General features: G+C 40.6%; 1 protein-coding gene across 1 annotated transcript; it reads right to left on the minus strand.

Moving 5' to 3' along the window:
• Positions 1–6961: 6961 nt before the first annotated feature.
• On the minus strand, positions 6962–50752 carry LOC119816318 (ankyrin repeat domain-containing protein 26-like). Its single transcript, XM_042055314.1, is given in 8 exon segments — positions 6962–7270; positions 23613–23742; positions 41542–41654; positions 42114–42321; positions 47923–47963; positions 47965–48077; positions 48080–48138; positions 50622–50752. Coding segments are annotated over 8 exon segments (1104 nt in total).
• Between the last annotated feature and the right edge of the window lie 21337 nt (positions 50753–72089).

Raw genomic sequence — 72089 nt, forward strand, 5'->3', positions numbered from 1 at the left:
CAGAAGGAAGATTCCAACCCAAGGAACTTGGCTACACCAACAAAACACAAACAATTGATGATCTCACAGCAGCAAATCCTAAGAAGGGAAAAACACAGAAAATAACATCACCAACAATGAAAACTAAATTAACAGGAGATAGCAATCATTGGTCATTAATATCCCTTAATATAAATGGACTCAACCTTCCTATAAAATGACACATGCTAACAGAATGGATACAAAAACAGAATCCATTCTTCTGCTGCATACAAGAAACACACCTCAATCTCAAAGACAGACATTGCCTCAGAGAAAAGGGTTGGGAAAAATTTTATTAACCAAATAGGCCTAATAAACAAGCTGGTGTAGCTATCCTAAAATATAACAAAATAGACTTCAAACTGAAATCAATCAAAAGAAACAAAGAAGGAAATTTCATATTAGTAACAGAAAAATCCATCAAAAGCAAATCTCAATACTGAACATCTCCGCCTTGAATACAAGGGCACCATCATATATATGAGAAACACTTCTAAAGCTTAAATCATACATTAAACCCCATATACTAATAGTGGGAAACTTCAACATTCCACTCTCACCACTGGGACAGGTCATCAGACAAAAAAACTAACAAAGAAATAAGGGAACTTGATGTGGGAGGGCCTTCTGTTTTAATAAAGAAACTGCCTTGGCCAGCCCTTAGGTGGGTGAAGTAGACAGAATAGGGAGAAGGAAGTGAGGTAGATGGCTCAGACAGTTGCCCTGCCTCTCCTCTCTGGGGCAGACTGCCATGCCTCTCCTCAGGGGGAGAGATGCAATGAAGTCAGCCACCAGGTCAGACTTGCTGAATCTTTCCTGGTAAGACACCACTCGTGGTACACAGATTATTAGATATGGGTTAGTCAAGATGTGAGTAAGAGGTTGGAACTAATGGGCCAGGCCCATTAAAATAAAATAAACTATTTATTTTATTAAAATAAACTAAACTATTTATTTTATTAAAATAAACTAAACTATTTATTTTATTAAAATAAACTAAACTATTTATTTTATTAAAATAAACTATTTATTTTAATAGAATAAAGTTTCCATGTAATTATTTTGGGGCATAAGCTAGCCGGTGGCCCGGAGCCAGGTGGCCAGGATCCGGGTGGGATGAAAAGCAGGCCTGCCCGCAGCTCCTCACTACAGGAACTAACAGATGTTATGACTCAAATGGACTTAACAGACATCTATAGAACATTCTATTCAAACATAAAAGAATATATCTTCTCAGCACTTCATAGAACCTTCTCAAAAATTGACCACATACTAGGTAACAAAGCAAACCTCAACAGGTACAAAAATTGAAATAAATCCATATATCTTATCAGATCACCATGGATTAAAATTAGAATTCAACAGCAACACTAATTCCAGAAAGCCCACAAACACATGGAAATTAAACAATGCTCACCTGAAGCATCAATTGATCAAGGGAGAAATAAAAAAAGAAATTAAAGATTTCCTAAAATTCAATAAAAATGACCATACAACATACCCAAATTTATGGGACACAATGAAAGCAGTGTTAAGAGGAAAGTTCATAGCACTATATGCCTACATAAAGAAGCTGGGAAAATCCCACACTAATAAGTTAACAGAACATTTTAAAACTTTAGAACAAAAAGAAGCAAACTCACCCAGGAGAACTAGATGGCAGGAAATAATCAAATTGAAAGCCAAAATCAACAAAATAGAACAAAGAAAACAATACAAAGAATCAATGAAACAAAGAATTGTTTCAGAAAATCAGCAAAATAGACAAACCCTTATCCAAACTAACCAAAAGGCAGAGAGAGAATATCTAAATTAACAAAATCAGAAATGAAAAGGGGGATATAACAACAGACATGGAGGAAATCCAGAGAATCATCAGGTTATATTTCAAAATCCTGTACTATACAAAATTGGAAAACTTAAAAGGAAATGGATAACTTTCTGGATAAATATCACTTACCAAAATTAAATCAAGACCAGGAAGCAAATTAAATAGACCTATATATAACTGCTAAAGAAATAGAGATAATCATCAAAAGTCTCCCAACCAAAAAACACCCAGGACCAGATGGTTTCTGTAGTGAGGAGCAGCGGGCTGCCTCACGGCTAGCTTTACACACGAAATAACAACACACAAACTGCATTCATTTAAACACTGCCTGGCCCATTAGTTCCAGCCTCTTACTCACATCTTGATTAAGCCATATCTAATAATCTGTGTAGCACCACGAAGTGGTGCCTTACCGGGAAGATTCTAGCGTACGTCCATCTTGGGCCAGAGCTTCATCGCGTCTAGCTCAGAGAGGAGAGGCATGGCATCTTATTAACTTCCTTTCCCAGCATTCTGTTCTGTCTACTCCGCCCACCTAAGGGCTGACCAATCAAATGGGCCAGGCAGTTTCTTTATTAACCAATGGAATCAACTCAAACAGAAGACCCTCCCACATCAGGTTTCAGCTCAGAATTCTACAAGATTTTCAAGAAGAACTATACCAATACTCCTCAAATTGTTCCACACAATAAAAACAGAAAGAACATTGCCAAACTCTTCTTATACAAACTCTTCTTCTACAATTATCCTGACACCCAAACTACATAAAGACATTACTAAGAAAGAGAATTACAGACCAATCTCATTCATGAACATTGATGCAAAATACTAAATAAAAGTCTGGCAAATAGAATCCAAGACACATCAGAAAAATTCACCATGATCAGTTGGCTTCATCTCAGAGATGCAGGGATGGTTCAACATATGAAAATCTGTCAATGTAATCTACCATATAAACAAACTAAAAAATAAAAACCACATGATCATCTCATTAGATACTGAAAAAGCCTTTGAAAAAATAGAACATTCCTTTAAGATAAAGGTCTTGGAGAGATCAGTGATACAAGGAACATACCTAAATATAATAAAGGTAATATACAACAAGCCAACAGCCAACAGCAAACTAAATGGAGAGAAACTCCCAGTGATTCCACTGAAATCAGGAACAAGACAAGGCTGTCCACTCTCTCCATATCTATTCAATAGAGTTCTTGAAGTCCTAGCTAGAGCAATAAAACAGCAAAAGGAGATCAAGGGGATACAAACCAGAAAAGACGAAGTCAAATTCTCACTATCTGCTGATGATATGATAGTTTAGTTAGCAACCCCAAAAATTTTACCAAGGAACTCACAAACACTTTCAGTAATGTAGCAGGATACAATATTAACGCAAAAAAAAAAAAAAATCAATAGCCCTCCTCTACACAGGTAATAAACAGGCCGAAAAAGAAATAAGAGAAACATCACCCCTCACAATAGCCACAAATAGCATAAAATATCTTAGAGTAACTCTAATCAAACAAGTGGAAGACTTGTATGACAGGAACTTTAAATCTATGAAGAAAGAAATTGAAGAAGACGCCAGAAAGTGAAACGATCTCCCATGTTCTTTGGTAGGTAGAATCAACATAGTAAAAAAAATGGTAATCTTAGCAAAAGCAATCTACAGATTCAATGCAATGCCCATTAAACTCCCAGCAAAGTTCTTCACAGACCTTGAAAGAATGGTACCCAACTTCATATGGAAAAGCAAAAAACCCAGGATAGCCAAATCAATCCTGTACAATAAAAGAACTTCTGGAGGCATCACAATCCCGAATTTCAAACTCTACTACAGAGCTACAGGACTGAAAACAGCTTGGTATTAGCATAAAAACAGACAAGAGGACCAATGGAGCAAAATCAAAGACCTCTGATATTAATCCACACACCTGTGAACACCTGATTTTTAACAAAGAAGAAAAAATATAAAATGCAAAAAGAAAAGCATATTTAACAAATGGTGCTGGCATAACTGGATATCAACATGTAGGAAAAGGAAAATAGGTCCATGTCTATCACCATGCACAAAACACAAGTCCAAATGGATCAAAGACTTCAACATAAAGCCAAGACACTGAATCTCATAGAAGAGAAAGTGGGAAGTACACTTGAACACAATGGCACAGGAGACCACTTCCTAAATATAACCCAATAGCACAAATACTAAGAGAAACAATTAATAAATTAGACCTTCTTAAACTGAAAAGCTTCTGTAAAGCAAATGACACAGTCAAGACAAAACGGCAGCCCACATACGACAGAGGAGTGATCTCCAAAATATACAAAGAACTCAAGAAATTGGTCATCAAAAGACAAATAATCCAATAAAAAATGGAGTACAGACCTAAACAGAAAACTCTCAACAGAGGAATCTAAAATGGCTGTTAAACACTTATGCCACAAGGACATGTGCTCAACTATGTTCATAGCGGCACTGTTTGTCATAGCTAGAACCTCGAAACAACCTAAATGCACCTCGACTGAAGAATGGATAAGGAAAATGTTGTACATTTACACAATGGAGTACTACACAGCAGAAAAAATAACATCTTGAAATTTGCAGGAAAATGAATGGATCTAGAAAACATCATGTTGAGTGAGGTAACCCAGACTCAGAAAGACAATTATCACATGTACTCACTCAAAAGTGATTTTAAACATAAAGCAAAGAAAAGCAGCCTACAAATCACAATCCCATAGAACCTAGACAACAATGAGAATCCTAAGAAAGACATACATGGATCTAATCTACATGGGAAGTATAAAAAGACATGATCTTCCAAGTAATTTAGGAGCATGGAGACCATGAGGGTGAGTTTAAGGGGAGGGAAGAGTAAGGGAGAGGAGCAGAGAAAAATGTATAGCTCAATAAAATCAAAATAAATAAACAACAATATTAGAGAGAGAAGGAACTGGGATTGGTATGTAAAAGGAGAAAAGATTGTTTTAAAAATAAATTTTAAAAAGAGACAAAAAAGTATAAAAATTCAACATTAGAAAAATCATTGAGGAAATTTTGGTGTCTACTGAATTTGAGGACACATGTACAGCAATGACTGCTAAAAAGAATTCATAGTTGCTGTGCTGTACTAACATTCTGCCTGTAAACATGTAATCAAAGGGAACATGGAATGATTGGAATACATAATGTAATTATAAAGACAATCTTATTTCCAAAAAAATTATAAAGCTGAAACCCAGAGGAAAAATACTAAGAGCACTCAAGAATGGCTCCAACTTCACCCCAGTTGTGGTGAATTTGAAGTTGGTGTCATCAGGGGTTTTCTCTTGGCAGGAAAATTTCACTGACTCCCAAACTCTTACAAACATTTTGGTGGGAGAGAGCTGAACTCTGTTGGAGCAGTATAGTTCCAACCCATGCTTGAGGGTTGCTTTGCCTTCAATTTTGCTTTAACTAGAGCAGTTAAGTTGCAAAGGGCAGAAACTGAGCGTCTCATTTTTCCCTAAAGGAACATTTTTGAATTGCAGTAAGATTTGAAGCATCTCATTGAGTAATGTCTCAACACACACACACACAACCTTTCAGAACATACTTATTGTAAACAAGTGTAGGTTTAAAATCACTCTAAATAGGCCTATATACTTCTGAGGAGGTTCCAGAATGAAACAGACATGGAACATGTCAAGAGGAACCATGCAGCCTGTGAAAGGTTCTGCAAAGACCTTTCAGAGGCGACTGAGAACACTGTTCCTACAGTGCTGACTGGAAGCAATGGCTAAGTGCTCAATCCTAAAAACAACATTTATGTCATCTCTCTCCACAGCCTGGGGACCACTGCAAAACAGAAAGCCAGAAGAAAGGCTCTGAAATGCTGTCTTCTGTACAGGACAACCACTGTAGTCATGGGCTCTCAATAAGTGCAGGCACCCACAAGGGATCTGCACAAGAATGGGACCAGCAACAGCCAGGCATAGGTACCCAATACTGGAGAGGTGCAGGGGCCCCACTACTCACTGCTGAACTATTTGCTATTGATAGGTGTAGGGAAATGGGCAGTCAATTGTCTGCCCAGGTTCCAATGGATTCCAGTCCAATGGTCACACTAAATGGGTCACAAAACAAACCAAAAGTTATGAATTCAGGGAAAGAGGCAAGTAGGGAAGAAAAGAGGTTGATAGGAGTGAGAGGAAAATAAGGGATGGTGGAGGGATAGAGTACCCAGAATGGCTTATATGCATGTATCTTCGAAGTTGTCAAAGAACTAGCTTAGTAATAAAAAAGAAAATATTTGTACTTAGAAGGTAACTATGTAAGAGGAAGGTTGTGCATTTGCTTATAGTAGGCGTTTCATTAGGTATAAAATTATTAATGCATTATTTTTACTCCTTAAATACACAAACTTGATAGAACTAAAATGGAAAACCAGGCAAGAATATTTGTGTTTATTAAACTCATCTGTGGGTGTTTTTCAAACCCCCAAGGATCAGTATCAGTTTTCATCATCTGTTCATCCACTCACAGGCTGGAAGTGTTTGGGTCTCAGGAATAATTCAAAACAGCAACATGAAGTTGGGGTCTAAAGAAGTGGCTGGTTCTGGGGCTATTAGTGCATCCTTACCAAGGCTAACCAAACTGGGATTTCTGCTTGCCTTCAATTTTGTGTTGGTCCTTTCCTGTATTCCAACAATGCATTCTGGGGAAGAGGCTACAAATGGTAGCCACTCTGCAGGCTCCCTCTTGTGGTAACAATGAAAATCAGAGGAACGTTAAATTACCAATGCCAGAATGTATCCAGAGAAGTAGTATCAGCAGTAATTGAAGGCTTGCGTTTAGGTTATGATCTTCCAAAAACAGTTAAACCTTTGACGTCTATATTTATAAAAACTCTGAAAATTAACCTATACAACTTAACAATACAAACTGTCCCTTAGAGATTTGCATAAACAATTAAAAATTAAGTTGATTAAATCAACTCTATGAGAACAGAAAAATAGGAAATGCCATATGCAATGTAAAACGGAGAAACAAAAACTGTCCTGGACTAACATTTTAAAGGAGGCTCATTTATTAACGATTTTTCCAGAACTGCACTGTCTGGACAGCTTTCACAGTCCACAGATCTTGTGAACGGGGCTCACTGAGCACTGTGCTTTTGTGGAGAGCCATGGGCTTGGCTTGCTCTGGCTGCTTCCCACTCGCATACACAATTCCAGTGACATGCCATCTATGCACTCTAGCTCGCCTCGGTAGAGCTGCTTCAGGGCTACCAGATCCTTCTTAACCAAGTAGTCTTGGGCGTGTACTTCAGAGAGGGCAGATTTGAGCTCTTTCATTTCTAATTCCATCTGAGTTAGGACTGTAGCGCCTGGATTCTCTTGAATGCACACTAAGTTTTCTTTCACTGCTGCTTCTCCCTAAAACAAATGAAAGTGATGTGTTATTTAAAATCTGAATCCAATGAACTGCTCTGAGTTTAATACTCTAGCTTTGCATCAGTAACTCAGAGAACAATTTCAGTGCCTGAAAAAGTAGGCTGACATTTTGAATATGTGAAGTCAGCAACAACTATTATAGGGTTTATATTTATAGGGGTTGGAGACATGGCTGGGGGTTAAGAGCACTTTTGCTGTTCTGGAGGACCAAGTTTGGTTCCCAGTGCTTGGTAGGCAGCTCACAACCTCCTGTAACTTTGATTCTCAAGGATGCAATGCCCTCTTCTGGTCTCAGAGGGTACCATCACTCACATGCACATATCTATATTCAGTCATACACATAATACTTTAAAATAAAACAAATTAAAAATAACATAAGCAATTTATATTTGTCTTCTTGCTGTAGTTTGGAAGTAGGTCCTGGCAAATGTTAGGTGAGCTCTCTTCCATTTTACATCCTCAGCTCCAATTTGCATTTGTGTTAGTATTTGTGTAATATGATAATACAAACATTAATAAGAAGGAGCTAGAGAGTTTTAAATTTTTAATAGTGAACAATGTAACTTAAGGACAAGGTATGACAATAAAAGAACTGCCAGAGGTATCACCGTCCCTAATTTCAAACTCTCTACAGATCTATAGTAATAAAAACCACATGGTAGTAGCATAAAAACAGACACACTGATCAATAGAATTGAATCAAAGACCCAGAGGTAAATCTACACACCTATAGACACCTGATTTTCAACAAAGAAGTCAAAATTATACAATGAAAAAAAGAAAGCATCTTCAACAAATGATGCTGGAATAACTAGAGTTGGCAAGTAGAAGAATGCAAATAGATCCATATCTACCACCCTTCATGAAACTCAAGTCCAAGAGGACCAAAGACCTCAACACGAATCCAGATATACTAAACCTAAGAGAAGAAAAAGTGGGAAAAAAAACTCGAACACATTGGCTCAGGACAACTTCCTGAACAGAATACCAATAGCACAGGCACTAAGATTGACAAGTAATATATAGGACCTCATGAAATTATAAAGTTTCTGTCAGGCAAAGGACAGCATCAATAGGACAAAACAGTGCCTACAGAATGGAAAAAGATCTTCCCCAACCCCACATGCAACAGAGGGCTGATTTCTAAAATATAAAAGAACTCAAGAAACTAGATATCAACAAACCAAATAATCCAGTTAAAAATGGGGTACAGATCTAAACAGAGAATTCTCCACAAAAGAATCTCAAATGGCTGAGAAACACTTAAGAAGAAGTTCAACATCCTTAGTCATCAGGGAAATGCAAATCAAAGGACTCTGAGATACTATCTTACACCTGCCAGAATGGCTAACATCAAAACCATAAGTGTCAACTCATGTTAAAGAGGATATGAAGCAAGGAGAACACACCCCACTGCTGGTGGGACTGCAAACTTGTACAGCTACTTTGGAAGTCATTGTGACAGTTTCTCAGAAAACTGAGTCTAGGGCCCACGGGTCTACTCCTCCTCTTGGGGTTCATCTTGAGGACAGTTTTTGGCCAGACATCTTGTTGCAATTTCTGGCTAAACATCTTGTTTGTTCCTGTGCTCCCTCTGCCCCATTCCTGGTGGTTAGTTATAGGGCCATTGTTTACTCCATCTTGGACATGGTAATTTTCCACCTGCCTGGGGAAAATTCCATGCAAATAGGTATATAAGGCTTTTCCTAAGCTTGAATAAATGGAATTCAGCATTATCTCCTCATGGATGACCCATGTCTCTTTTAATCTCCAGGTCCTTGTCTTGCTCTCAAAAGGTACGAAAGCATAAACTGTACCCTAGAAAGTAACACAGGCATTACAGTTAGAGGCCCATCAGCAAGATCAGGAAGTAGGGGACCCCTGAGAGACCACCCTTGGAAGGCTGGCCAGCAGGTAAGAAATTGACAGTAAATGCACAAAACTCAAGTCCAAATGGATCAAAAACCTCACCATAAAGACAGCCACACTGAATCCTATAGAAGAGAAAATGGGAAGTACACTTAAACACATTGGCACAGGGAACCACTTCCTAAATAGAATCCCAGCAGCACAAACACTGAGAGAAACAAGGTCCATTAATAAATGGGACCTTCTGAAACTGAAAAACTTCTGTAAAACAAAGGACATAGTCAACAAAACAAAATGACAGCCTACAGAATGGGAAAAGATCTTCACTAACCCCACATCAGACAGAGGTCTGATCTCCAAAATATACAAAGAACTCAAGAAATTGGTCACCAAAAGAATACATAATCCATTTTAAAAAATGGAGTACAGACCTAAACCGAGAACTCTCAACATGAATCTAAAATGGCTTCAAGACACTTAAGGAAATGTTCAACATCCCTAGTCATCAGAGAAGTACAAATCAAAACAATTCTGAGATTCCATCTTACACTGTAAGAATGGCCAAGATCAAAAACACTGATGACGACTTATGCTGGAGAGGTTGTGGGGAAAAGGGAACACTTCTGCATTGCTGGTGAGAATGCAAGCTGGTACAACCCCTCTGGATGTCAGTGTGGCAATTTCTTAGAAAATTAGGAAACAACCTTCCTCAAGACCTAGTAATACCACTTTTGGGTATGTATCCAAAGGATGCTCAATCGTGTTACAAGGACATGTGCTATGTTCATAGCAGCTTTGTTTGTCATAGTCAGAACCTGGAAACAACCTAAATGCCCCTCAGCCAAAGAATGGATAAGGAAAATGTGGTACATTTACATAATAGGGTAGTACTACACAGCAAAAAAAAAATAACGACAGCTTGAATTTTGCAGAAAAATGGATGGAGCTAGAAAACATTTTTTTGAGTGAGGTAACCCACACACAGAAAGACAACTATCACATGTACTCACTCATAGGTGGTTTTTTAATTCTTTTTTTTTAAAGTTTTTTAAATTTATTTTTCCATTCAAAAATTTCCACTTCCTTCCCTTCTATCATTCCCCCCCACTCCTCCACTCACCCTCTTCCCTCCCCCTCCAATCTTAAGAGAGGGCAGGGTACCCTGCCCTGTGGGAAGTCCAAGGCCCTCCCCCCTCCATCCAGGCCTAGAAAGTGTGCATACAAACAGACTAGGGTCCCAAAATCTAGTACATGCTGTAGAAACGAGTCCCAGTGCCTTTATCAATGGCTTCTCAATCAGTCCCCATTGTCAGCCACATTCAGAGAGTCCAGTTTGATTACATGCTCATTCAGTCCCAGTCAAGCTGGATTTGGTGAGTTCCCATTAGATCAGGCACACTGTCTCAGTGGGTGGACCAACCCCTGAGTGAGATAACCCAGACCCAAAAAGATGAATATGGTATGTACTCACTCATTAGTGGACTCTAGCCATAAGCAAATTATATTGAACCTATAGTTCACAAGTCTAGAGAAGCCAAATAATAAGGTGAACCCAAAGAAAAACATATATAGATCCTCCTGGAAATTGGAAGCAGACAAGATCACCGGGCAAAAGTAGGGAGCATGGAAGGGGGGGAAGAGGAGAGGGGGAGAGAGAAGGGAGAAGGGAAGGATTGGGGAGAGTCTGGGGGAGTCGGAGGGTTGAGATGGAGGAAGGGCAGATATAGGAGCAGGGAGGAAGGTATCTTAATTAAGGGAGCCATTTTAGGGTTGGCAAGAGACTTGGCTCTAGAGGTGATGTAGGAGGGTCATCTGTCTATGTGTTACTTTCATTGCCTTGGCTTTTTGATAGGGCAGGATTTAGATAGGTGGAGTAGACTGAACAGAATGCTGGGAGAAAGAAGCAGAGTCAGGCAGACGCCATGATTCTCCGGCCCAAGAAGGATGTAGTTTAGAATCTTGCCGGTAAACCACAGTCTCGTGGTGCTACACAGATTATTAAAAATGGGTTAATCAAGATGTGAGAGTTAGCCAATAAGAGGCTAGACCTAATAGTCCAGGCAGTATTTAAATGAATACGGTTTCCGTGTAATTATTTCGGTTAAAGCTAGCCGGCTGGCCAGGAGCCGGGCAGGACAAAAAGCAGCCTGCTCATCATTACTACATAGAGAGGATCCCAGGTGTCCACGGGGATGTCCCCAGGTAGGTCTTTGGGCAGAAGAGGAGAGGGTGCCTGAACTGGCCTTTTCTTGTAGTCACACTGTTGATTATCTCGAACATCACCATAGAACCTTCGTCCAGCGATGGATGGAGATAGAGACAGAGACCCACATCAGAGCAATGGACTGAGCTCCCAAGGTCCAGTTGAAGAACAGAAGGAGGGAAAAAATGAGCAAGGAACTCATAGGTGGGTTTTAAACATAAAGCAAACAGCCTACAAACCACAATCCAAGAGAACTCAGACAACAATGAGGACACTAAGAGAGACTCACATGGATCTAATCTACATGGGAAGTAGAAACTAGAGCTGTGCAGTGGTGGTGCACACTTTTAATCCCAGCACTAGGGAGGCAGAGGCAGGCGGATATCTGGGAGTTCGAGGCCAGCCTGGTCTACAAGAGCTAGTTCCAGGACAGGCACCAAAAAGTACAGAGAAACCCTGTCTCAAAGAAAAAAAAATTGATGGTGAGGGTGAATTGAAAATGTGTGCTAGTAATTCAGTATTGAGGGGCCAATTGACAGGCCAATTGATAGTTCTTTTAAAGAAGCAAGGCACCAATTGATTGTCGGGCCAATTGATGGTTCTTTTAGAGAAACAAGGCACCAGTATTAAAACTAAGACAGCACAAGAGTTCATTAAGACAGTTTTCTTTTGTGTAAGGTAGTTTATTGTCTAATTTTTTGAGAGAGTTTAATCCCTAGTTTTCTACAAGCAGGGGGCTTTAATATTTCTGATTGGAAGCAGGTAAAAGTAAAAAGCAATTAGAAAATTTGGCAAAAACCTTTGAGGAGATTCAGGTTGAAGAATCTGTGAAGTCTCTTAAAAGTTTTGAGGAGCGGGAAGTTAGAAGTACTAAAAGGGATATAGAAGAGAAAGAAGAAACTTTAGAAAGGGAGATTGTACTGCTAAAATCAAATTAGAAAAAGAAGAAAGGCAGCTTTGCAGAGCCTTTCTTTCGAGAGGAGATTGTTGTGGATAGATGAAATGTAGGAGGACTGCGTGGACACTGTGGGCTTCCCCCTGTGTAACTTTGACATGCTAACTGGTGCAGGACAGTGTGAAGGATTAGCAGCACAGATTACTTATAACACTGCTGTTTATGCTCAGATAGCTGCTACTGTCATTAAAGCATGGAAAGCTTTACCTAATAAAAGAGCAGGGGAACAGCTGTTTAAGGTCCTTCAAGGACACACAGAACCTTATCCTGTTACAGCTGGGAGGTCACATTTTTGGGGATGTGGACACAGCTATGCTCGTCATAAAGCAATTGGCCTATGAGAATGCTGACAAATACTGTCAGGAGCCTATACATCCTATAGAAATAGGAGTTTAAATGACTATATCCAGTCATGCAGGGACATTGATGGCACTCCTATGATGGGACAGCTTCTGCCCTTAGGGGGAGTCAAGGTGGAGCTAGATCAAGGACTTGTTTTCAATGTGGCAACCAGGACATTTCAAAGGGAATTGTCCTGTGGATAATCCAGGGGAAATCCAGCTGTTTGCCCAAATGTCAAAAGGGGGCCCATTGGGCTAATTAGTGTCACTCTAAAACTGACATTCAAGGAAATCCCATTCCCGTGTAGGGAAATGGGAGGATGGGCCTGCCCTGGGTCCCCAAAACACAAGTGTACAGGGCAATGAGCGGATTGGCTGCTCCCATCAGATTCATTTCTCAAAGAAATGGCTCACTGTCCACGACCTTGTCCGAGGACCCCAGGAAGTGCAGGACTGGACCTATGTACCTCTCTCTGCCCAGGCAGTATTGACCCCACAAATGGGTGTGCAGGCCTTGGGGACTGGAGTATTTGGACCTATTCCAGAGGGTTCAGTAGGTATAGTCTTGGGTAGAAGTAGTTCAGCACTTAAAGGAATTAAAATTATACCAGGAATTATAGATTGTGATTATACTGGAGAAATTAGAATTATGACTGAAGCTGGTATGGGTATGGTATGTCATCCCTCAAGGAGCGAGAATAGCTCAACTAGTTCTTTTACCCATGTTTTGCTCTACTAATCCATTCTTTAAACAAGAACAAGGGGACAAGGGGTTTGGCTCCATGGGATTCCCTGGTGCTTTTTGGGTTTCTAGTTTAAAGAACCACCACACGCTTACATTAGCAATTAGTGGGGAAAGGTTCAAAGGCCTTCCAGTTCTGTGATTGCTAAAAACAACACTGGCCTGCAGCCTGGTCTCTACAGCAAGCCTCTATGGCATTACAGGGAGTAGGAATGGCCAGTTCTCCAGAGTCCAGTACTTAATATGTAGAGTGGAAGGAAGAAGAATGCCATAAGGGCATTTTAAAACCATTTGTCCTGGAACACCTTCCTCTCAATTTGTGGGGAAGAGATGTTTTGCAAGCTGTGGGAGCAGTTCTGACCACTGAACCTGTGCAGTGCATGCTATCTAACCAAGGCTTTGTCCCTGGTCGGGGTTTGGGCAAAAATCTACAGGAAGATGTGCAGATTTTAGCGGACAAGAATATAATACAACAGTTACCTGGACAGCATGCAGGGTTGGGAAATTTTTCTTAGGGGCCATTGCAGAGCAGCCAGAAAGCATTCCCATAAAATAGAAGACTGAAAAACCTGTATGGATAGATCAATGGCCCGTAAGTAAAGAAAAATTACAGGCTGCTCACACCCTGGTCCAGGAACAGCTAGAGGCAGGACACATAATGCCATCCACTTCTCCCTGTCTTTGTTATTAAGAAAAATTCTAGTAAATGGAGGCTGCTGCAAGATCTTAGAGCAGTGAATGATTGTATAACAATAATGGGGACAACTCAACCTGGGTTGCCTCAGCCTGTGGGTATTCCTGCAGGATGCCATCTTTTAGTTATTGACCTGAAGGATTGTTTTTCACCATTCCCTTGCATCCAAAAGACCCTGATAAATTTGCTTTCAGTGTACCATCTATAAATTTCAAAAAACCATATAGATGCTACCAGTGGGTAACATTACCCCAAGGAATGGCTAATAGTCTTGTCATCTGCCAATTGTTTGTGGCCTGGGTTATTGTTCTAATAAGGTATAAGTATATTTCAAGAGCATGCCACTGATATTGTTTTGAAAAAATGCTCTCTGTGCACAGAACTTTTAGCTGTTCCTCATTTGGGAGTTAATCCTCATGGGCTTGCCCCTAATTACATATGCAAATGGATATTACCTATGTCCCTTCTTTTGGGCATATGCAATATGTTCACGTAACCGTGGATACTGATTCTCATCTTATTTTTGCCTTAGCCCATATAGGAGAAAAATTATGAGATGTTAAAAGTCACTTGTCTCCAGGCTTTCGCCTACATGAGAATTCCAAAAACTGTGAAAACTGACAACAGGCCAGCCTACACCAGCATTGGCTCTGCTAAATTTTGTTCTGAGTTCTCTATTTCTCATAAAACAAGAATACCTTATAATCCACAAGGACAAGCTATAATGGAACACGTGCATGGTATGCTCAAAGCCTATTTGTGTAAAACATAAGAAGGGGAATCTGGTCCCACCCCCAAGACCACTTACCTTTTATTTTATACATCTTAATTTTTTGACTGTTGATGCTCAGTCTCATACCACTGCTGACCTGCATTGGCTGCCAGTTTCTTCCAGAATGCCTCATGTCAAATGGAAGAATCTAGCAGATGGCACCTGGTAAGGTCCAGATCCTGTACTGGTGTGGGGGAAGTGGGGCTGTTTGTGTTTTCCCACAGGATGCTGACAGTCCAGTGTGGGTACCTGAGCACCTGGTGTGTGCTGTGGGTTTTCCTGTCCAGGAGCCTGAGGACAGGACAGAGCCAAGAGATCAAATAAACACTGTTTCTGGTGCCAGTGGGATTGTATAGCCCTGTGTGGCCCTATTTCCTATCTACCAATTTTAGCACAGGTAACCCCACTGTGTCTTTGGCTACCACATAAAATATTATCACAGGAATTTGGAAAATTCCTCAGTGGTAGATACTTCTGTTAGCAGAATTCCCCCAGCTCCAGTCAGTCACTGCTGGCCTGGGATCTTGAGTTATGACTGGAGTCCTTCCATACTTTGGGCCAAGTGCATTACTGCCTCCCCCTAGACTCTAAATTCCCAGTTAGCAAAAAATTGTACTTTATCATCCTACTAATATTTCTGGAGTTTTAAAATGTTCTGAGCAGGTTTGTCAACTGAAGAGTTGCTGGGGTCCTGAGGAGCTGGCTGTGGTGGTCTGAGTGCCAAGGATTGTCCTCCTACCTGTCAACACATCCCATGATGATCAACTCATCCTGCATCGAACAAGAAGAAATTTTGGCTCTAAAACAGCCATAATGGCCGCCATTACTGTGGCTGCCACAGAAGCTATGGCTGCTGGATTTTCCTTTAGTCAGTCAGTTGCTTCTGCTAACACAATGGATACCTTATCAGGGCAGGTTGCAAATCCCTTGGCCACTCAAAATAATATTAATAGCTATATTCACAAAGAAATATTGCAGTTACTTTTGCAATTGATTTTGGTTCAAGACCACTGCTAAGGCTACAACTTAACAGGAAACAGTGAAAATGCTTAATGCTGCTATTCACAGACCCTGGAGTACACAATTTACAAATTGGCTCTTGAGATTATTCTAGTTAACAATACCAGGGTTCCTCCCACCAGCACTGAGACCTTACTTAAAGGGCTCCAATTTGTAGGAAGACTCATTAAGGATTGAGCAGGCACAGCCTCCTTTGGAGTGATTATATGTGCTGGAGCATCATCTTCATGTTTTCATGGTGCCGGAGCCAGAGGCAATCTCAGGTCAAAGTCGCCACTCAGCAAGTCCTCTTAGCTATTGCGTGGAGGATTTTTCAGCACAGATCTGGCTGAACTTGGTGATGGGTGACTACTGAGCCAATGACAGGAAAGGTTTTGGGGGGCTGCCCCAACCTAAGACAGGAATGTGTTTTGATCTGGACACTTTCCCATGACAGATAAGGGGGTCACCTGATGTCCAATGCCACCCAAGACAGGCCTAGTCGTGTAATTTATATAAAAGGGGGGACCTGTAGGGCCCATGGGTCTACCCCTCCTCTTGGGGTTCATCTTGAGGGCAGTTTCTGGCCAGACATCTTGTTGCAATTTCCAGCTAAACATCCTGTTTGTTCTTGTGCTCCCTCTGCCCACCCCTGGGGTTAGCTATAAGGCCATTGTTTACTCCATCTTGGATATGGTAATTTCCCACCTGCTTGGGGGGAATTCCACTGTGTAGCAGCTAGGTATTTAGGTTTTCCCTAAGTTTGAATAAATGGCATTCACCATTATCTCCCCTCAAATGACCCATGTCTCTTGTGTATTCCTTTAACCTCCAGGCCCTTGCCCAGCTCACAAATGGTATAGTAGCATGAACTGTACTGTAGAGAGTAATGCAGGCACATTGCAACTGGGAATCAATCTGTTGTTGGAGGCTGCTTGTTTTTTTCCCAGCCACCCAGACTTCCGAAATAATCACACAATTGCAATACTGTTTGGCCAATAGCTTAAGTGTATTTCTGGCTAACTCATATATTTAATTAACCCTTTTCTATTAATCTGTGTATCGCCACATGGCTGTGGCTTACCAGCAAGGTTCCAGTAGGCTCCTGTGGAAGCATCTGTCTCCAGCAGGCAGTTATATGGTTTCTCCCTGACTTCACCTACTCTCTCTCTCTCTCTCTCTCTCTATATATATATATATATATATATATATATATATATATATATATCTTTCAGCCTGGCTTCACTCTGTTAAACTATTGGCCAAAAGCAGCTTCTTAATCAACCAATGGCAATAAAACATATTCACAACATATATCACCTCCCATATCACCTAACTATATCAATCTTGAACATATATCCAAAGGATGTTGAATCATACCTCAAGGACACCTGCTCAACTATGTTTGTAGTAGCATTATTCATAATAGCAAAAACCTGGAAACAAGCTAGATGCCCCTCAACCAAAGAATAGATAAATAAAACCTGGTACATTTACACAATAGAGTACTACTCAGCTGTTGAAACAAGGGCACAAGGAAATTTGAAGGTTGTAGTGAGGGGATGCAGGCCGGCTTCCCACCGCCCGGCTCCCGGCCACCGACTAGCTTATGCCCCGAAATAACAACACACAAACTGTATTCTTTTAAACACTGCCTGGCCCATTATTTTCAGCCTCTTACTCACATCTTGACTAACCCATATCTAATAATCTGTGTAATACCACGAATGGTGTCTTACCGGGAAAGATTCAGCACATCTGACCTGGTGGCTGGCTTCATCGCATCTGGCCCCTGAGGAGAGGCACGTCAGTCTGCCTCACTTAGGAGAGGCTGTCTAAGCCATCTACCTCACTTCCTTCTTCCTGTTCTGTCTACTCCACCCACGTAAGGGCTGGCCAAGGCAGTTTCTTTATTAACAAATGAAATCAACAGATAGATAGAAGACACACCTACATCATTTCCCCTTTTTCTGTTTAAACAAAAAAGAAGGCTTTCACTTTAACATAGTAAAATTACTTATAACAACAGTTATCAAGTAAGAATTACAGTTACAGTATTTATATCTACTTTATCTTTTATCATAACTAAGGAAAACTATAACTATCTATCTATTCTTCTTCAGCTCCATCAAAGACTCCAGAAGGACACAATATTACCTAAGTAAATAAGAAATATGCAATTTCCAAACTCTAGAAATGATAGAGACATCTCACTGCCTGGACAGTCACCCAAGTTCTTTTGTATTGTTGGGGCATCTATCTTCGGCCTATAGGCCCACAGTATCCAGCAGACTTTCCCATGAAGCAGGAAATTTCAAAGACAGTTCTGTCACTATCTGCTGTGTCCTGCAGAATGTCTCGCAGACTCTTTCATGAATCAGAAACCCAGAGAGATCATCTCACCTATAGGCAAGTTCAGCAGTCCTCTCTCTGAGGGTTCTCTGTGTCCAGTTTATGCAATAGTCCAGGCAAGAGCAGTTTCTTGCCCAAATGGCTATCAAACTCCATGATTAGCCTCTTCAATGCCCATCTTCCTCTTGAAGTGGCTGGTGCTGCCAGGAGCAGATGTGTCTCATTGTCATGAAAAGCCCTAAGTTCTTAAAACATTTAAGTGGAATATTCTGTAGTCTTTGAAAGATATTAGGAATGCCTATCTAACTGAAATATATCTCTATATATCTAGAAAATCTAACTAACATGACTACAAGCTTGACTATTATCGATGATTATTCATTAACAACCTATATTTCTTAATTATACATTTTTAAAATAAACTACACAATCACAATACCTTAATCAAGATCAGAAATACATATAACAAGATTGACCTTAAATTAATATCAGTAACCAATATTCACAACAATCCAACTTATTTATATCTATATCATCTCCCCCTTTAAATGTAAAAGAACATTTATAAACAATATTTGGGAACATGGGCGCAGTTTTTTGTCTCCAAACTGCTTCCTGCTGAATGGGGGCGCTGTTATTTAGGTCTTTCATGGTATAACCTGTCTGCTAGGTTTATCTCAGTCGGCAGTTGAGTGAAGTAATTTTTGGAGGTGTTCACAGCAACCTTTCAGGAGAGCATGGTCTATCATACCATATTGGGATAGAAGCAATCCACAGGGTTTTATTTTCTGTAAAAACAAAAGAAGAATCTCTTTTCCAAAGTATCATATCCTTAGATCCAAATTCTGAAGTCAAGGTATTTTCAAAATATCTATCTTGGATTAGTTCAGCAACATTTATAAACAAATAACTTTTAGCATCTGTTGCTCCTTCCTCAGCATTCAAACAATTCAAAGAGAGCATAATAGCATACAGTATCAAGATTTTCTGTGTATTTTCCATCTTTGTGCAGCTTTATTTTAACCTCTATTTCATTTATTTTTACTTTTACTTTTTGAGACAAGTTCTCTGTATATCTTTGTCCTGGAATAACTCTTTAGACCAGGCTGTCCTTGAACTCACAGAGATCCACTGTCTCAGCCTGGGATTAAAGGTGTGTGCTACAACACTTTGAACTCACAGAGATCTGTCTGTCTCTGCTTCCCAGGCATTGGGATTAAAGGCGTGTGCTACCACACCTTGAAGTCACAGAGATCAATCCACCTCTGCCTCCCAAGTGTTGGGATTAAGGGTGTGTACCACCACAACAAACTACTTCCTGTTTTTCTTTCTTTCTTTCTCTCTCTCTTTTTACCTTAAGAACTTTAACTTTTAGCCTGCATATATTTTTAACACACTGTAAATCATTTAGAAGTTTTCTATGTTTTTGAATCTCTCTTTACTGTATCTCTCTCTCTTTTTTTCTGACCACATGAGCCTTTAAATTACCAAACAATAACGGTAGGACTAAAGCAATGACTTTGACAGCTGGATCCAGCCCATTCCTTAGCTTTTCAGCATCAAGACAGAGGTACCGGCTGTAGCCATGTTTATCACCACAACTCTGTGGTGGTTCAAGGTCCCTGCCAGCAAGCAAGCTGCAGCATTCTGCTCACAGACCACACTCTGTCAGACTGCCTGCCTGAGTCAGAGTTTGCCTTGGCAGGACAGCCCAGAAAGCCAGAATTTTAAAACAGCACAACTTTTTTCCTGCTACAGCTGAAAACCGAAAAATACACGTTCAGCTTTTCATCAACACCATTTAAGTTTTGTGGCAGGACCTCTTAAAAGAGCTGCACAGTTTTGCAGCTAAAGCTGAGTCAGGAAGCCTCTCTTAGATGAGAGTGCTTGCTAGTCTCTAGCAAGCAGAGCAGACCCGAGAAATAGCTGCTATCAAGAAAACATGCTTTACTCTATTCTTTCCTAGGCTTTCTCAAGATTTCTGTGGATTCAGTTATCCACGTTGGGCGCCATTCTGTAGTGAGGAGCTGCGGGCACATTCCCGCCGCCTTGCTCCCAGCCTCCTGGCTTCCCCATAGCTATCTTAAAACCCAAAATAACAACACACAAACTGTATTCTTTTAAACACTGCCTGGCCCATCAGTTCCAGCCTCTTATTAGCTAATTCTCACATTTCTTGCTTTAACCCATATCTAATAATCTACATAACACCACGAGTGGTGTCTTACCAGGAAAGATTCAGCATGTCTGCCTGGTGGCTGGCTTCATCACATCTCTCTCCCTGAGGAGAGGCATGGTGGTCTGCCCCAGAGAAGAGAGGCGTGGCAATTGTCTGAGCCATCTACCCCACTTCCTTCTTCCTGTTCTGTCTACTCCACCCACCTAAGGGCTGGCCAAGGCAGTTTCTTTATTAACAAATGAAATCAACAGATAGATAGAAGACACACCTACATCAGAAGGTAAAACTTTTACAGGCTTTTGGGACCATACTCTTCATACCAGGTTGCCTTGCCCAGCCTTAAATACATGGGGAGGAACTTAGTCTTACTACAACTTGGTATGCTATGTTTTGTTGATACTCATGAAGACCTGCCCTTTCCTAAACAAAAACACAGGATGAGTAAATTTGGGGGGGAAGAGACAGAAGTGGATGAGAGGAGGGAAAAGGAGTGAGGGCAAGCTGTAGACAGGATGTAAAATAAATAAATAAACTTATTCATCTATTTAAAAAAACAAGGTATGAGTGTGGCAGTCTCTAGGCCTAGAGAAAACAGAAGTGATAAGGGCTTCAAGTTAGATGGGAAAATGATGATAAAGTCTAGCAAACCAGGGACTCAGCCAAGGGCAGCCAGAGGTGGAGCTGATGTGAAATGAGGAGAGATGAAACATAAAGGAGCCAGCATACACTGGCTCCAAATGCTTGATCCCCATTTGTAACCTCCACACAAGTCAGATCATCACATAATCCTAAAATAATTGTCTTGTAAAATGATGTCAAATCCAGACTGCTGTGAGAACATATGGTGTGAAGACCCAACCATGATCATGACTATGACTATATGCTGAGATTTCAGAAACATGGAAACTGGGACTGAATTTCCTAGAGAAACAATAGGGTTACAAAAGTCTTAGGGGCATTGCTGGGGTACAGTGTCCCAAGCATTCCAAAGTGAGAAATTTTATCTCAGAGATATTTGCAAAAGTGGCTTTTACAGTGTCATGAATCCCAATAAAACTCAGGGATACTCAATTTCCTGAATGAAGTGAAATAAAAAAATACTGCTCATTCACTTGAATTAACAGCAACTAAAACAATTTCAGTTGTACATATATACATATGTGTATAATTGAACATAACACACATAAATATTAGAGAAGGAGAGAGAGAGAGGTGGGGGAGAGAGAGCAGTAAAAGTGAATGAGGCCTCTGGATGTTACAAGTTCTCTGTACTCAGATATAAACTTTAGGTAATTTCTCTTGCTGGGGGAAAAATAAGAAGGAAAAGAAAGTACCCTAGAGGATTCAGAAAGGGCCCTGGAGAATCATCCCCAAACTGAGGGCTAATTTTTTCACTGAAGTCTCATGTCGGCAGTGCCTCTTATGTGTCTCCCATTTCTGTCTGTGAGATAGGAAGGGTGTGATAGGTTAGCAGAATATAGTGTGTGGGTGAGGACAGCTTGTCTCCTGAGCTCTGAAGTCTCCACATAAAGAGAAATTGTTTCAAAAATATTACCCTACTAACAATATCCCAGAAACCAGAGCCCCATCTGGACCTGATGATAGTGATAAGACATAACAACTGAACAGTGGCAAGTACTGAGATTAAGTGGAAGGTGTAAGCCACTGCAGACATAAAGCAGAGTACACTGGCTTTAGGTATCCATCCTTTCATGGTCATTCCACAGAGAAGTATGGACAGAGAATGATAACTTTCAACATCAGGTGGGGAGAGGTTCCAGTTGCCACTCCACATGACCTTTCAGTCCAGGACAGGAGTTCCAGCTGCCTCCCCAGGGAAAGAGGCATCCTCGAAAAATGCAATATCTCCAGCCACCAGCTGTCAGGGCCAGTCTCAACAAAAATACCTTTCTCCAGAGTGGAGGTGTGGGAATTTAGAAATACAGTAAAGAATACGAAGAAGCAAATGAAAAATAATAAAATGCAGAAATATGTAGGATAGTATCAGGAGGGAATTTTTCAGTGAGTACTGAAAATTCACCCATGTTTAATTTCCAACTGCTTAATATACCCCTGACCCTAAAACATAGAAGTAAAACAAAAGACTGCATTAACATACAAATTGAAAGTCATGGCTACATTCATTGCTCATGCCCTAGACTCACGCCCTAAACCAAACACTCTGTAGGCAAACCACTCCCTGGGTGGAATCACAAGTTATTTCCATAAAGGGAACTGGAACTTAGTTGGATCCTTAGACTTTTGTTTTAGGTAGGAACCAACTACTTCCCTATTTCAGGAGCACAAGGTCTGACAATGAGTCACACCTGATGACAAAAGCCTTCAGAGAGCAGAACTCTCTGATTTACAACTAGGTGGGACCTTTGAGTTAGAAGCACAATAACATTGAATGAACAAGAAACAAGTCCCAAACTCTCTGACCTTTGGCCTCTTTGGGCCTCCACACCCAGCTATCAGAGCTTGCTCCAGCATCCTAGGCACAAAGCTGTTCTAACCTCTGCTGAGAGGCAGAGACAGCCAGCTCTCCAGAGTTTCCCAAACCACAGATTCAAAAGGAAACACATGTCTGAAGCCACTAAATTTAGTAATATAAAAGGAAAAGATTGGTTTGAAAAAGACTCAGAAAGAGAGCCACTTCTACCACAGACGTTAGGGTTCCTGAAGAGCTGGAAAACACTGAGACCAGGCTGATTAAACATCAGCCAACAATGCTAATCAGAAGCACAGAAGCACAGGAAAGTCCTCTACAGCTATGTGGAAGGTTCTGCACAGCACCCTCCTGTGTAAATTCTTACAGTGAAGCCAGTGTGTCTCCAGAATTTTACCTCAAATTAGGGATTATAGAAGGTAAGTATTGTTTAATTATGTATTCACTAACCACTATTAATTCTGGTAATTTAAGGATTACATTTCATGGCATGTTAACTATGAACCAATAAAGATGTTATAAGAAAGCCTGACTTCCTCCTTGTGAATCTTAGCAGTGTCATGGTATGCTGCTAAACTTTATCCAGAAGCCAGTTTTAAAGACAAGAAAATCAATCCTGTTCCTTTCTAATAAGGAAAAAAAAGACATGTGTTTCCCTGATAACAAGTATGTAATACTATAGCTCACTCTTCATTGGCTGTCAGAAGTTTTCAGACATTTATTTTTTCAAGATTAAGTGATTTTGTTCCCACAAATGGTTACAAATTACCTCAAGTCTTACCATAGCAACTGGAATGTTCACTTCAACATGACTGACTTTTGAAACCTCATGAAAACTCTGTCTTCTGCCATCACACCCACGTCCTTTCTTTGGGGGCATATTCAAGATCTTCTTTATACTGTAAGAAGGCAAAGGAGGTGAGTTTTTTAGCGAATAAACACCTGATACTTGTTTAAGTAAATATTATACCCTATTATATGGAGGGAACATGTGTAAACCACAATCCTGTCTCAAAGCGACTTTACTTGAAATCATTTGGATTACATTATACTCTTAGATAATTGATGTCTTAGTTGGTGTTCCTAAAGAGCTGGAAAACACTGAGACCAGGCTGATTAAACATCAGCCAACAATGCTGATCAGAAGCACTGTTGTGACGAAAAACTGACCAGAAACAACTTGGGAGGGAAAGGATTTATTCTGCATGTGTATTTTGAATCATTGCCCATCAAGGGAAGCCAGAAGGTCAAGAAAGGAAGCCCAATGGAGCAGGAACCTGGAGGCAGAAGTTTATGAAGAGGCAATGGAGAAATGCTACTTACTGGCTTGCTCCTGCTGGCCTGTTCAGTCTGCCTTCTTATAGAATCTGGGACCACCAGTGTAGGGGTGACACCACTAACAATGGACTGGGCCATAAATCTAAGAAATCTCAGGAAAATGCCCTACAGGGTATTCTGCTAAAGCTGAATCTTGTGGAGGCATTATTCAGTTGAGATTCCCTCCTCTTATCTTGAGTCCACTTGACATTGATATGCACACCAGAAAAATGGTTAATGGTATAACTACATACAGAATTTTATATGTATGTTAGCATGAAATATTAGCTTAATATTAACCATTAGCTAAACCCCAGAAGTCAGTATCTAAAGTGAAGAAAAGTGCACTTCTATATAATATCTATAAAAATATGCTTTGATAACTGTAGAATATGTTCTATATGAAGAAAAGAAAGCACATACAAGAAAATATCAGGGTGGCTAGGTGACACAGAAGTGCTGGAGGCTATGTTTATAAGCCTCACTGTGGTAAGAAGGGTTGCTTGTTGGTTCCCGGCTGCCTGGCTAGCCTAGACCCGAAATAATCACACCGAAACTGTATTATTTAAAACACTGCTTGGCCCATTAGCTCTAGCTTTTTATTGGCTAACTCTTACATCTTAATTTAACCCATCTCCATTAATCTGTATATCACCACATGGCAGTGGCTTACCAGCTAAAATTCCAGCAATTCTATCTCCAGCAGCAGCTCCATGCCATCTCCCTAACTCTGTCCTTTCTTTTTCCCAGTGTTCAGCCTTGCTTTCCCTGCCTGCCAAGTTCTGCCTTGCTATAGGTCCAAAGCAGTTTTTTTATTCACTAATGGTAATCACAGCACACTTTTCTGTTTGAATAAAAAGGAAGGTTTAACTTTAACAGTAAAATTACATATAACAAAACAGGCATCAAACAAGAATTACAGTTACAATATTTCTATTTACTTTATCTTTTATCATCTCAAGAAAGAGGTTGGAAATCTGAAGAAGGATACAACCAATTTAACTAACAAAACTTGGTCAACTGAGATAATTTTGGAAATAGTACAGACTGATAGTAATTTATTTAAAGGAAGATTTAGCACTCTGGAGAAGGAAACAGCTAATTTGGCACATAAAACCCAATCAATGACAGTGGGTGTTGAAATATTTGACAGAATTTACACAGTTGAGTGTATTAATCAGATTCTGTCAAAGGGGCATAACAGATTGATTGATAGAATGTCTCTCCAGGAAGGTAATATGCATGCTATAAAGATTATGTTCAAGAATGAGACATTATCTCTACTGGACAGACATCATACCTTGGAATCCTCAATGAGGGCATTAGAGCAGAACACTGCACAGGAGATCCAGATGTTACAAAATGCAGTGGTAAACAGATTTGAAAAGACTGAGGAAATTATCAAAATTGATGACCAGGAACAAAAAATAAAAATGCAAAATTTAACCTCATTGGTACATAAAAATCTCCACGATAGCTTCCCGAGAGTTCTGCTTGCCTTTCCAGTAATAACATCAGAAAAAGTTTCTGGCTCCAAGTACCCTAAGGTTGTCAAGGACTATACATGGGAGCCCATATATATGACTGATCTAAAAGAAATTAAACAAGCAATTGTAGCTTACAGACTACATTCATCCTTTGTTAGGGAAATGGTCAAATCGTGGGCTTTCAAGTAGCAAAGCCATGCTTCAAGATTGGGCTCAGTTAATCTCAGCAGTCTCAGGAAGTGGACCACAATTGCTTTGGAGTTGCTTTTTAAGAGGAAGCGAGAATTTTAGTGCAACAAGAAAAAGCAAAAGGACTTGAGATTTCCCTAGATGAAATTCTAGGTGAATGACTTTACCCTGATCCTCAAGGTCAAGCTCTTTATGATGACCACACCTTGTCCCTATGTACCACAGCAGTTTAAAGGCTTGGGACAGGATTCAGGAACCAAGAAAGAGAGTCAAATCATATCTTGGGGTTAAACAGGGTCAGAGAGAAACTTTTAGTGACTTTTTGTAAAAACTAACTAGGGCTGTACAAATAGTGGTAACTGACCCAGAAGCTAGATGTATAATAATTGAATCTTTGGCTTATGAGCATGCCATCATTGTGTACAAATGGATCCTTGGGCCCTTAAAGATCAGATCAGCACCCATGGATGAATAGGTTTAGCATACAATGAATGTCAAGACACTTGACTATGGTACTGAGCATAGCTGGAGAAGAAATTTCCAATGGTAAGAGAAGAAAAAAGAATACCAAATGTTTTAATTGTGGTAGAATGGGACATCTGAGAAGGGACTGTAGACAACAGATTCCTAGGAATGGCAGAAATAGGAGGACTCTGCCTTCAGGTATATGTAGGAGATGTGGCAAAGGTCGACATTGGACCAATGAATATAGGTCAATGAAAGACAGACAAGGCAACCCAATACCATCAGGAAATGCCATGGGGGCCATCTGGCAGGTCGCCATGATGAATGTGGTCCAGACATTTCCAGTTACTGTAGAGAACATTTCTCCCCAGAAAAATTAAAAAATCCAATGCCTGATGTAAAAAGGAATATTGGTCTGAATGATGGATTAAATGTGGAGGATGAGTCAAAAACTCCAGTAGGACAGAGGAAGCATATATTTTGGCAGACTTCTGTAAATGATCAAAGACCAAAGCTAAGGGTTTGTGTAAATGGCATTTTTATTGAAGACTTATTACATGGGTGTGGATGTAAGTATCATTACTTACATCCAAGAGGCATCCAACTTGGCCTCTTCAAGAGGTAGATGTTCAGTTCCTGGGAACTGGAGCCATATCTTAGGTAAAACAAAGCATGAGATGGGTTGAATGCATAGGGAGAGAAGGGCAAATAGGAAAACTAAGGCCATATGTAGCCAATATTGCAGTGAATTTATGGGGTCATGACCTATTGCAGTAATGGAATACCCAGATTAACATTCCTGAAGCCCCAAAAACTTATGTTTCTGAGGAAAATATTAGAAGATATACAGACAACGGACACCAGCCATTCAGGCTGTAGAAGAACACAAAGCAATTGATAAACCTTCAGAGGTACCAACAGCCCTACCTTTAAAATGGTTAACTATGAAACCAATATGGGTTAAGCAGTGGCCCCTAGCTGAGGAAAAGTTGCAGGATTTAGAAGAGCTGGTACAAGAGCAAATAGATGTTTGACATATAGAAGAATCTGCCAGCCCTTAAAATTCTCCTGTATTTTTTGTTAAAAAGAAATCTGGAAAATGAAGAATGGTGAGAGATCTAAGGGCTATCAACAAGGTTATTCAGCCGATGGGTCCTCTACAATCTGGAATTCCTCAGCCTTCTCTGTTACCAAAGGTATGGCCTCTCATAGTTATTGATTTAAAGGTTTAAAGAAAGGTTTAAAGTTTTAACTAAAGATTTAAAGGTTATTGATTTAAAGTTATTGACTTATTGTTTCTTTACTATATCTTTACAAGAAAAGGATAGAGAAAAGTTTGCCCTCACAGAGCCTACTTATAATAATTCTCAGTCTACTAGAAAATATCAATGGACCGTCCTCCCACAGGGAATGCTCAATAGCCCCATCCTATGCCAATACTTGGTCAGCCAGGCATTGGAAATAATATGTAAGCAATTTCCTAAGTCTATAATGCATAATTACATGGATGACATTTTGTTATATGATTTAAATGCAGATACTTTAGAAAGAATGTTTGAAGAAGTAAAGAAAGTCTTGCCTAAATGGGGATTACAAATTGCTCCTGAAAGTATTCTGTTAATGACCTAGGTTACACAATAGGTTTACAGAAAATTAGAACACAAATGGCACAAATTAGGAGAGACTGGTTGCAGACTCTTAATGACTTTCAAAGATTATTGGGAGACATTTCCAGTCTATGACCGGGTGTTGGGATAACACCTGATCTAATAATTCATTTAAACAAAACCTTAGGTGATAATAAAGACTTGAATAGTCCCAGAGAATTAACAGCTGAAGTGAAAAAGGAATTGATAATTGTTAAGGAGAAATTACAGGAGGCATATGTGGATAGAGTGAATCCAAATCTTAATTGTATTCTAGTCATATTGCCTTCCAGAATTTCTCCTACAGGAATTTTAATGCAGAGGGACGATATTATCTTAAAATGGATCTTTTTACCACATAAACCAAGTAAAAAATTAAAAACTTATGTGGAAAAAGTCTCTGAATTAATTATCAAAGGTAAATTGAGAATTCATCAATTAGCAGGTATAGACCCAGCAGAGATTATAGTGCCTTTTACTGCTGATGAAATAAAAATGTTATTGAAAGACAATGAACCCTGGCAAAGGGCTTGTGCCAATTTTGGGGGAGAAATTAATAGCAATTATCACAAAAGCAATAAACTTAACCTTATAAAGAGAACTTATTGGATTTTTCCCTGAATTATACGTGATGCTCCAATAACTCCAGTACATTTTATACTGATGCAAGGAAAACAGGGAAGGCAGGTTACAAATCAGAAGAATTGAGTAAGGTGTAACAAAACCCTTATAGTTCTGTCCAGAAGGCAGAATTATATGCTATCCTTATGGTACTAAGTGATTTTAAAGAACCTCTCAATATAGTTACTGATTCACAATATGTAGAAAGAATTGTCTTACATATTGAAACAGCTGAATTTATACAAGATGATATGGAATTGACCTCATTGTTCATCCAGGTGCAAGACATAATCAGGAATAGGCTTTGACCTATATACATAACACACATCCAATCCCATATGGGTCTGCCAGGTCCTCTAACACAAGGTAATACAGAAATTGATCAATTATTGATTGGAAGTGTGTTGCAGGCATCTGAATTCATAAAAAAAAAACATCATGTCAATAGCAAATGTTTAAAGAACGAGTTTTCTATTACATGGCAACAAGCTAAGGAGATTATAAAGAAATGTCCTACTTGCTCTTTCTATAATCAAACACCGTTGCCTGCAGGCAGTAACCCTAAGGGTACTCAAAGGAATGTAATCTGACAGATGGATGTGTTTCACTTTATGGAATTTGGCAAATTAAAATATGTACACCACACCATAGACACATATTCAGGTTTTCAATGGGCAACTCCTTGAGCTCAGAAAAGGCTGATTCAGTAATCACACACTAAATTAGAAGTTATGGCCATCATGAACATTCTTGCACAAATAAAGACAGACAATGGCCCAGCAATGTAAGAAAATGAAATGGTTTTTTGCTTATTATAATATAAAGCACATTACAGGTATACCAAATAATCCTACAGGTCAGGCAGTTTTAGAAAGGTCAAATTGTACTACAAAGGATATGCTGAACAAACAGAAAGAGATGAAAAATACCCCCAGAAATAGATTGCATAATGCTTTATTAACCTTGAATTTTCTTAATGCTAATGAGAAAGGAACAGAAAAAGCAGAAAGGTATTGGATAATAAAAAGAACTCCTGAATTGAATCAGAATTTTAAGGATGTGTTGACCTCACAATGGAAACCAGGAGATGTGCTATGTTGGGGAAGGGGTTTTGTTCTTGTTTCCACAGGAGAATAAAAATTATGGATACCATCAAAATTAATAAATATTTGTTTTGAAAAGGAGAGACCTATTGAAACAGAGAAATGATAGCTCATCCACAATGGTGACAACCATACAGGTGGCAAAGAAAGCCATATAGGGTTGGGACAGTGTTCTGTTCTTAACTTTGCAGGAAAATTACACATCATCAAAAATTCAAGGGATCCTGGATGTTTGAATGCTGACAGAAGAAAAAATAACTATCCACTAAGGAGCATCTAGAAAACATAATATGGTTTATGAATCAAGGTACTGTTTATGCTTATATTATATACACACACACTCATATATATATACACTCATATATATATATATATATATACACATATATACATATATACTCATATACATGAGTGTGTGAATATATTAATATATAATTAGCATTAATATATTAATATATTCAGCATGAATATATTAATATATTGTTAGCATTTATATATTTATATATTCAGCTGGTTTTAGAGTTGGATGATGGCTCTGTACTTCTCTAAATCCAAGCTTATTTTTAAAAAGTACATTCAGAATTTCTGTATTATATCAGTAGCCATCTGGTATGGAACAGAAGAAAGACTTAAGGAAAAATTTTACTTTCCCCATGCCTATTTTGTCTATATCATATTCTTCATTGTATGTATGTTTATATGAATAATGTTTAAGTTTTCCATGATAAACAATAGATTTTCTTACAGATCCTTTTCCTGTAGTAATCTTTGGAGTTTCCAGGAAGAAGATGGGGCCCCAAAGCAACCACTCCACCTAGCTGAGATGATATTGTGATGTAGACAGCACTACTTTAAGACCATTTTGGGTACCAGCTGCTAAAATGGTGCACCTTCTCATATTCTGGAGAGAACTCCAAATGAGAACTTTGGGGGAAAAAAAACCTATTGACTGCTTGGAAATTGTTTGCAACAATACTAGACAGTAATTTTGGAACTTAACCACCACTTAATTTTTGCAGGATCCCATTAAGAGAACATCGTCCTCATGACAGTGGGAAGCAATTCCAGAAGACAACGCCTCCATCCCAAAAAATTGTGTCCATAGGGTTGGGAACACTGTTTAGGGGTTGTAGATTATTACTTGTACTAGACAGAGAGTTGGGGTGAAAACTACATTTGTTTAAAAAAGGGAGAGATAGTAATAGTGGGTAATAGAGTGAATACTTGTGAGCTATTATTTATGGATAATTTACATTGGTATATTGTATATTGATACAAGTTCAAATTATATTTGCTACTTTTGTTTACATTATTTGTACATATATACAAAAGTTATTTTGCCAGATTGTATATATGCATGCTTCTACCTCGGTTTAGGACATTTTGTATATTGATACAACTTTTAGGGTATATTTTCATATTGCATTATTTATTACTCCTACCTCTGATCAAGATACTTATACATTGTTTACATTTTGAGGTCATTGTCCTCATTTGTTGCACATTTGTTTACAGATTATTTAAGATTCTTACATGAAGTTTTAGTCTTTAGGTTATACAGGTATTAATTATTATAGGTCAATTGTTGTTCATGTTTGTTGTACATACAGTCAGATCAATTAGGTTCTTTAGATACATAGAGATTGTATTCTGTCTAGATAGGTATTCTTCAACCACTTAAAGTATCTGTGGAACATGGCATTTAAATAATTAAGGGTTCTGTTGACATGAGACATGATTGCTTCTGACAGCACCAATCTATTCCCGAGAGAATGTTGAGCACCAAAGATACTCCACTTGGAGTTTGTTTTCTTCTTGGCAAAACTGGCCTTTGGGCAAGGAACTGACAATGCCTCAACCACTGACAAGTTACATAGTATCCAGAAATGGATAAGCAGGACTGTCAAATCTTGCCAAGACAGGGTAAAACAGTTTTGAAAATTTTCCTGCCTCTTAAAATGGTCTGTCAGTTACACTAGGCCTTAGCCAAAGTTAGTTGCTTCAACATTGCAAAATGAGACTTTGGGTGATTGCTCAGGTAACTAATTGTCTCCATCATATATTGCTCTCTTTGGAAGCTACTTGATTGTACTTCCTGCCTGCTCAAATAAATTATCTCCCTTCTCAGGCCTTCAACTGGGTTGAAGATTAGATAGTCATAGTTACTGTACTCTAATGATCTAGCCAAGCCATTTCTTATACAAGATTTAGACTCCATAGGATAGAATGTTTATTAAAACATTTAGCATATGTTCCTTGCTTAATATTGTTTATGCTGGTTGTAATTCTAGTTATACTTGATATCTGTTCCTAGTGTATATAGTTTTGTATTGGGTTTGGAACACTCTTATTTAAACAAAAAGGGGAGGTGCTGTGGGAGCACATTCTGCTCCTTCAGCCAAGAGCCCTTAAGATACCAGCCTATTGGGGTGTGGTCTCTTATAGTTTAAAAAGTAGTGGGAACTGTGCACCCACTCTCTTGCTTCCAGCTCCCATTCTGGCTGCTAGACTCTGTTACTGTTTGAGCTCAGAGGACTGTCATTTAGGACAGTGATCTCTAAGTTTTCCCCTTAAATAAATAACCCTTTTATTATCCTAATTCTGAACTGGTGTGGGATTGTTTTACAGCATTACTGCTTGGCCTATTAGCTCTAGCTTCTTATTGGCTAACTCTTATATCTTAATTTAACCCATCCCATTAATATGTGTATCGCCATGTGGCAGTGGCTTACTGGCTAAAGTGCCAGCATGTCTATCTCTGGCAGCGGCTTCATGGCATCTCCCTGACTCCACCCTTCCTTTTTCCCAGCATTCAGCCTAGCTTTCCCTGCCTACAAAGTTCTGCCTTGCTATAGGTCCAAAGCAGTTTCTTTATTAATGGTAATCCCAGCACACAGAGGGGGCTCCCACATCACCACACTCTAAGCACACATTGGGCAGCTGGGTGACATAGAGCAGGGCTGGAGGCTGTGTTTATAAGCCACAGTCTAAGTACACATCAGGGCAGCTGGGTGACAGAGCAGGGCTGGAAGCTGTTTTTATAAGCCACACTCTAAGTACACATCAGGGCGGCTGGGTGACAGAGCAGTGTAGTGATGAGCTGCAGGCAGGCCTGCTTTTCATCCGGCCCGGCTAGTTTATGCCCAGAAATAACAACACACAAACTGAATACTTTTAAACACTGCCTGGCCCATCATTTTCAGCCCCTTATTCACATCTTGACTAACCCATATCGAATAATCTATGTAACACCATGAGTGGTGTCTTACCAGGAAAGATTCAGCACGTCTGACCTGGCAGCTGGCTTCATCGCATCTGTCTCCCTGAGAGGCACGGCATTCTGCCACAGAGAGGAGAGGCGGGGCAACTGACTGAGCCATCTACCTCACTTCCTTCTTCCTGTTCTGTCTACTCCACCCACGTAAGGGCTGGCCAAGGCAGTTTCTTTATTAGCGAATGAAATCAACACAAACAGAACACTGTCCCACATCATTTCCCCTTTTCTGTTTAAACAAAAAAGAAGGCTTTTACTTAAACATAGCAAAATTACATATAACAAAACAGTTATCAAGTAAGAATTAGTTACAATATTTATATCTACTTTATCTTTTATCATAACTAAGGAAAACTATAACTTTCTATCTATTCTTCAACTCCATCAAAGACTCCAGAAGGATATAATATTACCTAAGTCAATGAGAAGTAAGCAACTTTTAAAACTCTAGAAATGACAGAGACATCTCACTGCCTGGACAGTCACCCAAAGTTCTTTTGTACTGTTGGGGCATCCATCTTCAGCCTTCAGGCCCATAGTATCCAGAGACATTTCCATGAAGCAGGAAATTTCAAAGGCAGTTCAGTCAGTATCTGCTGTGTCCTGTAGAATGTCTCACAGACTCTTTCATGAATCAGGAACCCCGAAAGATCATCTCACCTTTAGGCAAGTTCAGCAGTCCTCTCTCTGAGGGTTCTCTGTGTCCAGTTATGCAACAGTCCAGGCAAGATCAGTTTCTTGCCCAAATGGCTATCAAACTCCATAAGTAGCCTCTTCGATGCCCATCTTCCTCTTGAAGTAGATTGGTACTGCTAGGAGCAGATGTGTCTCATTGTCATGAAAAACCCTAAGTTATTAAAACATTAAATGCCATATTCTGCAGTCTTTGAAAGATATGAAGAATGTCTATCTAACTGAAATATATCTCTATATATCTAGAAAATCTAACTAACATGACTATAAGCTTTACTATTATCGATGATTATCCATTAACAACCTATATTTCCTAATTATACATTCTTAAAAGAACTACATAATCACAATAGCTTAATCAATATCAGAAATACATATACATATAACAAAATTGGCCTTAAATTTAAATCAATAAGGCAAAATTTATACGAATGTAAATTATTCACATCTATATCATCTCCCCCTTTAAATGGAAAAGAGCATTTATGAACAATATTTGGGAACATGGGCGCAGTTATTTCTCTCCAAACTGCTTCCTGATGAATGGGGACGCTGTTAATTTCATGGTGTAACCTGTGTGCCAGGTTTATCTCAGTCATCAGTTGGGTGAAGTAATTTTCTGAAGGTGTTCACAGCAACCTTTCAGGAGGTCGTGGTCTATCATACCATATTGGGATAGAAGCAATCCAAAGGGTTTTATTTTCTGTAAGAACAAAGAAGAATCTCTTTTCCAAAGTATCATATCCTCAGATCCAAATCCTGAAGTCAAGGTATTTTCAAAATATCTATCTTGGATTAGTTCAGCAGCATTTATAAACAAATATCTTTTAGCAGCTGTTGCTTCTTCCTCAGCATTCAAACAATTCAAAGAGAGCATAATAGCATAAAGTATCAAGATTCTCTGTGTATTTTCCATCTTATACGACTTTATTTGAACCTCTATTTTGTTTATTTTTACTTTTATTTTTTGAAACAGGTTCTCTATATATCTTTGTCCTGGAATACTTTAGGCCAGGCTGTCCTTGAAGTCACAGAGATCTACTTGCCTCTGTCTTCCCAGTGCTGGGATTAAAGGTGTGTTCTACAACACCTTGAACTCACAGAGATCTGTCTGTCTCTGCCTCCCAGGCATTGGGATTAAAGGCGTGTGCTACCACACCTTGAAGTCACAGAGGTCAATCCACCTCTGCCTCTTGAAGTCACAGAGGTCAATCTACCTTGCCTCCCAAGTGTTGAGATTAAAGGTGTGTACCACCACACCCTAGCTACTTCCTTTTTTCTTTTTTACTTTTACGAACTTTAACCTCTAGCTTGCATATATTTCCAACACACTGTAAACCATTTAGACGTTTTCTTCAACTTTGAATCTTTCTTTTACTGTATATCTCTCTTTTTCTGACTACATGAGTCTTTAATTTACCAAACAATATCAGTAGAACTAAAGCCGTGACTTTGACAGCTAGATCCAGCCCATTCTTTAGCTTTCCAACCTCATGGCATAGGTACCAGCTCTAGCCATGTTTATCACCACAACTCTGTGGCGGTTCAAGGTCCCTGCCAGCAAGCAAGCTGCAACAGTGTTAAACAACAATCAAAAGCTCCATAGTCAGGATCGCCTGCTTGAAAGAGTCAGAGTTTACCCTGGCAGGATGGCCCAGAAAGCTGGCATTTTAAAACAGCACAGCTTTTTCCCTGCTACGGCTGAAAACCGAAAAACACACGTTCAGACCTGAGAAATTGCTGCTACCAAGAAGCCATGCTTTACTCTATTCTTTCCCAAGCTTTCTCAAGCTTTCTGTGGATTCAGTTATCCACGTTGGGTGCCATTCTGTAGTGATGAGCGGCAGGGCAGGCCTGCTTTTCATCCTGCCCGGCTCTCGGCCACCGGCTAGCTTTACACCCAAAATAACAACACACAAACTGTATTCTTTTAAACACTGCCTGGCCCATCAGTTCCAGTCTCTTATTAGCTAATTCTCACATCTCTTGCTTTAACCCATATCTAATAATCTATGTAGGACCACAAAGTGGTGTCTTGCCAGGAAAGATTCAGCATGTCTGTCCTGGTGGCTGGCTTCATGGCACTGGCTCAGAGAGGAGAGGCAGGGCAATTGACTGAGCCATCTACCTCACTTCCTTCTTCCTGTTCTGTCTACTCCACCCACCTAAGGGCAGTTTCTGTATTAGCGAATGAAATCAACACAAACAGAACACTGTCCCACATCAGAGCAGGGCTGGAAGCTGTGTTTATAAGCCACACTCTAAGTACACATCAGGGTGGCTGTGTGACACAGAGCAGTGCTGGAGGCTGTCTTTATAAGCCACACTCAAATCACAGTCGCAGCACAAAGCTCAAAGTACCAAAACACTCAGAGTTTAAAACAAACAGAAAAAGTCCTTGAAGTTTCTATAGAGAGGGAAAGTAAGACAGAAAAGGTTGGGGTGGAGGAAGTCCACAGAGAAAGAATAAGTTAAAAAAAATGAACTTTTTAAAAACTACATATCTTTTCTAACACAATATTGACTGAACACATGAAATAAAAAAATGCACAGAAATAGTTAAGTAGGAGGAAAATACTGATTACACTCAGCAAACAAACTCAAATACTCAGAGAGTAGGTATAACAGCAGCCATGTGTGGGGTCAGAAGAGATTCCAGAAAGCATTACAAGTTTGGTCTGGTAGGATAAGCATGAGATCATTTCATTCTTAGTGTTCAGGTCATACGTGAGCTTTTGTGCACATGGTCCAATACGCAGTTCAGCCTTCCGTATCTAGGCAAGGCCAACTGCAGACTGAAAATATTTGAGAGGGTATCTGTACCCACATGTACACATGTACACCCCTTTTCTTCTAATTCCCTACACCACACAGAATTACAATTAAGTGTCTTTTTAAAAAAATTAACCTGAAGATTCTTGAAAGGTTTTTTAATATTAGCTGGGCAGTGGTGGTGCACGCCTTTATTCCCAGCACTCAGGAGGCAAAGGCAGATGGATCTCTGTGAGTTTGAGGACAGCCTGGTCTACAAGAGCTAGTTCCAGGGCAGGCTCTAAAACTACAGAGAAACCCTTCTATTTATTGTTGGGGGGCACACATGTGTGAAGGTCAGAGGATGACTTCCAGGACTCAGTACTGTAATTTCATAGTGGCTTCTGGGGATAAAACTTAGGTCCCCTAGCTCCCACACTGACAGAGTAAGCCATCCCCAGACCATCACCTCAGGCCCATGTTCACACTCAACCAACAATACAGATATAGAGTAACATCCCCAAAGGAGAAACTACAGAAAAATCCAAGGCACATCTGCTCTGTAAGTTGCTAATCCTATAATAATGGACCCTGACGAGAACAGCCTGGAAGAACTTTCAGATAAAAGAATTACTATAACTATGTCCAAACAACTCAAAGAAGATATAAACATACTTCAAGAAACAAAAGTAAAGAAATGAATGAAATGCATATATCAAGCCAAACACAAAACAGAATTAAGCGAAGAGAACTGATGGAGAACCCAAACTAAAAGGATGTTGGAAATGGAAAAGTCAATAAGCCAAACAAGAAACCAAAGGAAGCCTCACCAGCAAAATGGAGCCTGTAGAAAGCTGGAAAGCAGTGGGAACAGAAGGTAGACAAATTGGAGCACTCAATACATGTAATCTTCCACACACATGCACTCATAGAAAGAAATCACATGATCATGTCAATGGATGCTGAAAAGGGTCTTTGGCAAAATACAGCATCCCTTCCTGATACCCTGAAAAGAATGGGGATGGAGAAAACATAATACCAACATAATAAAAGCTAAGTATGACAAACCAATAGCCAGGATCATAGGGAGTGGAGAAAAACCTGAAGCACTCCCACAGAACAAGACAAGGCTGTGGGTGTCTGCTTTTGCCTCTCCTGTTCAACAGTGCTTGATCTCTTAGCTAGAGCAACAGGACAAGAGAAGGAAATAAGAGGGACACACATAGCAAAGGAAGCTGTCAAAGCATTTCTGTTTGCAGATGGCATGGTTCTACACATGACAGACACCAAAGACTCTACCAGGAGACTCCTAGAGCTAATGAATACTTTTAGCAATATGGCAGGTTACAAATTAACATTCCAGGACAGGAGAGATGGCTTAGTGATTGAGAGCACTGCCTGTTTTCTAAATGACCAACATGAAGCTCACAACTGTCTATAATTCCAGTCCCAGAGAATCCGATGCCCTCTTCTGGCCTCCAACGACAGCAGGCACCCATATGATACACAGGCATACAAAGCAGAGAGAGGAGAATGAGGGGGAAGACTCTTGAACTCATTGGAACAGGGAAGCACTTTCTGAGCAGGACTCCAATAGTGCAAGGCATTAAGATCAACAATTAATAAATGAAACCCTGTAAAACTAAAAACTCCTGTATAGCAGAGAACACTACCAGCCAAGTAAAGAGGCAGCCTACAGAGTGGGGGGGAATATACAAAGAACAGAACAAAAAACCAAACACCAAGAAAGCAAATGACTCAATAAAAAACAGCATGAAACCAGCAACCACAGAAAGCTGAAGCAGACAATTAAGCTAAGGGGCCAAGCAAGTGAGACTGAAAAGACTATGGGGACTTTTGAAGTTGGACTAAATGCATTTTGCATTGTGATATGGCTATGTCTATGAGGGCCAGAGAGTATAATGTGGTTGTCTAAATGAGAATGAGCTCCATAAATTCATATATTTGAATGTTTAGTCACCAGGGAGTAGCACTATTTGAGAAAGATTATTAGGTGTGGCATTGTTGGAAGAAGTATTTCACTAGGGGTGGGCTTTGGTGTTTCAAAAGCCCATGCCTGGCCCAGTCTCTCCTCTCTCCTCTCTCCTCTCTCTTTCCTGCCCCCACCCCCTCTTACAGATCTAGATGTAATTCTCAGCTAATACTCCATCACCATGGTGATGCTCCCTGCCACGATAATGGACTACGCCTCTGAAACAGTAAGCAAGTCTCTAACTAAATGTATCCCTTTATGAGGGTTGCCCTAGTCATGGTGTCACCACAATAGAACAGCACCTAAGATAGAATGAACACAGAGATTCAAAGAAGAAATGCAAATGGCTGAGAAATCTATCTTTCATGTTAAGTATTTTTAGTTATCAAGGAAATGAACATCAAAACTACTGTGAGATTTCATCTTTCCCAAGTCAGAAAGGCTAAGATTTGGGGGGTTCTGTTTGTTTGTTTGTTTGTTTTTTAAAAGGCAGGAAAGAAAGACAATAAATGCTGGTATGAATGTGGGGAAGGAAACTGTTATTCACTGATAGTAGAAGGGCAGACTGTACAGCCACAATGGAAATCAAGGTGGATATTCTTCAAAATGCTAGAAATGATCCTGAGCATAGTCCCAGAAGATACATGTTCATCCATGTCCATTTCTGTTCTTTGCACAACAGCTAGAACATGAAAAAGGCCGAGATGCCCATCATCTCAGGAGCAGACAATGAAAGTGTGCTTCCTAGATACAGTGAAATTTTATTCAGCCATAAAGAAAATGAAAATTTTGGGGAAATGGAATTGGACGTCACAATTCTGAGTGAGGTGACCAAGACCCAGAACCAAAGAAACCAATGCTGCATGTTCTCCCTTACACATGTGTTTACACTGGGAGCACCCACAGAAAGCAAGACACTAGTCAAAAGCTATGGGTGTGTAGGTTTCAAGGGAAGGAGAATAAAGCACATAGAATATGAAGCAAAGAAAGGGGAACATGGAATAGAAAAGGTTAAAGGAGTTGGGGGTGGAAGGCAGGGTAGAGGAGGGAATGGTGTGGCAAGTGAAAATCTATCACCATAGAACATCATAAAAAATATGCATATACATATATAAAAGAGATTTAAATGGAGTTACACTGTAAGAGGGAAGAATGCCTCTCCCAGATACCATAGACTATCTATTAAATAAAACCCATTGCCAGGTATGGGTTACCTCTTTTTGAAATGTTGATCATTGGAGTACCACAGGTTCCCCAAACACTGCAGATTGTTGCCATTGTTCTTGTTAGCCTCCAGAACCTGACAGTAAGACCTATTGCTGAAGACACCACCTATCTGTTTCCTATTTCAGGGAGAAATCAAGCTGGTAGCAACTCACACGGATACTTTTTACCTACCGGCTGGAAAAGTCTATACATGCTACCAGGAATATGCAGCGGTCTTACCCAGCTGTGAATCCTGAGAGCTCCAATCATGGCTGGCCTGGTGTGAAGTGTGCACTGCAGCATGGCAGTAAGGAAGCACTTTCTGTTTGGATTGAAATCCTACACCACAAGACCAAATTCAGGCCTGCTCTTGTTAACTGGTCCCAAAATCTATGGCTAGCTAGGTCACGGGCCCTAGGGGAAAACTGAGCACTATTAATATGCTAAATGGACATAGTGACACAATTATTCCCTCTACATTCTTTTCTGCATACCATAATGTGTCTCCTAGTGCTCATCAGAGAAGCGCTTTCTGCAGTAGATGGTGATTAATACAGTGACATACAGAGAATAAGAGACTGTGAGTTCTAAGTTCTAACTGGGACATAATTCTCCTTTCAAGGCTCAGGGACCATTGCAGAAGAGAAAGACAAGACTGTAAGAGCCATAAGTAGTGGACATCTGCACGCAGCAAAACAGTATTTTCTGGAGACAACAGGACTGCAGCACATGAACTCAAAGCAGCAGTGACTACATGCAAAGACTTGCACATGATCAAGCCAGTCAAAATCCCAGCAGGAATGGGAGAAGGAGCTGTCCTACTTAGTGTTCTATTGCTGTGATGAACACCATGACCAAAAGCAAGTCGGAGAGGAAAGGGTTCAGTCGCCATACGTGTCTGCATGGCAGTCTGTTACTGATGGAAGCCAGGACGGGATCACGGCAGGAACCTGGAGGCAGGACCTGATGCAGAGGCCATGGCGGGTGCTGCTTACTGACTCCCTATGGATTGCTCAGTCTGCTCTCTTAGAGAGCTCAACACCACCAGTGCAGGGGTGGCCTCACTCACAATGGGCTGGGCCCTCCCCCACCAATCACTAATTAAGAAAAATTCCTACAAGTTTGACCACAGCTTGATCTTATGGAGGCATTTTCTTAATTGAGGTTTCCTCTTCTCAGATGACTCTAGCTTGTGTCAAGTTGACATAAAACTCTCCAGCACCGGGGCTTACAAACTTCCCCTCTTGGTGAGGAGCTATTGGTAATTAATGGCTACAGGGGGAGGGAGAATCAGTTTTCTTTAAGGTTACAGTCTTTGAAAGGCCAGTCATACTCCAGTAGATGACCCTACACCAATTCTCATACAAGTATCACTAAGAGACTTGATCTGTCTATTAACAACAACAACAAACAAACAAACAAAAAAAACAACGCACAAAGTTTGGAGGAAAACATGATGAGAGAGGAACAAGGAGAAACTGGAGGGGAGGGATAGAGAGATGGATTTAATCAAAACCTATAATGTGTGTATATGATATCTTAAACAATAAAAAATTTAATAACATAATAAAAATTTTTGGTGTAATATAATTTTAGTATGTTTTTCTTTTTTAGTAATTATCAAATATGAAAATTCATGTGAAACAAACTTGACCCTCTTTTATTCTGAATCAAGTTGTTGTTAGTATAAAATAAAGGAAATGGATGACAAAATCCACAGAAATAAAAATTCAGGGTATATGAAGAAGCATGCAGTTGGCATTATTCTTACTGTTTTTAAAATTATTATTTAAATTTAATATTTTGACATTCAAAAAGGTTTAGGTTGTGTTGCCAATATCTGAAGTCCATGTCACAGTATTATACTTTCAGTATGAATTTGTATTTAGGTTTTTGTGAAATTGGAGTTAACTCAAATGCTGGTTGGAGGGATTTGAGAACCTGAACTCTTACTCCATCAGCTCTTTCTGTAACTTTACAGTCCTCCTCTTTTCTTGGAGCAAAGCACAGAGCAGAAAATGTACTGAGTCCATCAGTTTCCTCCTTGCTTTTTCCTTATCTTCAGACTTTGAAAAGAAATTAGTAGAAAGTTATTGTTTAAACAAGACTTGCACATCTTTCTTAAAACACTTTAGGGCTCCTGTGACCTCACTCAAGGGCAGAGTTGAAAGTCAGTCTGTGCCCATCTGTTCACTAACACGAGCACTGACAGCACCATCTACTGGAAATGGGAGCTTGGGATAAGTTTCTTTTTTTAACTTTTATTCTTCTCTCATACCTTACATCCCAACCGCAGTTTCCCCTCCCTCCACTCTGCCCGACCCCTCCCCCACCTCCCCTCGCCCCCAGACCAACTCCTTCTCTAAATTTTTCTAATTATTAATTTTCTCTTTTCCTTATGCACATCATTGTAACCTTGTCTAACTAAGTAGAAGTCAACTAAATATCTCAGTAGTTCACACCAATTAGGCACCAAGAGAAGCCACGAAGTTAAAGCCCAAAGGAAAAATGATTAAACAACTCACCCAGCTCCTAGGATTTTCCATGAACTCACAGTTGGCTTCTGGGCTTTGGGAGAGGTGGGGCACACTTCCCTGTGACTCCATGCTGCTGCTTGTGAGGTATGCCACTTGAGGGCACTTGAGGCAAGACGCTACAAAAGCCACCATTGCAGAGGTGTTCCACCGTATCTTCTCAAGATTTGCACTCTGCCCCTCTGGATACTTGCAAGTTCTGCACAGACTGAAAAATGTAAACTGAGTACATCCCATGGTCACCCAAATGACTGCAGGGTTCTTAACATAGCTTGCTTCTTAGAGAATGATGACATGGAGCAAAATGGCACATTAACACTGAAGCTGTGACAGGACACCAGCTGCACACAATTACTGTCTCGGGGCTGTTCTCAGGAAACACGGCTAGGCATACAAGCATATTCCTGTAATCTAAGCACTTAGGAGGTGGATACAGGAGGATTGTGAGTTTAAGGCAAGACTAGGCTATGTACTGAGTTCAAGGACAGCCTCATCTACAGAATGAGACCTTGTCTCAAAAGACAACAAGCAAACAAAAAAATGGTTTGTCTATTTTTAGGATATTTTGAATGAACTAGTGAATCAGACAGCATAGGATGGAGGAAAATCACCATCAATGATATGTGCCTTAACAGTTAAACTGTGGCCCATGGAAGAAATCTACTCTGATTATTTTTTTTTAATGCACCTCTGAAGACTTACATTTCTAAAGCGTAACTGCAAGATAATAGCATACTTGATAATTATAATTCCATCCCATATGAACACATTCAAATATCATACTGTACTACTAAAATATGTACAATTAATAAAAGTTAAGAATATTTGAGTTGGGTGTGGTGTCACAATGCCTTAATCCCAGCATTTGGGAAGGAGAGGCAGGAGGATCTCCACAAGATCTAAGCCAGCCTAGTCTACAAAGAGAATTCCAGGACAGCCAGGGCTGTTACAAAAAGAAATTCTGACAAGAAAGAAAGAAGAAAGGAAGGAAGGAAGGAAGGAAGGAAGGAAGGAAGGAAGGAAGGAAGGAAGGAAGGAAGGAAGGAAAGAGAGAGAGAGGGGGGGGAAGGAGGGAGGGAGGAAGGGAGGGAGGGAGGGAGGGAGGGAGGGAGGGAGGGAGGGAGGAGAATTCCGTCCAGATACAAGAGGCACACAAAGTACGACAGAACCAGAAAAGAAACTCCGTGGGTCATATTACAGTTAAAACACTGACTGTACAGAACAAAGAAAACACGTTGAAAACTGCAAGAGAGAAGAATCAATTCACATTCAAAGGCAGTGACACCACAGTAACTGCTGAGTTTTCAATTCAAACATGAAAGATCCCAACTGTCAATCTAATACACCCACGAAACCGTCATGACTGAAGGTGAATGACAAAAGTAGGCTAAAGGCGCTCATTACCAAGCCAGCCCTACAGTGGGCACTGCAAGGAAGACTTCAGTGTGACAGACTAAAGGAGGAAAACAAAACTGTTGAAACAAGAGGATGGAGAAAGGCTACAAAAGTGTAAAACCAACAAAATTAAGGAAACAATACAAATCTGTACTGGCTTATGTGTCTTAGGACAACTTTACACAAACTTAGAGTTATCTAAAAAGAGGGAATTTAATTTTAAAAATGTCTCCATAAAACCAGATTGTAGGGCAAGTCTGTAGGCTATTTTCTTAGTAATTGGTGGGGGACAGCCAAGGTCGTGGGTGGTGCCAGTGATAGGCTGGTGGTCCTGGATTCTATAAGAAAACAGGCTGAACAAGCTATGGGAAGCAAGCCAGTAAGCAGCACTCATCCATGGCTTCTGCATCAACCTCTGCCTTCAGGTTCCTGTTCTGTGTGAGTTCCTGTTCTGACTTCCTTCCATGATGAATAGGAATATGCAAGTGTAAGCCAAATAAATGATTTTTGGTCATGATGTTTCATCACAGCAATAGAAATAATCCTAAGACAACACCTTTCAATAATAATTCTGAGTATCAATGGTCTCAGTTCACCTATCGAAAGACACAAACTAGATGTTTGGAAAGAAAACAGAATATTCATTTTGCTGCCTCTAAGAAACATACCTATAATCAAAGATATACACTACCATAGGGTTTATATTCCAAACAAATGAAACCAGTTGCTGTCCTAATATCAGACAAAACAGACTTCAAATCAAATTTGTCAGGAGAGGTAAAGGGAGGTAAATAGATAACGTTACTTCATTCTGATCAAGAGAATAATTCAGCAAGCAGAAACTATAATTATAAATATATACACACAAGAAATAAGCAGATCCAATTTTGTAAAGCAAACATTGCTAGATTTCAACCCAAGAGAGTAACAGTGTTGACGTCAATACTCAGCACTCACCGTTAGACAGATCATCCATACAAAAAGTGAGTCAAGAAAAAGGAAGTAAAAGATATGACAGATGATATGGACCTAGAAAACATTTATAGCACTTTCCCCAAACACTAACAAATAGACATTTTCTTAGCAGCTTGTGGAACTTTTAAAATAAGTCATAACTATGATGTAAAACAATTCTCAACAGATTCAGGAAAACTGAAACAATCTCTCACTTTCTATCTAATCATGAGGACATAAAGCTATAAATCAACAGCATGGGAAACTACAGGAAATACACAGATTCATGTAGATTAAGCAACACACTACTGAATTATGAGTGGGTCTTTGAAGAAACCAAGAAGAAAAAAATTTAAATCCTAGAATTAAATGAAAATGAAAACACAGTTACCTGAACCTGTGGGTTATAATGAAAGCAGTCTTAAGAAGGATGCTTAGAGCACTACATGCCTACATTTCAGAAAGCAGAGATCTTAACTAGACAAACAGGAGACAAACATTAAGGTACTGGAAAAAGAATAAAGAAATCCCCAGAGCATCAGACTAATGGAAATAAGTAAGACCAGAACAGAAATTAATCGAGTAGAAATGAACCAAAAACAATAAAAAGAATCAATGAAACAAAGACCTGGGTCTGTGAAAAGATAAACAAAATTAATATACCTTTAACCAAGTTAACCAAAGAAACAAAGATTCAATCTAATATAATTGGGGTGAAAAGGGAGAGATTGCAATAGACATAGGGAAATTCAGAAGATCAAGAGAATGTAGTTTTAAAAAATTCCACTAAATTGGAAATATCTGAACAAATTGGATGGATTTCTACTTGTATTTGACCTACAACAGTTAAACCACGATAAACCAAATAAACAGATACAAAACTACCAATGAGATAGAAGCAGTAATTAAAAATCTCCCATCCAGGGCTGGAGAGATGGCTCAGAAGTTAAGAGCATTGCCTGCTCTTCCAAAGGTCCTGAGTTCAATTCCCAGCAACCACATGGTGGCTCACAACCATCTGTAATGGGGTCTGGTGCCCTTTGCTGGTCTGCAGGCATACACGCAGACAGAATATTGTATACATAATAAATAAATATTTTAAAAAATCTCCCATCCAGGCCTGAGCCAGCAGAGAACACAGATGGTTCTCCCACTGCCCAGACTTCTTGGTTTGGGGAGGGGGGCTGCACATTCAACTAGAACTGGCTTGATCCAGTTCTTTCCAGGCCTGAGTCAGTGGAAGACACAGATGCCTATCCACCCCCATCCCCAGACTTCTTAATCACCATGGTACCAAGGACTGCCTGAGGTCTCTAGACCTGGGCACGTGAGAGGAGAAAAAACTGCTTTTCTTCAGTTCCATGCCATTCCTTGTGGCTACAGTGAGCAGGACTCAGCCAAGCACCAACCTGTGACCCAACCAAGAGCCCTGGTACCAAGTGGTTGGGCACCATTATCATGAGCGAGTACAGGATGGGAAATGGGAGAGAGAGAGGCAGAAGAGTCCATGGCCTGGGGAGAGAGGCGGATCTGAAGAGCTGAGAGTGGTGAGGGACAGGCCTGCTTGCCACCCAAGCCCAAGGTGTTGTCCAGGCCTGGACTATTGCCAAGGGTCAGGTCTTTATCTGAGGCCCTGAAGCAGCCAAGGGGGTCCTGTGTTGATGTCTGTGATTCCTATCATCACTGAGAGCAGTATGAAGGCCTGTAGTCTGGGCTACCACCTAGGGCCATGTTGGTGTCCAAGAGCCATATTGTCATAACATAAGGAAGAAACACTTCTAAATCTTTCTTATGAAGTCAGACACCCAAACCAGATAAAGCCCCAACAAAAAAAAAGGAGAACGATAGGCCAGTCTCATCATGATCTAGGAGGCTTCATTCTGGGGATGCAGAGATGGTTCAACGTATGTAAATCAACAAAGGCAATTTATTACATAAATATATCCAAGGATAGAAACTACATGACCATTTTATTAAGAGCATTAAAGGCCTTTCACAAAATCCAGCATCCCTTTATGACAAACCCTGGAGAGAGAAGGGATAGAGAAAATACATGTCAAAAAAATAAAGGCTAATTATGGCAAACCAAAACCAGGATCATAGGGAGTGGAGAAAAACCTGAAGCACTCCCACAGAAAAAGACAAGGCTGTGGATGTCTGCTTTTGCCTCTCCTGTTCAACAGCGCTTGACATCTTAGCTAGAGCAACAGGACAAGAGAAGAAAATAAGAAGCTCACAACTGGCCAAAGTACGGAGAATAAGTCAGTGGAGAGCTAAGCACGAATGGGAAACCTTTATCAACTTCACCCCACAAGGCTCAGAGACCATCGGAGGTCAGGGAAGATCTTCTAGGCATGCTAGGAGCGCTGCCTTCCTGAACTCACAGTGGCCGTTTCAAGACCAAGCCAGTCAACACTCCAGCGTGCAAGGGGGAGGGGTTCTCAAGCCCCCACATAAGAGGAGCTGTGGACAGTTTATGGCTTCTAAGGGTGAATCAGTTTTCTTTAAGGCTGTGGTCCCTGGTGGGTGGACCAATCCTCCAATAGATGGCCCCAATCCCATGAGTATACGGGTAGCAAAAATTGGACTCAGTGAGTTACAATTCTGAGGGGGAAAAAAGGACAAGAATTAAGGAGATTTGGGAGGGGAGTGAAGGTGGGCACAGACACCCTAAAATATTGTCCTCTGCTCTGTCCATTGCTCCTATAGGAAGAAATCGAACCTTTGCCACTGAGGAGAAATTCAGCGTCTAAGGAGGCCAAGACACAGAACAAGAAACTGAAATAGCCCAAGCAGTTAGCTCAGAACATCCTTACCAAGGTGGCGAGGCAGAGTGGCATTTTCTGTGGGCCATACACTCCCGCCCACACAGAACAAGTAATTAGTCTAACCAGCTGGGACTTCCACTTCCTTGCCCTTCGGTATTGCTCATTTCCTGTATTTCAACAATGCATTCTGGGATAGGAAAAAATAAACCGCTGAAGGGCAGCAACTCTGTGGCTCCCTCTAGTGGTGAGACTGAACCACAGAAAAGTTCAGTTACCGATGCCAGAAAATGCCCAGGGGAGTAGTATCAGCAACATGTGACAGCTTGGTTTTGGTTATAACCCTTCAGAAATAGTTAAGCTTTTAATATTTATATTTATAAAAACAAGTTATAGTAATAACTGTGGTAACTAGAGAGTTTCATAAACATCTAAAAGTCAATAGATTAAATCAACTAGGGGAGAATACTAAGGGGGAAAACAGATGTATAATGAAGAACAGAAGAGTAAAAAGTGTCCTGGATTAACATTTCAAAGTCAGTTCATTTGCCAACATGACTTCCCAGAATTACAGAATCTACTTGCTTTCCCAGTCGACAAAGCCAGGAACCCCGTTCACTGAGAGCTAGGCTTTCGTGACAAGGCCCTGAGATGCGTTCGTTCTCAGCATTTCTCTCTCCCTTTGCCTACTTGGAAGATGTGAGAGTAGGGCATTATTACTTCTTAGGTTTTTTTAGATACAGTTCCTTGAATTTTTCCACTTCCATTTTATGAGAATCTTCTTGCATTCTCATTTTAGAGAGCTCAGATGTGAGCTTCGTCAGGTCTGCCTGACTCCACATTGCACCACATCCTCCCTTTTCTTTCCTGGCTCTCCTTTGGGTGCAGCCTCCACATGAAACCTACAAAGGTAGATTTTTACAAATCAGAATACAAGGGACTACTGGGAACTTGAAGACTTGTCAGGTCACTCTCATGACTGAGTAGCTCTAAGCATGACAGAAACAGAATACACATTCTGTAAAGAGACAGTGAGGAAAATAAGAAGACCAGCAGAAAGGGAAACAGGGAGGGCAATGGGTTTCTGGAGAGGAAGGAGAATTATTGCCTTTAGTTGTGTATCTACTTCTGAGCCCACCAGACTACAACTCATGGTCAGTCCTCTGACCTAGTTAACTCCCCAGAAGTATACATTAACGAGACTTCTCCTGGTCCATTTTTACTAATTCCTATCTGATGGAGGAGGTTCATCTGTCTATGTGTTACTTTCATTGGTTAATAGAGAAAACTGCCTTGGCCCTTTAATAGGACAGAAAATTAGGTAGGTGGAGTAGACAGAACAGAATTGTGGGAGAAAGAAAGCAGAGTCAGGCAGATACTTCAGGCAGACGCCATGACTCTCCTCTCTGAGACAGACGCAGGTTAAGATCTTTCGTGTTAAGCCACCACCTCGTGGTGCTACACAGATTAATAGAAATGGGTTAATCAAGATGTGAGAGTTAGCCAGTAAGAGGCTAGAGCTAATGGGCCAAGCAGTGTTTAAATTAATATAGTTTCCATGTAATTATTTCGGGTGTAAAGCTAGCCAGGTGGTGGGACTCAGCCCCGCCACTCCTACTACAGATGGCCCTGGTTAATCACACTGGGTCATGAAACAAATGCATATCAGGATTGTGAGAAAGAGATTTATAGGGAGGGAGAAGAATGGACAGGAGTGAAAGAGAGTGAGGGTGACAGTGGTCATCATGCAATGTGTACATGGGAGAAAGAAATATAATTTTAAAATTAAAAAAAAATAAGCTAAGTGTGATATGCCTTGGGACTAAAAAGAGATGGAAGCCACAGGAGTTCCAAGGGGTGATAATGGATGTCTGCTGATGCTTCAAGAGGTTGTCTAGAAGGGCTTGAAGGCTGATGAAGGGATGACCTTGTGACACAGTGCTGACAGCCAATCAACATGCAAGCTGAACAAAGAGCCTGGACTCAAAGATCTGTATCCCATTTGTCCTCCCGTATGTCAACTGTCACACAATGCTAAAAACAAATGGCTTCTGAGATAACACACCGAATCCAGGGAACACGGGGTCTAAATGGAACTGTAATGGTGTCTGTAAAACCCCTCATAGCTAGCTTTAAACTAAGTAGGTTTAAAGTGTTTCTTAATCCATAATGGGTTCTGAGGTTCTAGAATTCTCACATCAGTGTTCTAGAACCCAAGTAAAGTTCACCTCTTAAGGATTTCCAAATATAGCTTTTCAAGTTGTACAAATACCAATGGTTTTCACAGGCCAAGTCCTTAAGAGAATCAGCATAGCAGATACAGTACCTGCAGGGCTAGGCTGAGAGAGACCCAGGCTGCAAAACTAAGAGAGGGCTCTGGGTGTTGATAGTTCTCCAGTGAGGAAGCAGGGGGAGAAAAGAATTCAGAAACAAAAATAGATTGCTGTTTTGAAAGGGAAAGAGGAGGGGAGGGAGAAGAGAAAGGAAAGAAAGAGCTGAAGAGATGGTTCAACAGTTAAGAGTGTTTGCCCTTAAGCCTGATGACCTGAGTTCCATCCCAGAAACCCCACAAGGACGACAAAAACAGTTAACACAAATGTCCCTCCACTACTGAGTCTGTATAATGGGTCTGTATATCTCTATCTATTTTGACTTAATTAAAATCATTATTGAGGATGTACTTTCCCACTTGCTATTATAAAGTGTCCTGACAAAGGTGACTCAAGGGAGAAAAGATTTGTTTTCCCTCACAGCCTGAAGGTTCAATTCATCATGTCAAAAGAACCCTAAGACGGCTGATCAAATTGTATCCACAGTCAGGATGCCTAGAGCAATGCCCAGCTCACTCTCTACTTTCTATACAATCTAGTATGCCAGCCCTGGGAAGGGTGCTGTCCCCTTTAAGGAAAGGTTTTCCCACTTCACGGAACCTAACCTACAGGACCCAGCCATGACAAGTTCAATAAAGGCCTGTGTCTCCTAGTTTACTCTAAGGCAATACCTGGTTCCAAGAAAGACTACAAACTAAGGCCACCCAGGAACAGACCACCCAAAGGAAATTCCTAACATTCCAACCATTGTAGATAGGATTACCTGCCCAAACACAACCATTGCTTTTCACTAGGACACACCTAGACAAATGTCAGCCAATCAGGGGTTCTCAGTCTTAGAAATCCCTCACCCCAACCTTTGCCTTTATAAAAACCTCACCCCAACTGAGCTCGAGACTCCCCAGTCACACCAATACATTGAACACATGGAGAGTCCAAGTTGGAACTTGAATAAAAATAAAGGCTCTTTGCTTTTATATAGAGGACTCAGTCTCCTAGTTGGTCTGTGGAGGACTTTGTGATCTGGGCACAACATAACCAATGCAATGCCTCACAGCATGGGTAGAGGTTTATCTCTTAGGGGGTTAAAGATCCTATCAAGTTGGTGATTAGTGTTGTTAGAGAGCAACAACTTCATTGGTCCAATGTGGTGTGCAGCTTGGACACGGATGCCAAATGTTGTCATTATAATTCTTCTGGCCTTCCCCATCACCTAGGTATCCTGTCCCTTAAGCAAGCCTTGCCCACTTCCAATCTCCCCCTTCCCTCAAAGGCAGGTATATCTCCCACCTCCTCTCCACTTTTTTCTCTCTCTGTTTATCCTTCATCTGAAAAGACAACCTCTGCCTCTTCCTCTCTATCTCTCTCTTTCTCCTTTTCCTCCATAACCCCCTTACTCTTATACCCTTCCCAAAACCCACTAAATAAACTATATACCCAAGCTTTCTCTCTGCATGGCCTACAGTAATGGTAAAAGTAAAATTGCTGCAGGATCCCTGGATCCCCGGCAACTGTAGCAGCAGAAACTCTGCACGCTACAGGTCCCAGAGCAGCAGCAGTAGGCAGCAGGTCCCAAGAGCAGCTTAATCCTAGGCAGGGACTGGCACAGGTCCCTGAGTGGCAGCAGTGGGCCATATGGTAAGGTGTTGGATTACATAAAAATGCTACAAGATCCCCAGAGGCTGTGAAAGACCCCCAGTGTGGGGAGACTGTCACTCAAGTCTTGGGATAACATGAGCCCCCCAGTAACTCACGAGAGACCATCCTTGCTGCAATCACATGAGGTTTTAATGATGAGATGAGACGGGAACCAGTGCACTGGGGCCGAGACTCATAACCCACACAGGGGAAGAGTTTGACCCCGAGTGGCCTGGAGAAGGAGTTTTAAGGGAAGAAACCACAGCCCAGTGATCCAAAAGGTGCAGGGAGGGTGTAGAAAATTCCAAAAATACCAGTGATGATCACAAGAGGGGCAACTCTCTGCCTCTTAAGATCACTCTCAGGGTCATAATCAGCTAGTTCCTGGAAACACAGTATTCCAAAATACCAATGATAATCACAAGGGGGAAACTCCCTGTTTCTCAAGATTACAATCTAACTTTATCTTCAGCTAGTTCCTGAAACACAGTCACTGAACCAGCTAATGATTCTTCTCTTCCTGCTTAGATTTTTGGCTATTTTCTTCCTGCTGGGGGTGGCGGGGGGGGGGGGGGAACCTGGATTTGTCCAGGGCTTTCTTTGGGGAGACCCAGATTTATCCAGGGCTTTCAGCTGCAGTGGCTAAACACTGCAGGTCCCCAAACAACAGCAGGGAGCCACGTGGCAGCAGGCAAAGATCAGAGGATCCCGAGAGCATCCAGTCCCAGGCAGGGATGGCTCAGTTCCACGAGTGACTGCAGCAGGCCACAGGGAGAGACAGACAGATGGGCATGTCACAAGACCACATTGCAGGTCTCTGAAGGTGGCTGGTCCTGGGCAGGGAGCCACAGGTCAGGTGAGACAGTGAGGTTTATATAGTGAGTTATGGAAGGGAAGGGGGAGAAAGGGAGAAGAGGAGAGAGAGAGAGAGAGAGAGGAGAGGAGAGAGAGAGAGAGAGGAGAGAGAGAGAGAGAGAGAGAGAGAGAGAGAGAGGGGGGAGAAGGGGAAAAGTGGGGAGAGGCAGAAGCTGCCTCTTTGAGGAGATGGAAGAGACTCAGGCTGCAAGCAGGAAAGAAGAGCTGCCTGCCTCAGCAGACAGGGAGGGAGTGCGCTGGGCTTGTCTTTTAAAGAGACAAAACAGATCATTACATTCCCTTCTCTTTTTTATAATTAAAAAGGCAGGAGGTTAGGCACCATAGGTTAAGGGAATTGGGGCAGTGGATTCTCAAGATTGCTTCCTGCTTTTTTGTGGGTGTCAACTTTGGGGGGAAACCTGAGAAAGTTGGGTGCTGGTCACATCCTGGTATAGCTGGGTCTCTTTGTTCCTGTCCAGTGTTTGTGGCATGGAAATTTCTGGTGTCTCTTACACCTGTTTAAGGTTTTGGCAGAACAGAGGACAAAGTTAAGTTTAGAAAAAAATTTAGGACCAGGGAATTGAGAAGGGTGTATCTGACCTGTTTAAGGTGGATTCTTCAATTCAGCTCCCTGGAACTCACAAAAATTCCTGGGTTTGTGAAAACAGAAGTTTTAGGCATATACATTGTATAAACAGTAGCATGTTTATGTCAGAATAACTGTGACAGATATTTCTGCACAATGAAAAGTATTTTTAAGACTATAGAAGGCAGCGTGAGAGAGAAATTTGATAACTTGTATTTGTCTTCACACCTTTATAACTTGCAGGTACACACCTTAATTACTTGTATTTGTAATTTACTGAAATTTGTTTTGTGAGGTTGTCCTTTTAAACTGACAAAACCTCTCAGGTGTCAAACTGCATCAGAGATCTTTAAGAAGAATAAAATTTTACTTGAGTTACTGATTAAAAAAACGAAAGAGAATTTACTTGGTTGGCACCCAGAGCTACTCCTAGGGGTCCTCCATGGTCACTAAAAGTTATATTTGCCTCTGCTGCTTAGCACAGGGCCTTCCAGGCTCCAGAAGATCCTGTGGGCTAAGAAATGTGTAGGAAGACAAGCCTACCTTGACCTAAGCAGCTAGGCTGTCGATTCTAGCGATTCTGTCCACATCTGGAGATCTTCAGTTTAGATGAAAGGAAGTTTTTCCCAGTGGTCAGCACTTGGCAGTTGATGAAGTGAATGCAGATGGACATTGTTCTGTGCGCATCTGTCTTCTGTCTTCTTTGGAGGAAGTAGAGTGCTGATAGGAGCCAACCTGTCTCTTTTTGTTATAAAAAGTTTTTTAATTAAATATTTAAATGCCATATTCCCCAGATCTCTGAGCAGTAGAGGGCTGTTTATCGGGTATAGAATCCGAGAAAGCTAGGTCTGAGCTTGATTGCACTGGCTCTTATTGAGTAATATTGACACTGGTAAAAAGACAAAAGAAAAAACTGCTTGCAATAGAAGGTTAACTGCAGAACTGACAACAGTATAGAACATCTTAATATATTTTAAATGAGGGTTGGATTAAATATAAAGTATTTTTGTAAGAGATTTAAAAGTACATACAAGTTTAAAATGAGACTTATTGTTTTTGTAGTCTGAAATGAGATGCAACGAACAGACAATTATAATATTTAACAGTAAACATAGGTGCATTTAAGTTACATGTATAATCACATGCACACAGTGAACAGGAATTGAGTGAAGTAGATGCTCTTGGTGGGCCCTATGAAAGGCATGCCACTGTGCAAAACACACATGCAACAGAGTCAGCAAGAGGAATTTAGAGACAAAATATAAGTAAACTGGGGGACCATGCAGTACACTTCAGTAAAGATGGCAGGACTTGGTCACCTGACCTGGCTATTAGTTAAGATGGTGGTAAAGTCACCTGACCTCAGTTAAGATGGCGGTAAGGTCACTTGACCTCAGTCAAAATGGTAGTGGTCACATGTTGCATGCAAAAACCACAATTTTGAGCTGCATGGAATTTAAGGTTAATAATAAAAGAGACCTAGAGGCATGGTCCACCCTGTCTCTGAGCCGCCATGCCACAAGCCACAGTGTGAAGCAAAAGGCTGGAATTGAAAACAGCCACCTCGTGGATCTGACCAATCTTGTTGGCAGAAGTAGTGGCAGGAACAGTTTGAAGAAACTCCTTCCATTTGGTGTGCACTGATAGTAGTTAGTTAGAAAGCTCCAGTGAAAGTGGAGCCAGCAAAACACTGATGGAGTGAGGGTAGGAGCTGAAGAAGTAGGACATTATGGCCTGTGGTTTTAGGGCCTCTAAAAGGCATTCATCCCAGGGGAATGGACATGGATGGTTTGCCACCCATAGCTGAAACTGAAAACCTGCAAAATGGCGACACCACAAGGCCTCCAAAACAAAGACAAGCAACACAGCAGGGGGAAAAACAAAAGACAAGGAAAAAAAGAGAAAGAAAAACTGAGAGACCCTTGACCCCAAGTCAAATGCACCTCACAGAGTGTGCAGTGTTAGTGTTGGAGGACAGACTCCGGGTCAGTTCAGGCCACTTTGAGGGAAAAAAAGAAAAGGAAAGGAAAAAAAGAGAATGAAAAACTGAGGGACCCTGGGCCCCCAATCGAATGCACTGCACAGAGTGTGCAGTGTTAGTGCGGGAGGACTGACCCTAGGTCAGTCCTGTCATGATTTTAGCTAAGGGAAGCAACCCAGAGAAGAATGTTAGTGAAGGGCTCAATCATGGCAGAATGGGGGGAATTCACCAATTGAAGCTGGTGTTGTGCGGAAAAATCACGCTCTGGCATATGGAACACATGGTTGTTGTACAGAAAATACCTGGTTCCAGACCCCGATCCCAGGGCTCGGAGCAGGAGAGCCTCCAGAGTCTCATGGCACCAATGTAATGGTAAAAGTGAAACAGCTGCAGGATCTCTGGCAGCTGCAGTAGCAGAAACGCTGCAGGTCATTGAGCAGTGGAAGCAGGCCATGTGGCAGAAGACAGCAAGCAGCAGGTCCTGAGAGCAGCCAGTCCCATGCAAGGATGGTACAGTTCCACAAGTGGCTGCAGCAGGCCATGAGGAGAGACAGACAGATGTGCATGCCACAAGACCATGCTGCAGTTGTCCAAAGGCAGCTGGTCCCCGGCAGGGAGTCCCGCAGCGGGCCAGAGACAAACTGATAGGCATGCCATGCAGAGTGAGGCTGGATATTTATTTAATGGGTTATGGAGGGGGAAAAGAGACGGGGAAGAGAGAGGGGGGGGAGACAGAAGCTGCCTCTTCAAGAGGGAGATGGGGGTGGGGGAGGAGTGGGCGTGGCTTGTCTCTTAAAGAGACAGAACATATCATTACAGTAACTGTCTGTCTCCCACCCATTGTGGTCTCCAACCTATCAGGGAACCTGCCAGGGATCATAGCATTGGTGTATGACTCAGCCAGACTTTCTCTATGTTCCCGTCCACCAACAGGCATATGGGAGTCCTAGACTAGGACTACTTTCCAACTTACTGTGCCCGCTTCATCGCTGCACACTACCACAACTAAATGGTAAGGTCCCCTTCTCCAAATCAGCTTTTACTGACATTCATCTCTGGTAATTCCCCATGGCTGGGAACTGGGATCTTGTCTCATTTCTTGTCTCAGACTGTAGTCCCTCAGGCCACTTGGAGTGGTCTTTGTCCCCACATTCTGTTCTGAGAAACCTTAATATGGCTTAACCAATCTGTCCAATCCTTGCATTATTTTAGGGATGCCTTGAATATTTTGATTTGGGGGTCTCATCTCTCATCTCTCCATCAACTCTGGGAAATAGTCTACATACTCCTTTATAGGGGCTGTATTATAGAGGCCCATATTTCTACATTGTATGGCAGTCAACATTCTGAGTGACCTGGCAAAGTACAATTTGCACCTACCACATAGGAGGTTGCCTAGCCCTTTGATAGTGAGACAAACTGACTCCATCCAAAGCAAGGGTCAGGATATGCTAATGTCATTCTCCTTTGTTTGGAAGGTTGCCAGGGAAAGAGGTGTAAATCCAGTCTATGTGACAGAGCAGGAAGATAGATAGATAAAAAGACATGACAAAATGGTCATAGAGAAGGTGTGGGTGTGACCACAATCATCCTCCCTGCTACCATTGTAGAAGGGAGCTGTGGGCAGGCCTGTTTTTCATCCCGCCCGGATCCCACATGGCTAGCTTTACACCTGAAATAACAACATACAAATTGTATTCTTTTGAACACTGCTTGGCCCATTAGCTTCAGCCTCTTACTGGCTAACGCTCACATTTTGATTAACCCATATTTAGTAATGTGTGTAGCACCACGAAGGGAGGCTTACCGGGAAGATTCTAGCCTACGTCCATCTTGTCCATCTTGGGTCGGAGCTTCATTGCATCTGTCTCAGAGAGGAGAGGCATGACGACTGCCTGAGGCATCTGCCTCACTTCCTTCTTCTTGTTCTGTCTATTCCACCCACCTATGTTCTGACCTATGAGGCCAAGCAGTTTCTTTATTAATTAACCAATGAAATCATCAGATAGATAGAAGACACACCTACATCATACCATAATGCTAATGAATTCCCCCCTCAGTTTTAATATAAAAGCTGTTTGGAGAATAAACGTGGGTGATTTTCAGGACTTCATGAAGGGTCACTGAAAACTCCCTGCTGATAAAATCATGTGAGTTGTGTCTTTCTTCTCACACTTCCACTCTGGTTTGAGAGATGATTTATGGTCTGGGCTAGTCCTGGACCCCAACACTCTTTAAATACCAACCTAAAGTGACTGCCTACCAGCAGGTCCCAACATGGAAGCTTTCTAATTTCTGTCAGCAAACAGGCAGATGGAGAACCTTCTATTCAGCCATGCTAAACTCTGTCCCACTGGCATCACACATCCGTCTGCTTTTCCCTCCGTTGGGCTGCCTCCCACCATGGCTAAGCCAAAACCCTCCTTTTCTCCCTCCTATTCTGTCTCTGCCACTACTACCTACAGCTGTGGGTCCTGCAGGAACCAAACCGGCAAAACTTGTCAGATCTGCCAGGTGGCTATTCTAGTGCCCAGCCCTTGTTGCTGTGTCTACTGCTGCTGCTAAGCTGGGAGCACTGAGTAAATTTTCTGTCTACTTCATGTATGAAAGACTGTGTGAATGGTGTGACCACACAGATGTGATTCTGTTTTAAATGTATATTCTACACATCCTACGTGTCTCTTTTGTTACTTGTATCTGTTTAAAATTCCCATGGCGGCTCTAAAAAAACTTGTGGTTTCTCCGTGCACCATGTGACCACCACCATTTTGACTAAGTATGAGAAGGGCAAGTCAGATGACCTCACCACCATCTTTGCTATGGATGACCATGTGACCACTTGACTAAGGGGAGGTCAGGCAAGTTAGTCACCATCTTTACTAAGGTACTCTTTGCCTCATCTTGCCCTCTACTTACATTTTTGTCTATAAATTCCTCTTACTGACTCTGTTGCATGTGTGTTTTGCACAGTGGCATGCTTTTGGTAGGGCCCACCAGAGCATCGGGTCCACCCAACCCCTTCCGGTCTACCTGCCCACTTCCAATCTCCCCCTTCTCCACTGAGGCAAGCAGATCTTCTACCTCCTCTCCACCTCTTTCTCTCTCTGACTGTCCTCCTGAAGAAGCTACCTGCCCTGCTTTCTTTCTTTCCTCTATAGCCCTTATACCTTATACCCTTCCCAATACCCACTAAATAAACGTTATACCCAAGTTCTCTCTCTGCATGGCATATCTATCTGTCTCCCACCCACCTCAGTCTCACACAGCTTCCTTTTAATAGCAATATTTCAATCCTAGTAATACTGTGAAAGTTACATTTTAAGTTTTAATTACTACATCTAAAAGATCCATGAAACAAAAAAAAAAAAATGCCTCTAATCTGCAAGCCCATTGCCAAAGGGCAAACAGTTCCTGAAATGCTGGAGGCTCTTCTTTATGGGAGATAACAAACCACTTGTTCCCACTCCCCTAAACAAGTTTGTTTTACCCATCTGCACTGGATGTGTTCAATCACATGTGAGTGGGTGGTTCACAGGCAGGAAATACATCATGATATATATTTGACCCTGATTTGATGTAGACTGGAGGTACATCAGGATGTATGCTTGCCCCTCATTGGACCTTATGGGAAGTACTTAAGCCACTGAAAACCGTGACTTGGGGCCACTCTTTCTGGGAAACCAGAGATGGATCTGTCCAGTATTTAACTAATGCTTGCTTCAAATTTGTCTTTAAATTAACAATAAATACATCCACCTTTCAGCTCGGATACTGATGAAAGTCAGTGCTAGGAGTTCTAGGTTTCTCTGTGAAGTCCAAGACAACTGAGAAATAATGTCTATTTTTATTTTACTCACATAACTTTACTTTTTAAAATCCCAAAAGGGAGAGGGGAGGACAATTCTTTGGAAAAAAAAAAAAAAAAATGCTTCTATAAGACTTAATATTTGTTCTTGATGAGGAGTAGAAATTGTAAGTAATTTATTCCCCAAAGCTGTCACAGATAGCTTTGGTTGTCACCTTGACATATCTGAAATGAGTAAACCACAAATGAGGAGTTTCACTCTCAAATTGGCATGGGGCATGTTTGTGGGGCATTTTCTTGACTGCCAATTGACATGGATGGACTCATTCAACTGAGGGTGTATGTGGGCCTGAGCTGCTGAAGAAGTGTAGCTGAAAAGCCATGGGGAGCAAATCAGTAAGCAACATTCCCCCACGGGCTGTTTTAGTACCTGCTTTTAGGCTCCTCCCTTAAGTTCTGGTACCGATTTCCCTCAGTGATAGACTATGACTGGGGATTTCTATGGTGAAATAAACTCTTCTCCCAGGTTGGCTTTGGTCCGTTACTTAGTTAGGATTTCTCTTGCTGTGATAAAGCACCATGAACAAAAAGCAAGTTGGGGAGGAAAGGATTAATTTGACTTATCTTTCCACATTGGAGGAAGTCAGAACAGGAACTCAAGCAGGCCTGGAACCGGCAAGCAGGAACTGATGCTAAGCTATGGAAAGATGCTGCTTCCTGGCTTGCTTCACATGGCTTACTCAGCTTGCTTGCTTGCTTACAGAACCCAAGACCACTAGCCCAGGGATGGCACCACCCACAATGGGCCTGGCCCTCCCCCATTGATCATTAATTAAGGAAATGCCTTACTGTTGGATCTCTTAGGGGCATTTCCTCAATGGGAGCCATTCCTCTGATGGCTCTAACTTGCATCAAGTTGACATACAGAACCAGCCAGTACAGTCTGAGTTTTATTGGCAACAGAAAGCAACACAAGTACAGAAGCTAAAACTGTAAGAGCCTGACAATCAGAGAAATGCAGAATTCTTTGTCTGGCCACTACTAACTGTAGGACCCAGCCATGACAAGCTCAAGTGAGTTTACCCTGGTTCCAAGAAAGACCAAAAACTGAGACTACCCAGGCACCACCCAGGAACAGACCGTCCAAAGGAAATTCCTAATGTTCTAATCAAGGTAGATAGGATCACCTGCCAGCACACACCCATTGCTTTTCACCAGGACACCTCTAAACAAATGTCAGCCAATCAGGGGTCCTGAGCCTTAGAAATCCTTCACCCCCAACTTTGCTACTACAAAAACCCAACCCTGCCTGAGCTGCGGGTTCTCCAATCACTCCAATATGTTGGACACACAGAGAAACCGAATTTGCAAACTTGTGTAAGAATAAAGGCTCTTTGCTTTTACATACAGGACTTGGTCTCTTAGTTGGTTTTGGGGGGATTCTGTGATCTGGGCATAATACTAACCATTAGAGTTATTTAACACTTTCATCAGAGATGCAGTTATATTCATAGCAATGTCAAAACAGCACTGTTGACAACAACCTAAATGTGGAAAGCAATGGCCGTGCTCATCAATTGTTGGATGTATAAAACAGGACCATCACTATCTCTTATTTAAAATTATACCAAAATCATTTTTATTAATTCACTCAATTTCTATAAATACAGAGAGGAATTATACCTCTACTAATAATAGTACCAACACAATTAAAACAAATGTTTTTATCAATATGCCTTTTCATACCAGATAGCATACTCCTATGGAATATTACTCAAGAAAGAACAACACCTCTTCCACATTAATGGCATTAATGAGAAACCAATGAAACTGACTTACCACATTTATTCTTGTACTTTGTAATAATCTGTTCTGTCCCTTTAAAAGACAAGTCACACCCACTCCCTCCCCCATCCACTGAGGCAGGCAGATCTTCCTTCCTGCTTGCAGTCTGAGTCTCTTCCTTTTCTGTCTACCTCTCGAAGAGGCAGCTTCTCTCTCTCTCTCTCTCTCTCTCTCTCCTCTCTCTCTCTCTCTCTCTCTCTCTCTCCTTTCTCTCTCTCTATCTATCTCTCTATTTCTCTATCAGAAAACTCCAACCACACCTATTAGAGGAGAAGATGAGTAGAAAAGGTAAGAACACATGCAACATTGCAAAGAGCAACACAACACCAGTAAAACCTAAAGTTCCTATAACAGCAAGACCTGAAAAAACAAATATGGATGAAGCAGAAGAAAAATGATCAAAAAAATAACTTCAAGAGAATGTTTGGATCTCTAAAAGAGGGAATGAGAAATTCCCTTAAAGAAATGGAAGAAAAAAATTGGAAGACATCAGCAAATCACTTAAAGAAAACCAAGAAAAAAATCAAACACATGAAAGAAACTATTCAGGACTTGAAAACTGAAATGGAGGCAATAAAGAAAACACAAATTGAAGGAATTATAGAAACAGAAATCATGAAAAAAATGATCAGGAGCCACAAATGCAAGCATGAACAACAGAATACAAGAGATGGAAGAAAGAATCTCAAGTGCTGAAGATATTATATAGAGGAAATAAACTCATCAGTTACAGAAAACATTAAATCTAACAAGAGCTTAACCCAGAATATCCAGGAAATATGGGATACCATGAAAAAGCCAAATCTAAGAATAATAAGTGAAGAAGAAAGAGGAGGAGGAGGAGGAGGAGGAGGAGGAGGAGGAGGAGGAGAAGAAGAAGAAGAAGAAGAAGAAGAAGAAGAAGAAGAAGAAGAAGAAGAAGAAGAAGAAGAAGAAGAAGAATTTCAACTCAAAAACACAGAAAATATATTTAACAAAATCATAGAAAACTTTCCCAACCTAAGGAAAGATATGCCTATAAATATACAAGAAGCTTACAGAACACCAAATAGAGCAGATCCAAAACAAAGTCCTCTCGCCACATTATAATCAAAAAACAAAACGTACAGAGTAAAGAAAGAATATTAAGAGCTGCAAAGAAAAATGGCCAAGTAACATATAAAAGTGAACCTATCAGAATTACACTTGACTTCTCATTGGAGACAATGAAATCCAAAAGGTTTTGGTCAAGCATTATGCAGACATTAAGAGACCATGGATGCCAGCCCAGACTACTATACCCAACAAAACTATCACCATAGAAGAACAAAACAAGATATTTCATGACAAATCTAGATTTCACTAATAACTAGCCACAAACACAGCCCTACACAAAATACTAAAAGAAAAACTCCAATCCAAGGAAGTTGGCTACATCAACAAAAACACAGACAATTGATGGTTTCATAGCACCAAATCCCAAAGAAGAGAAAAATGCACAAATTAACATCACCAACAATGAAAACTAAATTAACAGGAGATAGCAATCACTGGTCATTAATATCCCTTAATATAAATGGACTCAACTCACCTATAAAAAGGTAAAGAATAACAGATTGGATACAAAAACAGAATCCATGCTTCTTCTGCATACAAGAAACACATCTCAACCTCAAAAACTGACATTGTCTCAGAGTAAAGGGTTGGGGAAAATATACCAATCAAATGGACCTAAGAAACCAGCAGGTATTAGCTATCCTAATATCTAACAAAATAGACTTCAAGCTAAAATCAGTCAAAAGAGACAAAGAAGGTGATTTCATATTAGTCACAGAAAAAAAAAATCCATCAAGAGGAAATTTCAATACTGAACATCTATGCCCCAGATACAAGGGCACCCTCATAGTCAAAGAAACACTTCTAAAGCTTAAATCATGCATTAAACCCCACACACTAATAGTGGGAGACTTCAACACTCCTCTCTCACCACTAGACAGGTCAATCAGACAAAAAATGAACAGAGAAATAAGAGAACTAACAGATGTTATGACTCAAATGGACTTAACAGACATCTATAGAATATTCCATCCAAACAGAAAAGAATATACCTTCTTCTCGGTACCTCATGGAACCTTCTCAAAATTTGACCACATACTCAGTAACAAAACAAACCTCAACAAATACAAAAAAAAATGGAATAACCCAATGTACCTTATCAGATCACCACAATATAAAAATGGAAGTCAACAGCAATACTAATTCCAGAAAACTCACAAACACATGGAAATTAAACAATGCTCACCTTAATCATCAATGTGTCAAGGAAGAAATAAAGGAAGAAATTAAAGACTTCCTAAAATTCAATTGAAAATGACCACAAATATCATCAGGTCAATTCCAGTAAGAGTATAATGACATTGCTATTATCAAATACCCGTTTTAGTTTCTGAGAAGCCGTTAAATCCTTAGTTTGCCTCCTCTTGACTGAAAAGGGTTTTTAGTCATTTTTTATTTTGAGTCTTTCCCTGGGGGAAAGCTTAGGTCTTAGTTCTTAGGTTTAATATTTTAATCAAAATCAGCTGTGTTCCAAAGATTAAAACAGTCAGATGTTCAGTCTGTATCTCAGCTCCAAAGCAAACAAGATTCAAACTGTATAAAATTGTAGTCACCATGGTCAGGTCATCTTAGCAGGGCCTCTGTGTCTGTGTCCCAAGTCTGGAAGCAGCTCAGCATCTGTTCCTCAGAGCAGGTGGTGTTCCTGGGTGAGGTGAGCTAGATTCAGCTACCAGAAACAGGAAACACATCTTGGCAATTATCTCAGCGGAGTCTCTTTGTCTGGAATCTCTGGAGGCAGAATGGCACCCTGCAGTGTAGTGTGGCAGCAGAGTCAGCAGGTTCAAAACAGGCATTCCTTTCTGTGGGGGCTGGAAAAGCTGGGTCACAGGTTCCTCCTTGATCTCCTCTTATTTTATTTTTTCTGCTGGGCCATTATTAGCTATGATGTCACCAGGTCTGGTACTTCTTTACTTTTCTCTCTGTGAAAAAAAAGAACATAAACACATCCTTGACCCCAAATATATACAGCTTGAGTCTTTTATAATTTATTGCAAGGGCATTTTTACCTTGCCTTAGCAAAGGTCACCTTGGTTCCATGTCAGATCTGTCTGTAGCAGATCTGTCTGTAACTCTCATCCTTTAAGTTGTTTTTAAGGAGCCATATCATGCTCCACAATTTCTTTTTATTATTAACCATATATGCAGTCCTCCCATTGGGGGAGCCATTTGTAAAATTTAGCATAACATCCTCTAAGGGATCTTTAGCTATAACATTAGCAAAATACAGTTGTGTGAATTGCAACAATGATCATCTGTGGAAAGATTGTTACTCTGGCCTTTGAACTGGGCAAACATAATTGTCCAAGAATAAATCTTAAAATTATCAATTAATCTATTGCTTAGTACAGGAAATATTGATCATAGTCAATACTCTGTTAAACTATCTCCAAGATTCCATCCTGCTCTTTCATATTAGACAGGCTACTGCTTTAAATTAGGAGGTTAATATCTTAACTGGCAAAACTGGAAAGATGCAGCTTTAAAAAGCGTTCTGTTTTTTCATAAAACTGCTGTAGAATAAGTTTTGTACATAATACACACATTGGCTATAGCTGAATTATAATTAATATACTCTATTTGTTGATTATTATATACTTTACCTATTGATCTATACTCTACCTACTTGAGTATCTGTTTGGCAGCTTTTATAAGCTCTCTATTAGAAATTTTACTTTGTATCTCAAGATCTCCCATAATATTATAACTGAGGCTTTAGCCATTGACTATCTAATTAAAAGTTTGTAAGCTATCCTTCTCTTAAGTTGCAAATCTGTCTAGCTGATAGGAAAATGGAAAAGGGAAGCATATTTAACTAATGATGCTGGCCTAATTAGACATCAACATGTAGAAGAATGAAAATAGACTCAAATCTATCTCTATGCACAAAACTCAAATCCAGCCGGGCGGTGGTGGCGCACGCCTTTAATCCCAGCACTCGGGAGGCAGAGGCAGGTGGATCTCTGTGAGTTCGAGGCCAGCCTGGTCTACAAGAGCTAGTTCCAGGACAGGCTCTAAAAAAAAAAAGCTGCAGAGAAACCCTGTCTCGAAAAACAAAAAAAAAAAACAAAAACAAAAACAATGTAGCAAGACTGCCAGCCACAGTTGTAGGGGGCAGATGTACCCCAATAGGATTTCAAACACTGGACAGAGAATCTGGGGTTAATTGCTATGGCTGGAGAGGTTAACAATGTTTTTCTCCCATGCTACATGCCACCCTGCCTCCTCCCATCCTGGTGGATGGGGTCCCTCGGCCTGCCCTGTGTGCCTCAACTTCTGGCCAAATCTGACCAAGGTTTGGCTCTGCCGGCCAAGGACTCTGACTACAGGTGTTAAGCTTCAATGGCCATGTTGTGACACTATAGTCAGACTTCCCTCTACCAGAACTGCTTTGGTCATTCAGATCCAATGTGCTATAAACATGTCATCATTTAGAGGGGCTGGTTACAAATTATTATTGGTTAAGATATGGGGGAATAAACTACTATTAGTCTCAGATGTTTCACGCTGGTACAGGATATTATGTGATGTAAATTTAAAGTTATTTTTGTTATAGTACATGCATGTTTCTGTTCTTGTTTAAAATATTATAGCCATATGATATATACCACTGAGGGAAATCACAAGAAAGACTTTGATATGTAGTCTGGGAGGCAAAGGAGAAGGAAGGAGACTGAAAGAATGACAAGAAGAAAAGTGGATTGTAGGTATATAAAAAGTTATAGGTCAGAAGAGGATATGAACTATGTTTGCTGTTATTTCTCGTACCTGCAAATACTGAATGTGCTTGTTTTGTTGAAAAGTTTGTATAAGTTTTCTTTCAGGCATGGAGCTGAGACAGAAATGGTCTGGCTATTTTTGCTGTCTCTGCCACCCATCACTGCTGTGGCCACATTTATGAGCCTGACTTCAGAATTTATCTCTGAGCTCTGGTTACTGAATTTGGGTTAGAAGAAATTCAGATGACTTTTTGGTATAGATAATGTTAAAACTGCTATATGCTGGTTTTTTTAATTGAAAAACTGGCTCTAGAGTTGGATTATGGCTCTTCCTTTGTTAGACCCATGTTTATTTAAAAGTTTCCTCTGTCACCCTGTCAGTCTGAGCCCCCACCACAATGACAAGGGGAAGAAAAGAAAGAAGAATAGTCAAAAAATTTGAACTTGGTTTATGTGAACATTCTGTAGCTTCAGACTTATAAGTTTATTTTATCAGATATGGTCAAAAATCTGTTAAAATAAAAATAAAACTAGTTAAAAGTTAATTAGTAACACTGAGAATTGATCATTTAAAATCTATGCATGGGTAATTTTAAAGAAACCATAAAGCATAATTCCATTTTAAAGTTTGTATTGCCATTTTGCTAGAGTTAAAAAAAATGAATGCCACATGATTTCACCACCATCTTGATTAAAGGTGACCACATGGAGTGGACCTAACAAATCTCCAAGATAGTTTAGATTGGGATAGATTTTTGCATGGTGACTCATGTCCCTTTCTAAAAACAAGGTTTAAAAATAAATGTGTATATATAGGATTTAAAGTATTAAAGCTGTATCTCAATATTTTTATACACAAAAATGTACCTTGTTCTGCCATCTAGACTTAATTTAAGAGTCACCCAGGTGATAATGGTTATAAAGACATTAAGGGATCATAGGAAACAGCTGAGGTTTACAAATGTATGGCAGGACTAGAGTCCCAAAGAATGTGCAGTTGCCAAGAATGAACCTTATTTAGAAATGCCCTGGCCAGATGACAGCTATTATAATTGTTTTGTCTCTTTAAGAGACAAGCCACGCCCACTCCCTTCCTGCCTGCAGCCTCAGACTCTGACCTTTCCTTTTCCTGTCCCCTATCTCAGAGAGGCTGCCTCTTTTCCTCTCATCCTTTCTCTCTTCTCTCTCTCTTCTCTCTTCTCTCTCTTTCTCTCTCTCTATTTCTCTCTCTCCCACTTCTCCCCTTTTTCCTCCCCCCCCACAACCCAACTAATAAATAGACAATTCTATTCTGTATGATGTGCCTGTCTATGTGCCTCCCTGCTCGCTGGGCTGACTGGGGACCAGCCACCTTGGTTTGTGGACCTGCTGCCACTGGGGACCCCACAGCAAGCTGCTGGGGACTCGCTGCAAATGCATAACATTGGTGCCCCATGACTTGGATAGGCCATCCTGCTCCAGTTCATCTCCAGAGATTAGGATCCTGAACCAAGGTTTTTTTTTTTTTTTTTTTTTACTCCCACCACCAGCTTCCAGGCTTCGATGGGTGAGTCTTTCCCCATTCTGCTATGGTTGCTTCCCTTAACTAATATTGTGTTTTGACTAACCCTGGGTTAGTCAGCCCACTCTTAGCACCAGAAACTCTGTGCGGTACATTCCACTGGGGACCCACGTCCCTCAGATTCTTCATCTTTTTTCCATTTCTTCTCTTTTCTTTTTTTTTTTTTTTTACCTTACCATAAAAGGGCGCTCAGAGCAGCCTTTGGCCTCTCTGAACCCTGACCAGATCCAGCCACGCCATAGCTCCCCACCCAGAGTCAGGGGACACCCTGCCTATATGAGGAAATATCCCCATTATAGGCCTTGTGGTGTTGCTGTTTCAAAGGTTTTCACAATTTTAGCTGTAAATAGCAACCATCCATATCTGTCCCCTGGCCTTTTCATTTCCAGCCATGGCATGGTGCAGCTTTTTCGGTTCCAGCCTTTTGCTCCCCTCTGCAGCTTGTGGTGTGGCATGGCGGCCCAGCGACAGGGTAGATCATGCCTTTAGGTCTCTTATTAAGCTTAAAATCCTTTCAGCTCAAAAATTATGGATTTTTTATACAACTTGTGGCTGTTGCCATTTTGACTGGGGTCAGGTGACTTCACCACCATCTTAGCTGAGAGCCAGGTCAGGTGACCAAGTCCTGCCATCTTTACTGAAGCATGCATGCCCTGTCTTGTCTCCCAGTTTACTCATGTTTTTTTTTTCACTAACTAACTCTTGTTGACTCTGTTACATGTGTTTTTCACAGTGGCATGCCTTTGGTAGGGCCCACCAAGAACATCCACTTTGCCCAATTCCTGTCCATTCTCTCTGTGTGTAATCATACATGTAACTTAAATACACCTATGCTTAATGTTATAATTGTTTATTACATCTCATTTCATACTACAAAATAGTAAGTCTCATGTTTTAAACTGGTATGTATGTTTAAGGCTCTTACAAAAATACTTCATATTTAATCCAACCCTCATTTAAAATATATTAAACTGTTCTCTACTATTGTCAGTTCTGCCATTAACCTTATATTGCAAGCAGTTTTTTCTTCTTTCTGCCTTTTTATGAGTGTAAATCTTACCTGTTAAGAGCCAGTACAGTCAAGCTCAGACCCAACCTTCCAGGCAGATTCTATACTGTAGTTATACCTAATAAGCAGCCCTCAACTGATCAGAGATATGGGAAATGTTATATTTAAGTATTTAATTATTAAAAAAAAACTTTTCATAACAAGAGACAGGTTGGCTCCTAGCAACAAAACTCTACTTCCTCCAAAGAAGACAGAAGACAAATGGGCACACAACAACATCAATCTACACTGGACAAAACTGCCTTTCATCTAAGCTGAAGATCTCCTGACGTGGACAGAATCGCTGGAATTGACAGCCTAGCTGTTCAGGTCAAGGTAGGTTTGTCTTCCTACAGATTTCTTAGCTTGTCTTCCTACAGGATCTTCTGGAACCTGGCAGGCCCTACGCTAAACAGCAAAAGGCAAATGGGACCTTCCACGACCATGGAGGACCCTAAAGAGTAGCTCTGGGTGCCAACCAAGTAAGTTCTCTGTCATTTTTTAATCGGTAATTCAAGTAAAATTTTATCCTTCTCAAAGATCTCTGATACAGTTTTATAGCTGAGAGGTGTTGTCAGTTAAAAAAAAACAACCTCACCAAACAAATTTCAGATCAAATTTCTCTCTCATAATGCTTTTCATAATCTTAAAAACACTTTTCATTGTACAAAAATATGCCACAGTCATTATACAATGTATGTGTCTAAAACTTCTGTTTTCAAAACCCAAAAAAAAATCTTGTAAGTTCCAGAGAGCCAAATTAAAGGATCCACCTTAAACAGGTCAGATACATCCCCCTTAATTCCCTGGTCCTAAAAATTTTTTTCCTTAATTTAACTTTGTTCTTTGTTCTGCCAATACCTTAAACAGGTATAAGAGACACCAGACATTTTCATGCCACAAACACCAGACAGGAGCAAAGAGACCAGCAATGCCAGGATGTGGCCAGCACCCAGCCTTCTCAGGTTTCCCCCTTTCTAAGACGATGCCCACAAATAAGCCAAAAGCAGTCTTGAGAATCTGCCGCCCCAATTCCTTCAACTTGTGGTGCCTAATCCCCCACTTTTTATTTATAAAAAAGAGCTGAGAATGTTATGATTGTTTTGTCTCTTTAAGAGACAAGCCACACCCACTCCCTTCCTGCCTGCAGCCTCAGACCCCAACCTTCCCTTTTCCTGTCCCCTCTCCCAAAGAGGCTGTCTCTCTCCCCCTCTCTCTCTTTTCACTCTCTCTCTCCTCTCTCTCCTCTCTCTCTCTCTCTCTCTCTCTCTCTCTCTCTCTCACACACACACACACACACACACACACCTTCAAACCTTTTTTCCCCCTCTATAACCCAACTAATAAATATCCAATTCTATTCTGTACAATGTGCCTGTCTATGTGCCTCCCACCCACAGCCTGCTCACTCTGCTCATTGGGCTGGCTGGGGACCAGCCCACCACCAAATGGCTGGGGACCATCCACCTTGGTTTGTGGACCTGCCACCACTGGGACCCCACAGCAAGCTGCTGGGGACTAGCTGCAAATCCATAACAACAGCCACAATAAGTACCAGCTATAGTGAAATGGAGCAGGCTGAGATCTAAAAGACAGGCTATGTATATGCTGTGGAGGCTGGGACCAAAAAAGTACTTTATCTTTGATATTGCAGGAAGACATTTAAGAGATTTTAATTTTTTAAGAAAAAAGTTTTAAAATAAATTTATAAGGCTGTGGAACATCTGTGCTTATAAAATGTTTTATATTGTTAATATTTGAGTTTAAAATAAAAGGCTAAAAATTATGGTCAAAGCCATAAGTTACAAAAGCTAACCAGAAATAGAAATTTCATTTCTTGTGATGCAGAAGAAAGTGACCTAAGTATTTTGATAGCGGGCTTGGAACAGCATCAAGCCTATGAATCTCAATCTTTTGGGGATTGCACAGGGGTAGTCTGGGACCACCTGCATGTCAGATGATTGAATTGAGATTCACAACATAGGCAAAACTGCAGTTGTAAAATAACAATGAAAAAATTGTAGTGGGGGGATCACTATAACATGGGAAACTATATTAAAAGGTCAAAGCATTAAAGATATTAACTAATGATTTAAAATTATTTCCTTGTTCAAGATCTATTCAGGCTTTAAAATGTATGTTTAGCCTCCTTGTCTTTGTTATCTTGGTTGAGTTTAAGCTATTTGGATAAATTAAGCCATAATTTTTTGTATTGATACTAAGAGGAACTTCAGTTGAAAAAAATGTTGTTTTTTAATGCTCATATTTAAGAGAAATAAAACTACAAAGTCCTTTTTCCAAGGTCAGGCATTTGAATGAAGCTCCCATTCCCTCAGGTTGCTTGGAGAAAGTTCTCATTCCCTAAAAAGGTGTCACCCTCCTTATCTCTGCCAAAAGGGAACTTGTGGCTCTTCCCTAACATTTGGCTGTAGTACCTTAGAACTTGTCAAGAACAATGCTAGTCCCTAGGCTCCCTCCTGTTCCCATTTCACCCTGGGACCTTTTCTTTGCCTTCCCAGCAGACAGCATTGACAGCTGGATACAAATTTGTTTTGTTTTTACTCTAGGAATGACTATGGGCTTCAATTCAAAATTATTTTTTAAAGCTGAACCTGACAGACTGTAGTTTTAGTCTTATGAAAGCTGCTAACTTATTATAGACTGTTAGGCAATACAAGTTAGTCAGTTATTCTTAAAGTACTGATATAATTAATTTCTTGGATAAGTCTTATTTGGTTCCCTGTATATGTTTTCAAAGTCAAACTTAAAACAAGTAATGAGAAACAAAGTTTGTCTATGAAGTATGAGGCAGCCCTCATACTTCAGAGATCTACAGAATATGGCATTTAAAATAATGATAAAAAAGCTTATATTAGAAAGAGACTCCAAGATTCAAGCAGTAACCCAAGGTCTCCAAAGAAGATTATAGGACACCATGATGTCTCTACCTGGATTATGACTACTCTGGCCACTGGATGAGATGTCCCAGTACAACACCTGCTGCCAGGACTCAGTCCAGACTGTGGACAAACAGCAGGACATTGGGGAATTGATTGTGCCACTTTTGCCTAGACAAAATAAGGTCAGTCTATTCCATGTCCCTCTTCCACAGGAAAAATATTCACCTTATGAGCCTGGCTAAGACAGTGAGACTGCTGTTCAGGATACTTCTGCCTCCAATGCTATAGACCTGGGTATGATTAACTGTGTATGGACTCTGTCCCTGTCAATTTTAATAGATTCAGAAACTACTTGGTCTGTACTCAGATATACTTTATTTTTCCTTCTGGGATTTCTGATAGTATTGGTGGCTAGGGCAGTTACAATGTCAGCTTAACAGCAAAAGTTATCCAGGTCCTTTCACAAAACTATAGCCAGACTGATATATATATATATATATTGAGCTTTGCTTTTTATAAAGCTACTAGGTCTCTTAATTAAAAAATGGTTGAAAGCCAGGTGGTAGTGGCACACGCCTTTAATCCTAGCACTCGGGAGGCAGAGGCAGGCAGATCTCTGAGTTCAAGGCCAGCCTGGTCTACAAGAGCTAGTTCTGGGACAGGCTCTAGAAACTACAGGGAAATCCTGTCTCGAAAAACCAAAAAAAAATGGTTTAAGATATATAAAGGTCTGAGGATATAAAAGTTCATAAGCCTTGAGGATCTAAAAAATTACTTAAGATGTAAACACAGGTTAAGATATGGAAAATGTTTCTAATTTCTTTCCTCCTCTATGGTAGTTCTAATAAGCTGATAGAGCAATAACTACTTTCTGTTTGGATCACAGGCTCAAGATTTTAGATTTATTCTAGTTGCCATTTAAATATGAACTAAAAGGTGTTTCTCATTGGGCCAAAGACATCTCTGTCCAATCCATACCTGGCTCTCTGAACAGCAGAAAAATATACATGTTTTTAACCAAAATCTGTGGTTTTTACTAGGACTCAAAGGTATGAGTCTATTCCTTCTGTTTACAGATATTCATTATCTGCTCTTTTTCTACAGTATGGATTTCAATAAGAGCTAAAAGTTTCAAATGTATTATTTTTCTTTAAGTACAAAATTTTTAACTTCTATTGCTAGTCTAAACTTATCTCAATAGGCTTCCACTTGATCAGTAGACACATCTAAGCATCAGTTGCTGACTATGCCCTGCTCTGAATGACTGTGATCCCTGGACTTGCTGAAAGTTGATGTGGACCAGTCCAGCTGATATGGATGCTCCCTGTCCCTTCAACAGAGTCTGATGAGTATCCCATTGCCTGAATTCCCTCCTTATCTTTGGCTAGCCTTTCAACCTACTTGGGCCCTGATGACAATGCCCCAATGTCAGCTTGAAGTAGTTGCAGAAAGTAACATGTCATCCCATGCTCCCTGCCCAGAATAGGTTGAAA

This window comes from Arvicola amphibius, chromosome 6 (genome assembly GCF_903992535.2).
Source record: "Arvicola amphibius chromosome 6, mArvAmp1.2, whole genome shotgun sequence".
Taxonomy (NCBI): domain Eukaryota; kingdom Metazoa; phylum Chordata; class Mammalia; order Rodentia; family Cricetidae; genus Arvicola; species Arvicola amphibius.